This window comes from Notothenia rossii (genome assembly GCF_949606895.1).
Source record: "Notothenia rossii genome assembly, chromosome: 9".
NCBI lineage: Eukaryota > Metazoa > Chordata > Actinopteri > Perciformes > Nototheniidae > Notothenia > Notothenia rossii.
This window is the reverse complement of record NC_136907.1, coordinates 38,850,330-38,906,428: the sequence shown is the minus strand read 5'-3', so window position 1 is coordinate 38,906,428 and position 56,099 is coordinate 38,850,330. Positions and strand designations below refer to the sequence as shown.

Below are 56,099 nucleotides of genomic sequence, written 5' to 3'. Positions count from 1 at the left end.
TATTTTGTAATTTAATAAAATTGTATTCCATGACAAAATAATTTCCCAAACTGGGATCAATAAAAGTATATCTTATATGTTATTATCTTATAACTTATTTGTATCTGTTTTTTAATAACTAATTCATTCAATGTATTTATAGAATTAGTGCGAATGCTGTTTACAGCATTCCACTATAGTTCTTCGAATCTTTATTCTCCAATATTTCAACCAATACTTTGGCTCTCAAAAACTTCAGAATACTTTCAGCTACAGAAACCATTCAAATATCAAAAATATTCAGCCTTTTCAGCACATGATGGGAAACTTTCAACTTTTTCCAAATATGTTATACTTTAAAAAAAAATCAGCTTTTTAAACTCTTTTTTTAACATGTAACTCAATGGGAGGAACCTTCAAATCCTCTCTTACACCGTGCGCCAAATGCTACTCTTTCCACATACCTTTAGCTAGAGACTTCATTCCAACTTTAAAACGGTCACAAGACCTTCAGCTATAAAACATATTCTTCAGATTTGATTTTTTTTTACACTTTTTGAGAGCTTAGTTTGGAGCTTGGTAAAGAGGCCTTCTTCAGATTTTAACATGAGTGTGTATTGCGCAGCTCGTTAAGGCTTAGAGTGCGTGATGTCACAGCTAGAGTGGAGGAGAGCTTGAAATTCGCGTTAAATTATTTTTTAAAACTGCCATAATTCCCAAACCTTACACTCCTTGGACCTTTTTTTTTGTGAAAAACGTAGGAAAACCTCTCCTACCTTGAAAAATAAAAAAAAATAAGAAATTAAACAAAATGCCTCCTGAGGGCATGAAGTGACAAAGACGTTCAACATGTCTCCATTAAGGCCCATTGTAAATCAAGCCTGATCTATCCTCAGAGCAGCAGCTGCACATCTTTAGTAAATCTGCCAAAAATGCCACATTATGAACCCGAAAGTGCACACAAAGCAGATTCCGACGCTCCTCGCGGTCCTGACATCCTCCACGCGTTGACATTTTACGAAAGCAGCTACCGTTTTTAAACTATAGTTAGAAATGTAAGAGGTTTATTTCTCATTCAGAACAATGGAAAGGCTCTCCTTTCACAGCACATCTCCATGGAAACCTTTGATCTCTGGGCTCACACACAGGTGTTTGATATTGTCGTCACCATGGTAACCTTTGATCTCTGGGCTCACACACAGGTGTTTGATAACATTGTCACCTCAAACACAAACAAACAGACTGGAGTTTAAAGACTGTCTCAGCCTATTATTTTATCAGTCTGATGGAGACTTCATACTGACTTCAACACGTTCCACATATTTTATACATTATTGGTGACGTTTGGTTTCAGTTCAAAAGTTTGCAGTTAAAATATTCTGCTGCTTTTCAAAGCGTCTTTGTGTCATTCTACAGAAAAGGTGGAATCTGGATGATACAAATCTGATGAAATATATTCCTTCTAAACACATCTAAAACCTGTTAAATAGCAATAACTAACTTGATGAATCCACAACAAGTAGAGCTTAAACTATTTTTATTATTTTTATACATGATACAAAGCTTATTTATATAGGAACGTCACTGGTGTTACGTGTTACCAGGAAGAAGAGTAACACCAGTGACAATTTGGACAAAACACTAACAAAATTGCTGCCATGTGTCAGACCAAATATGGCTTCAGTCAAAATAAAAATCGTTTAACTCTTCAATACAATACATTTTCTCATTCAAATGCTCACCCCTAGGGCTATGAAATGAGTAACACTAATGACAGACTTGAAAGATGCACGTCAAATTTGAAGATAACATGACACCATTAACAAACAAAGTAAGAAGTATCTGACTTTCCTTATGTCTTTGTCCACTGCACTGCCTCAAATGATCTCTTGTTACAGAAGGCACTTCAGAGACAGTACATTACTTCAAAAATAAAAGCGTTTTGTGTAGCAGTAACACCAATGACGTAATTTTGGGTGACTGACATTTATTGGATATTATTAATAATAATTTGCGTTTTTTTTTTTACCGTTTCATTGTTATATTTAATGTATGTAATGTTATGTAAATATGAATGAGATTTATTTATTGAAAAAAAATATTTTAAATGAAAACTCTAGGCTCCACTTCCATGTATGATCAAAGTGACAAGGCAGTTCCTTGGACTTGGGATTTTAAATAAATTGCAATTTATGTATAAAACAATTTATTTTTTATTTTTTATTTAGTACCATTGCGAAGACAATCTCTATTTATTCAACATATATAATGAATGTGAGCCTTAGGTCAACGTCATGTATTTTGGTGTCTGCAAAAGTAAGTGACAGTACTTCCACCTTTTCTGTAGAATGACCGTTTTACTTTCTTTTCTCTTCTTAATACACATTCATTCACTACTTACATTTAATATTTAATTCCTTCAGCCTACTTTCAGCTATAAACCATTCAAATATTAACTTGTTCAGCTATTTCAGGACATTGAGGCTATACATTTTGTTGTTTATACCTTTTTTTGTTGTTGCACAGTTTACAGCATTCACACGCATTTTCAGCAGGAAATGCATTTTCTGGTTTCAATTTTCCCTCTATTTTTTAGCCTAAATATCAAGATCTGTCTGCTGTGATGTTACTACTTAGTTTTTGCCAATGCATTTAAAGAGCCTGTGACACGAACCCAACAACTGTTGTGCAATGAAATAGTGGGCTACTAGTAATCTCGAACCGTCAGTTTAAAAAAGAAAAAGCGATACCGTTCCGATAAATATCAATAATTTCGAACATCGCGGGAAAATTCCTTCGACTCATTTTGAGGTTTTGGGGGAAGCCGGAAGTGACGTCAATGTGGGAACGCTTCACTGTGCGGCGAGAGAGCCAAACACGGACAAAGTGTGTTGTCATGCGTAGAAATGGTGAATTACTGAGTTTAGGCACGTTAATAACGTTTTAATGAAGTTGACTACAGTATATTCATATTTGTCATTGCTTTCATGTCAATTCGGCGAACATAAACATAAATGATCGTGGTGAAGATGATGATTAAATTAGGATTAAAAATCGGTAGTGAGAGCTGCTGAATTTCCTCCCGTCGGATCTGATATAAAAACAAATAGATTATTTTTGTAAACTCAAGTGGATGAAACTACATTTATTAGTGCTTTCATGTCAATTCGGCGAACATATGATACATTAAATGATCGTGAGGATGATGATTTAAAAATCTTTTGTTTGAGCCGGTCTGCATTTCCTAATGAGAAAACAAACCTTAGCTTTTTGTAGTTGCAGTCAGTGGTGTAGTGGGCGTTGGACGCGGGGTTACGCCGTACCCCCACTTAATTGAAGCATGATTTCTTTTTTTAATAGTCTAATACATCTAAAATCATTGCCAGTGTTATCAGTTGCAAGTGTGTGTTTGTTGTAATAATGACGAAAACATAATAGGCAGATTTCACAGTAATTATAATAAAAACGTAGCTCAAGCATTTATGCAACTTGATTTGAAGCGTGTGGGTGTGAGGGGCAGAACTGTGTGTGTAGGGTGACCAGGTGTCCCGCACTGGGCGGGACTGCACACACAGCATTTTTATTATTTGTCCCGCGTCCCACACATTGAGACTATGTCCCGCATTTGAGTGATAGTCGCGCATAAAGGCCGGATCGGTTCGCTGACAGCCGGCACCGCCCTTTATTATTATATTGTCTAAACGGCATCATGTAAGTTGCGCTGACAGGCGACAGAGGTCCCCAAGCCCCCCCCCCCCCCCCCCTCCCCCCTTGACAGTTCACGAGCGCGTCCATAGTGTCTCCCGTCCACCCACCACCCCGTCCACCCAGTAAAAACATCCCCACCCCACTACACCACTGGTTGTAGTAGTACACCAACATGGATTAAACGTGTGGTTTTTTTACCACAATGTTGGGGAAATTAATGGATAAAATGCACGGATTATTATTATTATTATTATTATTATTATTATTATTATTATTATTATTATTATTCCCACTCCGATCGGGACACTAGGTCCACCGTTTCCCCGCAGCGAGGCTCCCCCCGTTGACAGTTTACGTGGGCTGGGCTGGGTGCAGTGGCGGACTGGCCATCGGGGCCGGTACCGAAGTGAGCCGGTCGGATAAGTCACTAGCACATCCCCCACTCCCCCCATTGACAATTTACTAGTGGTACCGAAGTGGGCCGGTCGAGAGTCCCGGGCTGATTTTTAGTCCCAGTCCACCACTGGCTACATGACCGTATGATCGCCCATATTGACGCACCTAATTCCTAAACTTCTAACAGATACAAAATAAACCGATCCTTCAGCCTCATATGAGCTCTCAGACACGTTCAAAATTAAACTGTCATCGCTGTCTGAGCTTGCTGCTGTGTGCCCCATCGTGCGTTTACATGCAGATGCTGGGATCCTGAACGGTGCAGCTGGAGCGCTGTGCCCGCATTGACGTCATCCATAATTTGGCGGGACTTGAAGAATCCCCGAGAAGATCCAGGAAATGGTCGACATTGAAGGGCAGATTAATGGTTATCAAAGTACAACTATCCAAAATCAGTTCAGTAACGGTTTTCAAGGGGACAATATTTACTCAAATTGATGGGTTTGGATGATGGGGGAAAATCGTGTCACAGGCTCTTTAAGGGTTTTCAAGGTAACATTCCTTCCTGCGTTCAGAACTTGATTTATTATTGGGTGGCTCAGATTCAGTGCACACAGGGACCATGTGGTGTGTTTTCCAAAATAAGGTTATTTTAGATGAAAGGATGATAGAGAATTGATATGCACAAAATAGACTGCCTGTTTTCTTCAACATCCACCCTCAATTTGATTAGGGATCCTGGGGCCCGTTGGCAAAGCGCCTCAATTTCCCAGACTACATAGCTTCTTCTACGTCCGCCATATTGCCTTCGCCTAAACGCTCAGGTTGGATCGGCTCGCATCCACAACGGAACATTGTAAGTATAGAAACAATCGTATTTTACGCAAGGTAGGAATGTATCGTTTGTATGTCTGAATATAATTATCAGAGACGGTTTCCATGCACGTTTACAGATGTTTAACAGATGGAGAAACGTTTAAATAAGCGTATAAAGCACGCGAGAGGCTGGTGCGGCGGCTCTTTCTCTGTTGTTGTTTTTCCCTCTGTCACAGCCACAAATTACATTCACGATCCCCTTGCTATATTTAAAACATTAACATTTAGTATCATTAGTTGTAATGTTAGACAAACACATAGTTAAACACGCAAGCCGTCTTTGTTGTCTTTCGACTACGTACATGCTGTACCAGAATGCGCCTCGAATGTTAGCATCACGAAGGATAGCTAGCTTCTCTGTTAGCCACTTAGCATTAGCCGAGCCCCACACATTTTACGTGATGTATGTGCGCGTGGTCTGTCTTTTATCTGTAAAGGATTCGGTAATAGGCTACTTATAACATGGACTGAATCAAATGCTAATGTATAACTAGCTACTCATTGTCTTTTGCTAGCTATCAACATTAGCTACTACGACTTAACATCATGGATGTATAATAAGAACATACGCAGTAGGCTGCTGTACATCTTGTTGGAGTCAGATTGTTATAATAACACATTGGGTTTTATTTGTTGACATCAATCACTGATTCCTGTAACGTTACCATGACGGCACATGGTTATTGTCCCCGTTGTTATGTTTTGTTTTTCTTGATAATTTATAACCTTAAAAAAAAAAAACATCAGTTTGGCTTCAATATATTGTATCAATATGTACCAGACCAGTGTACACCTTCTGTCTGGAGGATGTAGGCAGCATGACCACATCCACGGCAATTTAAGAGTAGATGCACATTTCAAAATGTAGGTTTCTAGGCCTTTTCTAAAGCTAGGCAGGACTGTAACTCATGGACCACCAAGCTTAATACCGTTGTTGGTTACCCCTGGTTGACTTGGAAAATATTTTGGTCTTGAATTCAAGCTATGCAACACTAAAAGGTCTCAGATGGCATGGACACTGAGGCAAAAGGTATTCTTTAAATTGTCAATGGAATTACGTTAGGATGTTTGGATTATTAAAGTCCCAAATTAGTCCTAAATTAGTTCTGAATTCCCTCTGTCTGGCCTTATCATTTGGAAATGTTCTTCTCTAGCTCTTCCTTGGTTGATTCTCAAACAAAAAGCTCTACGCATTGGGAGGAATATGAAATATTTAATTGAAGGATTCTACCTTGAGGTGTATACCACTGTCAATTGTTAAGAAACTTTAAAATGATATGATAATTACCGTTTGAAAGTATTCCAAATGTTGTGGTGTCTTGAAATGTCTTTATTGTCAGACAGATATCAACTCAAATACTCTTAAGGTGAAACAAAATGACGTCAATATTTGTATTATATAATCAATTGTAAAAGTCATACATTTAAAATGGAGCACACATTTTGGACTAGCAAGCCATTTAGGAAAGTAGCCCCCTAAAAATGTTTCTGTTCTGTTGATGTCATTTATAAAATATGTAATTTGGAAAATAAAATGTATTAGAACTATAAATTCCTAAAGGAAAATGTAAATACTGTAAACAGTGAGACATGGGTAAGACGTGGTGAACATGTACATTACAGGTTAGAATTTTAATTAACAGTCATAATAAAGAACAGCGCTGTCAAATTCAGTTGTTCCCTTATCTTCTTGAGAATCTTCACTCTCAATGTGTGCAGTATCCAAGTGTCAAATAAGAACTGGGGGTTATTCTCTCCATCCATTGGTGCTTCGAAGTTCATCCTCCGTATTCTTCAATATAAATGGCAATATAAGTGTTTCATATTGATTTACTAATCTTGTCCCTTTATATATGTAATTGAGATCCAGTTTCTCGCAAATGGAGTTTACTTGAAAATGTACATTTTAAGCATACTGTACTGTAGGGCTGCTCGATTTAGGCAAAAATCATAATCTCGATTATTTGGGTCAATAATTGATATCACGATAAGGGATGCTCCGATCGCCAATTTTGGGGCCGATCACCGGAATCAGTATCGGCCGATGCCGATCCGATCGAGTGGGCGGGGCCTAAATGGAAGATTTAAACATCACTTTAAATTTCCATTTAAAGTGATGTTTAAACTCAGTTAATTCTCATTCACTGGAGCTTCCACAAACAACAATCAACTTAATTATTACATTCAAATGAAGTACATTATTCAAGTTTACATTAACTTTGGATGAGAACACAGGAGAAATGAGCGGAAGCGCTCTCTTTTACTCTCTCCCTCTCTCTCCCCCTCTCTCTCTCTCTCTCTCCCCCTCTCTCCTGACAGCCTGTCAGTATTTCATGCAGCTCTCTGATCCAGTAATGAGTGACCCGAAGAATAAATATATGTATAACTAGTTTAGCTTGTTCCAGAGGTAGATCAAATAGCTAAGTGTGTTAGGTCTAACTCTTGTGTATTTCGCTCCACTCACCGGTCCGGCGGGCGGAGCTGCAGGATTTCTGCTTCACACACGTTGCATTCCGCTATTTTACTGTCTTTTTCAGAGACCTTAAAATAATGCAAGACCGGTGAAGCCATTTTGGCGAGCTTGTTTTGCCGCACACAGAGAAAAGTGTCATGTATTTTACGTCATGCGATCAGCTCTCGCGATCGGCATGTTTATAGTAGGGGTGCACCGAATGGGAAATTCTTGGCCGAAACCGATACCGAAAATAGGAAACAGTTGGCCGAAAACCGAATGCCGAAAGGCCGAAAATGATTAATAGAAATATATATATATATAATGTATACATTTTTTACCAATGTTGTTCAGCTACCTGATTATGGAAAAAGACATGATTATGGCAAAACTTAACTTAAATAATAATCACTATTATGGGTCCATAAAACATTTATTCAGCACTTTTGAATGCATACAGTACATTAATTCCAAGTCAAGTGCATTTTCTTTTCTCTGTAGGAAAACTACAACAAAGTGCATTCAGAACAAAGCCAAGGTGCTTTAAAACTACATAAACATCCAGGCCAGAAGGCCTACAACAAAATAGTGTAAATAAAGACTGTAACAGCCAGGCCTTCAACAACAACAAATGCACCTATAAGTGCATGCATACAAATGTGCAAACTGGATAAATCCACACTATTTACAAATGAAATTACAATTCAATTTCAAGAATCTGTAAATAAGGCTGTCTGTCCTCATAAACAAAGTAGTAAACATTGTATAAAGATACATAAAGTGAAAACTGGATACAAAATCCACAATCAATTACAAATTAAATTACAATTTCAAGAATCTGCAAATAAGGTGGTCTGTCCCATAGGTCTGTCCTCATGAGCAATGTAAACAACATTGTATCATTTAGATACCGAAAGTACAATATATTGAGCACTGTGCTGCTGTCATTTCCCCCTAATGATAACCTGAGATGGTGAATTATAACTCACAATGAAAATTGTTCAGGAAAGTGGGTATAGAGTAGGCATGTAGAACTAGATAAGCTTATGATAGGCCAGCCTTATCTACTTATTAAGGAAAAGTGGGAGGTTCTTTTTAATGAACAGTAGCTTCTCTGCTTTATCAGCCATAAGTCTGTTCCTCTTCTCATCAAGCACATGAGAGGCAGCGCTGAACAGTCTCTCGCTGTCAGTGCTTGTGATTTGATCTTACTCCGCATATTTGTCCGGGTGTTTTGATTTCAAGTGGTGGGGTAATCCCGAAGTGGTGAAAGTCTTTGCAGTTACACCCCCTCGAGAAATGTCAGCTGAACACGTTTTACAAATCGCAATCCGCGCCTCTTTCTCTGATATTTTTAAATATCTCCAAGCGCCAGACATGTTGGCTGTGAGGCCCTTTCGGCCGAAAGGGCCTTTTTAACCATTTTCGGCCGATAATCTTCGGCGGCCGAATATTCGGTGCATCCCTAGTTTATAGAGCACTGATCGATCGGTGGAGAGTGAGTATCGGCCGATCTTGATCGGTGACCGATCAATCGGAGCATCCCTAATCACGATTATCCATTTACTTTGAAAACATCAATTTATTGGAGAAAAAAACATTTGAACAGTATTTTTTTAACAGTTGATTACCCTGAACTTTAAGTATAATTCAACTGAAAAAGTAATCATCATAATAAAATAATTATCGTTTTATTTCGATGACGTTGTTTTCGTAATCGTTGCAAGCCATAATCGTGATTGCGATTTAAAATACGATTTTTAATTGAGCAGCTCTAATGTACTGTGTACAACTATAAAATGGAATCTGAATGTAAATTCAAACGGCGATGTATTCTTTAAAAAAAATCTGTATTTTCCCCCCCAAATCTTCCATTTCGCTTCTTAATTTATATAAACATGGTTTTAAAAATGCAGAAGATTGTGTTATGCTAACTGTGTGCAAACCTATGCATATGGGTCTGTGTTAGGGCTGCAACAAACGACTAATTTGATAATCGATTAATCTATCGATTAATGAAACGATTAATCGATTATTCAGATCGTTAAGGTTTTAACTGTACTACTACTTATATCAATACTGCTTATCGATCCGGTCCTTTTAACGATAGTATTAACGGTTCTTTTGACAAGAAATAAGGTAAACTAACTAAACAAATTGTGAACAAAACTAACATTGCTTTTTATTTTAATTAAATGCATAATATTTCACATCAAAAGAAACAACAATGTTTTAACAAATCATATTAAATAATGTGATGACAGAACTGTAAACAGAATAGCTGAAACTTTAACAAAATAACTCAGTTACCTCTAATCCTTAACCTATGTTTTTATAACTGAGTTAACTCTGTGTGTTGCTGCTAGCATACATAACACCTGACGTGGAAACGTTACTCGTGGACGGGGCTACAGAGCTACTAGAAAGACAGTCGAACCCGGTGCATTCCTCCGTCTGAATGTGGTGCACTTTTGCTAAATGTTTAGACAAATTGCTCGTTTTATGCCTTTATATGATAAACTGTTATTGCACTTTTGGTAACGAGCATTGTCCACATCGAGATGGCTAAAGTTTAACCACACCTCGGAGCGCGTTCTCTCCGCCATCTCCTGCGTGTGTGTGTAAACTGCCCCGCCCCCTCGCAAGCAGGCAAAGGGTGACTGGCTGTCTACATAATGTGGCCTGCCGACATGGCCACTGTCATACCAGGGCTCAACATTATAAATGGCCCGCTGGCCCGGAAGCACTATTTAGACACTAATTCTCTAGGGGGGTCCGGGGGCATGCTCCCCCGTAAGATTTTTTTTTTAAATGTTGGAGTTAAATGCATCAATCTGGTGCACTTTGAGGGGAAAATAAAGAGACTAGATCTATGGAAGCACCTATATGAAACAGAACTGTATGTACATTTCAATAATACAGCCAGCATAACGTACTTTCCACTCTCCCGCTCGGGCCACTAAAAATATTGCTTTAAAAAAAAGAATTGTCCTGTGGTATTGGTATTTTGACTTGCAACTTAGTTAAATTTTTTCGTTTATTAATACTACAACATAGCGTTTTGTGAGTCGGTTGTCGTTGTTGGGTGAAAAGCAAACAGCCGTTTGTGGAGCGCAGCGCGAGCAGGTTCCCGTGAGCGCGCTCCTTCACTACAGACTATCGTGCCACCTAGCCATTCGCCATTAATGTTTTTAATTCCAGCGGTAACCGGCCAAGCGCCTGGCAAAAAACAATCTTCAAATAAAAGAAAGTCACCGGAGGAGTTAAAGGAGAGTGACAGGGAGTATGAGAAGAAGAGGGAGAGAAAGTTTCAGCCAGCTTGATCGAAGGAGTTGGCTTCTAGTGGTGCAGTGACGCGTCCTAAAACCCTTTCATAATCTATCGATTAGATTTATGATTCGAAAATTATAAAAGTATGGTAGACATGTGGAGATTATCGGTCTGAACAAAACGTGCATTTATCAAACGGGTTCGTTTTCCACAGACCTTATTTCCAGCTATTTTCCAAAACCCTGAGGAGAAATCCCATTGCATTTTGTCGAGGGAACCAGCAGCTTACTTCCTGGTTTTAGGACGCGTCACTGGCTGCACCTCTCAATATGATGCCAATATAAACAAGGTCTTCTGTCGGCTCTGTACATCAATGCCAACCTTTGCTGACAAGTAAGTGAAGAGTAGAACATATAAAGGTATTGGCTTTAGGGAAATGTCCCAGCAGTTTAGGAGAATGAAGGTTCTAATATAATCTACTACATATCCATTACATGTCTAACTCCTAATGACAGGAAGGCAGAAAGCGCATTATACAAATAATTATAATACTCATAATAGCAGACATTTTTTAGCAATGACCACAATATCATTATTTTAATAAACCAAATATGAACAATTGAGGAAAATGAGGAAGAACTGATGATTCAAATGTTGTAGTACAAGTAGTAATGTAGTTAGTGCATAAATTACTATTGCAACAAATGTATTAATTATCTTCATTATTAATCGATTTTGTTTGGACAAATGCTCCTGGCCAGTGGTTACAATAGTGGGGCCAGTGATAATACTATTCCACCGGCCCGGAGGGCATTTTACCCTTAATGTCTCAGCCTGAATACAGATCATAAATCAAAGCCCTTGATTGGTCTCTGTGTGTCATTCAAACTCGGGATAACCACAGCTCAGGTGAGGTAAAGGACTCTGAGTGTTTAGATAGTTAACTTAGTCTAAGTTCTCATTGGGTCTCAAATGGGTTGGTCACCATTTATGTAAACACATATTTCCATTTGAGGGTGTCAGTGTTTTTTCATATTGGAAATGGGATGTTATTGGTTATGGCCATGATTTTATGATTATTGAAATGTACATACAGTTCTGTCTCATATAGGTGCTTCCATAGATCTAGTCTCTTTATTTTCCCCTCAAAGTGCACCAGATTGATGCATTTAACTCCAACATTAAAAAAAAAAAATCTTACGGGGGAGCATGCCCCCGGACCCCCTTAGAGAATTTGAGATCCACCCCCACTGAAAATCACATTGATAGGCTCCTAAATACATTTACCATTTTAAAAATAAAAAATAAAAATAGTAACCCATGTCCATATGTTTACTTATGGGTAGTAGATTTAAACTATAGGGCTATCACTGGGCCCTGCCTGTACCTGTTCCCTCTGCCATCGTGTGAAGGGTCTGCTAACAAGTGACCAACAGAAAGGTTAATGTTAATGTTGTTGCACGTCACCTCAACCCCCTCCCCCCCCGCTACCACCACCCCCCCAAGTATATTTCAAATCTGTGGGAAACACTGATAATGGGAATGTTCTTTTGTTGTGCAAGCTGATGTATTCTACAGATCTGTTTCCTAAGTGTTTTGGTCTATGAAAGACAAAGCCAATTAGTAAGTATTAATGTTATTGCCATCTGTAATAAACATCGTAACATGACAAGAACATTTACTTTTGTGTTTCAGTGTTGCAGTGATGACACAGACGGTTCAGACCAACGGGGTTCAGCCACTCAGTAAGACCTGGGAGCTGAGTCTGTACGAGCTGCAGAGAACTCCACAGGTAACAATTCATAGTATATTATTTCACTCATTTAAGTGTTTTTATCAAATATCTCTTGTTGACATGTTTTCCTTAAGCATACATTCATTTAATTATTTTCAACACATGGTGGGCCACCCAGGTATCCCTAAAAACATGAACAGAGCATTGTCAGCATGATACCCCTCTACAGACAGATGTATCTTTGTGTGTACTAACCTTCATCTGGATCTGTTTCGTACTGGCACAGGAGGCGATAACAGATGGACTGGAAATAGCAGTGTCGCCCAGGTCCTTGCACAGCGAACTCATGTGTCCTATATGCCTGGACATGCTGAAGAACACAATGACAACCAAAGAATGTCTGCACCGCTTCTGTGCTGATTGTATCATCACAGCCTTAAGATCTGGGTAAGTTTCACCCAGCAGAAGAGCTTTCTCCTACCCATTTTCCACCAAAGCGGATCCAGGGCTGGTTCAGAGCCGGACCTGATTGCAAACATGTTTTTTATTCTTTCCACTGGTGCCGGCTTTCGGCCCTGAATACAGGTTACCATTTGAAACCAACAATCTGCTGGGCTGGAACAAAACAAACTTTGCGGAGATCGTTGTAGCGTTGAATCAGATCAGATTTATTCTTTGATCAAGGCGGCATTCAAACATGAAGACAAACTTCCTTGCTATACTATAAGACTATACCGCTTCCCGTCTAATCACAAACTCAGCTGTGAACCATTGTCCTGCCACATATAGGCATAATGACATGCACGTCATACCCGACAGCGCACATTAGACAGCCAATAAGTGAGACTTGAATGAACATCTTTTAAACCTTAGTGTGACTTACGCTAAAGCCTTATATTAATAAGACAAACATTCAAACCATAATGATGAAAGGAAAATGGATACAGTTGGATAGGCATCATTTGATTTAGTTTGTCTCTTTTCCCTCCCTGCAGTAATAAAGAGTGTCCTACATGTCGTAAGAAGCTGGTTTCCAAGAGGTCGCTGCGTCCAGACCCCAACTTTGATGCTCTGATAAGTAAGTTACCTCAGAAGTTACAAGGAAGTTTAATTACTACGCAGAAAAACATTTTTATTCATTTAATTTTTCCCATTTCAGGCAAGATTTATCCCAGTCGTGACGAATATGAAGCCCACCAAGAGAGGGTGTTGGCCCGCATCAGCAAACACAACAACCAGCAAGCCCTGTCCCACAGCATAGAGGAGGGGCTGAAGATACAGGCTATGACCAGGTACACACTCACCTCCAGACACACAATGACAATGCAAACAAAAGAGTGTGTCCTCTCCAATGATTGGACTTTGGGTTTGTTTCCTTCAGATTGCAGCGTGGTAAGAGACACACAGTGGAGAATGGGAGCGGAGCTGAGGACAACGGAGACTCCTCCCACTGTAGCAACGCCTCTGTCCATAGCAACCAGGTATGTTTCAGACTATCAAACATGACAACAATGAGGAGGATGCATTTTTGACATAACAGTGTATGCAACCAGAAACTGCTAAACCTTAGACACCATGCTAATAATAATCAGTGTGCGAAAAAGTACACGTCCCACCGTCCGGGACGTGTTATTTACAATATCGGACAAGTAGATCTTTCAATTGACTTGTCCGGCGGACAAGTGACGTTTTTCGCCCTGATTTATTGAAAAATTATTGATAAATTCAGTTTACAAAAGGCAGAACTCATTCGCAAATTGTACGTGTCCACCATTGTTCGTTTAGAAATGTTAGTTTCGGTTCTGCTTGTCGATTCCTAAGGAAATGCATCTCGCCGCTGTCTGTACAGTTAGACGGGGGCGGGGCGGGAAGTGTAGCACAGTGGCAGAGTTGGGAAGCAAAACTCGGTTCCGAGTAGGAACAAGAAATAACAATTGGCCGGCCCCGGGATTGATAAGAGTTGTGAGGAAAGGAGGCCGAGCCCCGCGGACCGCAGCTCTCTCTAGTCTATGCTCCGTATCAGCTGATCGCTGCACGGTGCGGCTCAGCGTCTCTCTCTCTCTCTCTTTCTACACACAGCGGATCTGCTGCCCGTTTAACAGCCTCATCTTTGTCAAACTTTCTTATGTTCTTTCTTTAACGCGTAATGAAGGTTATTAAGCGTTTTAGCTCCTGTGTTGTTAATATTGACCGCCATTTCATTTATGAAGTGAAGCAGCCTCCCTGTGTCCTAGCGCTTTCCTCACATCCCCGGACCCCCAGACTCGGAGGAGCAAAGGGATGTCAGTATTGTTTATGAAGGAGGGTATAGAAAGTACATTATTGAAATGAAAATACTATTTATTTACTTTTACAAACAGTGAGCAGCTGGGCAGCTGCAGCATGTGTATTGCAGGACATGTGTAAGCGTGCAAGCGTCTTTGAGTTGTAGAAAAGCGCTAGGCCTATAGGCTATAAATATAATGTATTATTATTATTATTATTATAAGGCCTATGCGTTGAACATGTGTGGTTGGACTCTGTCTCACAGGCAGGTTGCAGTGTAACATCAGAGGAGACTGGGCCAATTGTACATTCTCAAACTGCACCACTTAAAACTAAATAAACAATGCAGAGATTATTTTTATATAATTGTATTCAATAACCGTAATAGATTAAACAGTATGAAGTGATTTGTAAATAGGAATACAGATTTGACTTAATGTTTTCATAAATATATTTTTATCCCAGTTTTTCATGGGACTTATTTTTACCCTCTCAAAGAACCGGAATCGAGAACCGAAAATGACTGGAATCGAAAAGCAGAACCGGAATCGTTAAAATCCAAACGATACCCAACCCTATGTGTGATGCAGTAAAATCTCACCGCTCACTTACGTTAGCGGTGTCGTAAAACCGTGGGAAAATGTAAAATACGATGGAGAAGAAGAAGATTCCAGTGGCCCCAATTTGTGTCCATTCTGGACAAGTGAAAAATGTATTCGGACAAGTAAATTGCCAAACTCACTTGTCCATGGACAAGTACTCTCTAAAAACTTTTTCTCACACTGATTAATGGTTAACAGTAATTGTTACGCTGAACTTGTGTGATGATTAGACTGAGGAGATGTGGTTACTGTTGAGATGCACACTGCTGTGTGTGCAGGCAAGCATGCATGCCTACAGGATGTGAATACTAATATAGAGTGGTGCAGGAATTAGTTCAAAAACCTGGAAATTAGTAAATACACCATTGGTCTGAAGTTTTGATGTATCATAAACTAAATCAACTACTAAAGGCCATCACACGGAAGATTAGCTGCCTTTAGCTTAGCAGTGTCCGTGGGGTCTTAACATTTTTTTTACAAGTTGATAAATCAATTTAGTGAAAATGAAGGCTATTAAAAAGTATTAAAGGGCATTTTCCAAGGTGTTACATTTTGTAGCTTGTTTTCAATAAGTCTATAAATTGTCCAGAGAGGTTGTATTCTACAGTGTGCCTGAATGTAATCATTGCGTAGGTATGTAGTGTGATTCTGTGTAGTTTATTTATGGCATCCCGTTGGATTTGACGTCATCTGAACAGGACATCGCACGCTCACTGCTTGATAGTGCGCAAAGGTCCGTTTACGCCGGTTGTTAAACCACATCGTTATGGGGAAATTCAAGTTTGCGTCCAAATGGTTGGAAGATAAGGAGGAAGGACAATCAATACTGTATAGAGTAAATGTGAGGTAAAGTGTGCAATGTAACCGGTTAGAACTCAAAGTGGCGATGAGGTCTTAACATGTATGGAAAGGGTCTTAAAAGGACATTTGACGTCAGGATTCCTGCGTATGTTCTCATTGGTGTGTTTTGCAAAAATAAATTCAGGAGGCAGGTCCAAGCATTAAGCGCACAAAGACGAGTGATGACAGCGGGTTGGACATGGACAACGCTGCTGAGAACGGGGGCGGGGACTCTGTGATTGACGGTGGAGCCAGCGAGATAGAACTGGTGTTCAGGCCACACCCCACCCTGATGGAGAAGGACGACGCTCAAAACAGGTAGTCACCCTCACACATACTGCATTGTATAGAGCTTTTCCAGTCTTTGAAAACCCACCAGAGCGCTTTACAAATACAGTCAGCATTCAGGAGGCTAACATTCACACACACTCGCACACTGTTGGCCATTAGGTTCTATTTGGGGTTGAGTATCTTGCCCAAGGTCACATTGAACGTTTCATAGCAATGGCATACCTTAAGTTATCATTAATATGTTAACATAATACATAAAGGCAAGAAGACAAAGGGTAAACTGCCAAACGTATACTATTTTGATCATGTTTAATATTAGCTAGAATACAGTGCACAGTTGTTGTGTAGAATATTGTGTTTGCACTAAGGAGTGGCATGGAATATGCTTCCAAAACAAAACACTGTAAAAGTGCTTTGATTAAATCAGTCCTATGTGGTTAAAATTAGGGCTGTGCAATTTAATCGATCCTGCGATATATATCGATATTTTGTTTCCCGAGAAAGTAACGATATTTCAGCCGCGGGTATCGATACATTAACTCCCATTCAAATCCCCCGTGTTCCGCCTGGCACTCTGCTCGCTGCCCATTCCCCCCCGTTCGCTTTGCATGAAGAGCGATTACGTCAGCCAGCCGAGCCGCTAGTTTCGCTGTAGAGCATTTCTAGATACACAGACGCCGGTGTCTTCTTCTCGCAGTGAGTGCGAAGCGGTTCAGGAGAATGGCGGCAAACATTAACCACACTGGAGGGGGTCTTCTCTGCCGCCGGAGATATCGGCCCAATCCCAAAACACTCCCTCGACGGAGTGAACTCCATCTGTAGCCACACTCGCAGCTCAACGAGGCTCCCTCCTGTCAGATGGAGGGAGTAAATACAGCAGCAAGCTTTGGGACGGCCTCCCCTCTCTCCGGCAGAAACAGGAAATGCCGTAACTGTATGTAACAACGGTTTCAAATCAGCATCTCTTAGACAAAAAGTTTAAATTAATAACTCAAATAAAACTCCTAACATCTTTCATTGTGTTTCAAAGCTCTTTTAGTTTTAAACCTGATGTTTATAAGCTTCTTAGTTTTTGCAACAGTCTGTAAATATACACAACTTTATAATAAAATGCACACATTTACCTTTTTCTAGACTAAACACAGGTATGATCCTAAATTAAAACATATGAGGTTATCATGAGGTTGTTAACATCGCAGTTTATCAGTGGATGTTTGCTGGAAACATGGTGTCTATATACGCCGGGATCCGGAGTCATGGATGATCCTGCGGTCCTGTGTCATGGATCGCGAGTCCTGGATCTTGAGTCGTGGCTGTGGTCCTGGATCATAAGTCCTGGATGGATATACTCGTGGATTCATCTTCCTATTATACACACATGCATTTCCAAACATTTGGACTACCTATGTTTCAAATGTATTATCTTTTCAATTTATACACGGCATCTATTGCACGTCTGTCCGTCCTGGGAGAGGGATCCCTCCTCTGTTGCTCTCCCTGAGGTTTCTCCCATTTTTCCCTTTAAACTGTGGGTTTTCTCTGGAAGTTTTTCCTTGTACGATGTGAGGGTCTAAGGACAGAGGGTGTCGTATTGTCATACTGATATTCTGTACAAACTGTGAAGTCCACTGAGACAAATGTATCATTTGTGATATTGGGCTATATAAATAAACATTGATTGATTGACTGGAACTACTTGTGAACAGCTTGACAGCAGTGGACACACACAGCGCGACTCCGGTCAGGTAGAGACCGGTCTCAAGTCAGCACCGCTGCAGACTCGCTGTTTGAGGGCTTGATAGCCCACTCCCGCTCCACACTCGTAGGCGGACCCTCCGCGTGAACGCGCAAACGGAGGGATAGGGTGTAGGGGGCGGTTTGGGAATGGACATCGTCACTGCTCAGAGAAGTGCACTTCTCCCAGACCACGTTGATCAGATTATATTCCTGAACAAAAATCTGAAGAGAATGTAGATGCAGTTATGTAGAGAGGAGCCTTTCTGTTTAGTGTTTTTGGCTTAAATGTTACTCCTTTGGACTTGAATTATTGGCAGGTACATTTTACATTAAATGTTGTTCTTAGTGACTTGAATTATTGGCTACCTCATATTCTGTGTTAAGCTAAAAATGCTGTAAAAGAATCTGTTCAGAACAGGCCACCTGCTGCACCTTTTAATTCTCCATTGTCCATTGTGATACTGCACTTTATGTACTTACGTTTCAAAGGCTTGTAAGCTACAGTTGGCACTGTTTCAATAAATGTTTTTTTTTTCTCACCACATCTTTTGAGTCATTTTGTCCAGCATTTGCAAGCTGTAGACTCTCTGTCTAGTCAGAGCCATATATTGTATAATTGATGCTTTCAGTTTTCAGTTAAATTAATTCAATCCAAGTCAATGGAACACTCACAAGATGTCACCAAAATCACACTGTCCCTTTCAAATCTTTCAGAAAATGATGTAAGTGTATCGAATTATATCAAATCGTATCGTTGGCTGAATATCGTGATATATATCGTATCGTGAGCTCAATATCGTGTATCGTATCGTGAGATTAGTGTATCGCTACAGCCCTAGTTACAATGGCCTGCCTGCTGATGTTTGAATGTGTGTCCGCAGTGTGGAGTTTGTCCCTCGCTACATCAAGACGTCCGGTAACGCCACAGTGGATCACCTGTCCAAATACCTGGCTGTCCGACTGGCTCTGGAGGAGCTGAGGAGAAACGCTGAGGCCAGCCCTGTGAACGTGGAGGCAGCTTCAGAGAAACAGTACACCATCTACATACCTACTGCGGCAAACCAGTTCACTGTGAGTACACACACTAGATATTTTTTCCAATCTCAATATTATTATCCAGTGTTTCCCACAGAATTTGATTCTATTTGTAGGGGCACCACCCCGCCCCCCCCCCCGTGCAAATGAGCCATAATCTCATTAAATATGCGCATATTTTAATACATTTCAGGAACACAATTCTGAACATTGGATAAATTCAGGTTCGAAATTATTGTTTAATTTTGTAGTCATATTAGAATCTAAAGTTTTTACTGAAGGGATTTTGGATATCTCTTTTTATCACACTTATCACACAATTTTCGCCATGTGTTTAGGTATACAATGTTATATAATTCAGGCTATGAATGATATATGAAAAAACCCTTCTGTAAAAGCCTTCAGAATATTGATAGGAATATAACTGGAAGGTTTGGTGTATGTACGTGCAATTGAAGTGGACATTTCTCATTCAGAAGAGGAGAAAAAACTCATTTTGAGAAAATGACCTTTAAAGTTAGCTGTGAGGCGCAACCTAAACCCTGCTGTTCTTTGGATGACAGCTTGCGAAACGACGCACTCCGTGAAGGTATTTCATGGTCGGGATCACTTGTTTTTTTGTATAACCTTTTTCGTGCAAGTGACACTTGTCTTCTCTGTGAACGTTTTTTTCGCCGTTCTTTTGCCATTTTGAGATAAAAATTTCCAGCGAAAGCTAAACCAGGAAGTGTTTTAGCACACCACGTGACGCATCTGAACGCATCACGTTGTCAGAAATTGACACCAGCCAATGAGATTTAGTTTTTTGGCTTAAGACCCCTTTTTACTTTCACGATTGGTTGCTGATACAAAAGAAATGACCATATTTGGACATTTCGCGACCTGCAAGTGTTTGTGTTACGTGTGACCTGGGCATTCTGATGAGAATGATAGATGAAGTGTGCCAGGAAGTTGCAGTTTCAACGAGCGTTGGCTAGCAGAAGACAAATACAAGCCATGGCTAAGACGAGGGTCAAGCCCACGAGTAGCCTCCTGCAAAGTTTGCAAAAATAACGATGCGAGAGTCTGCGCTGACGAGCCACATGAAAGGTACGCCGTAGTAGAGCATTTTAGATTAGGCTAACGTTAGCGAGCTGAATAGAGAACTCAATTGAGGCATAATAATAATTGCAGGGGACAATCATTTCAGAGGAGCTTACCTTTGTTATGTGCGTTACAGTCGCCATCGTGTGGTGTTCAGAGGATGAAGCACTCACGGCATTTCGTGTTATAGTCACGAAATATAATCTATTGATTCGACACAGAGCGAATTTGAAAGTAATGTATTTCTACTGGTAGTATGTTTCGTGCCTAAACCAAATGTGACTTGCTCTATCGAAATCAATCACATTGACCCGAAGACACATTTTCGTTTGTATTACTGGTCTGGGGGAAGCTCGCGAGTGTGTTAGTGTATTTTTGCATTTGTGTACCGGGGGAAACACTTACAAGAAACACCGGCTGTTGTTATGCTTGCTGTGATGTTACATTAGTCCGTTCTCTGCTTGTAATTATGCCGTTACAAGCTTCAAAGTTGTATTTATCATCTGAATTTGCAAAACAAGTTTAATATTCTGAAAGCCAATACTTTGTTTATTTGAAAACAGATGAAAACAAACTGTCTTTTATCTAAAATTGAAGTATTATACAAGTAAAACTACATTTTGCTTTAATCCCATGTAATTGTAGAATGAACACAGTCTTCCTTTGAAGATGTATGAGTCAGGTGTCTTGAGTAGTCAACATTACCTACAAATCATTGTACACATTTGTAAATATTATTTTCCATTTTTTATGCAGCTCTGCGTGATTTTGTGGCTACAATTCACTACCAGAGGTGGAATAAGTACTCAGATATTGTACTTGAGTAAAAGTAGAAGTACTCAGATCTAGTACTTGAGTAAAAGTAGAAGTACCAGAGTGTAGGAATACTCTGTTACAGTAAAAGTCCTGAATACAAAATGTTCCTCAAGTAAAAGTAGAAAAGTATTATCATCAACATATAGGGAAAGTAGCGACAGTAAAAGTAGTCATTGTGCAGATTGGTCCATTTCAGAATAATAGATATGATATGTTTTATAATGATTGATCATGAAAGTGTTCTCAAAGCTGGTAAAGGTGCAGCTAGTTTGAATGACTTTGTATACTGCAGGGTAGCTTGTGGATTTACTCCAGGTGGAACTAAAGTCTGATTTAACACTTGATTATATTTCACATCATTCATCCACATCTGTAAAGTAACTAAAGGGATTAAATACATGGAGTGGAGGAAAAGTACACCATGTACCTCTGACTTATGTTCACTGCCAACCTAAAAGTACCTCAACAATAGTAATCAATAATGTATTGAAAAGTTATTTGGCTGATTGTTTTATATTGGCTCAGACAGGTTATATGGGAGGCCCAGTCTATGTACAGATCACTAATTTTGAAATATTAAACTTAGTTTTCTTTTCTTTAATTTTTCATCCTTGTGTAGAAGGCTATCACGAAACACACATTTGGTTGTTTATAGCATAAAGAACATCTGATTTAATGTGAGGTGGGGAAATAATCATTTGAGTATGTGTATATAAATATGTAATTTACAACAGCTGTAAGATGCTTGAAAAGTTCTTGAATTTGACTTTGGAAAAGGTGTAAGAACCTTGTCAATAGAACATCTTTGGTAATGTCTTCTGGCCAATCAGAATCAAGATAACGGCGTGGTGTTGTTGCAGGAAGTGCACATAACTGGTACGCAGGTACGCATGCACGGCAACAATCTTAAATGTGTACCGTCACTTGTGTCACAAAGCGCATTTGCGTACCGACGTACTTGTGAAGCTTTTCCAGAAGGTGGTTAGATCACCGGACGACAGAGTCGGACTCTGTGTGCACAGCCAGGGCTGCTGCTAACGTCGGTCTTCACAACGGCATTGTGCCAAAACTACGCCAACCGGCTGCGGAGGGAGACTCCCCCCCTTCACTGGAGAACTGCGCTAAAACAGCTGATCACAACATTCACACTCTGTGGTCACGAAGTACTCCACTAGCCCCCCCCCCGTCGACTTTCTTGAAGTACTCCACTAGCCCCCCTCCCCCCCTCCGACTTTCCTGAAGTACTCCCCGTCCCCGTCCCCGTCGACTTTCCTGAAGCACTCCCCCGTTGGTAGAAATCAACACGTAATGAAATAAGACCCCACGATTTGATGATTGATAGGTCTGTCTTTCATTTTGACACACAGAAAAATGTTATAATAAACATTTAAATGGATATATCCGCCTTCTTTCATTTATCTTTCCATTCCCACAACAATATACATAAGGAAATGGCATATTTTGGACATAGTTCGAATGGTGATTAATCATGATGAATGAATTTTTAAGCTGTGATTAATCTGATTAAAAATTGTAATCGTTTGACAGCCCTAGTTTTTATACATAAGCACTGCACTGGTGACAGTGATATATTAGATTTGTGTTTGATGTGTTACCCTCTGTCCACAGGTTCTGAACGGGTCCTTCTCTCTGGAGCTGGTCAGCGAAAAGTACTGGAAGGTGAACAAACCCATGGAGCTGTACTTTGCTCCTACTAAAGAACACAAGTAGACTCACACACATAAAACACACATAAAACACACTCTGCAGTTGGAAGTAAACACATGGACTCTGTTACACCTGCACACACACTAACGAGAGGACAGGAGTGTGTTTCTCTGAAGGAGATGAGGGGGTTGAGCCCTCTAGAGGACTCTTGTGAAAAGAAAACCAACTCTGTTTTATATTCTCTTTCTCTGTGTCTCTTTCTATCCTCTGTAGACGGCAGCAGATCAGTACAGCAGCAGCTCATCGCTTCTTTCACTATTTCTTAGTCTCATCCAGTATTCTACTCGCAAATCCCCTCCATGCCACGTGGTTTCGTTCCAACATAAGCTAGTTGAGAAATGTTTGCTCCTCATTCCCAAACAACTCCCAGATTCCTCTAAAAGTCACCGCCAGTATCTGAAATATTGTATATATTGTCAAAATAGGGCATAAGCTTGAAAAACCTAATAATATGATTCATAAGGGCCTGTGCTTCTCAACTGAACACAGACATCCAACACCAATCCGACATGTATGGAAGCAAAGAAAGGCCAAGATGAATACAACTTGAATGCTAAATTAAATTGTAAAATGTAATCGCTTTTGAATCAATTGAAATATTGAACTTTCTGCATTCATGTGGGTTGGATTCCCATTTCTCGAGTCATTTCAAGTCTTGCGATTTAAAAAAACATATTTTTGAGAGTCTAGGGTTCCTATTTAAATGGTTATCCACATCAGTTTGAGTTCATTCATAAATCCAGTCAAAGCAACATGGTATTCAGAACTTCCCTGCACTTTTGGATCTGAATCTTTTAAATGTTGGAATATTGGGCCTATTTTCCTCCAAAAAGCAGACATTTTTTCAAAGTAAAATATTTTAATGTTCAACATAGTGGTTACATTTGATAAATGGGTTCCTTATTAAATTCAAACGACTGGCCTTTCTTTGCTTCCTCAGACCACCCCATCTCACATGGGACTTCTCTAATGTTCCCCAGTCTGACAGAGCACCTATTAGAGCAGATGTTGAACACTGTAGTGCAGAGCTCTGACCAGCAGGAGGCAGTGCAAGCATATCCAAAATCCTCTCTATAGTGGAATAAAGCTACAAACATTGCCTCAGGCATTTTGTTTCTTCTTTGAGGGGGTTCTCAGAATATTTGTTGTTCTCTAAACAGTTTTTTCTTCTAAATAAAAGTAGAGGCTGGTGAAGCTTTGAATGTCTGCCATGTTTTTGTCAGAGAAGACTGTACCGCGATCGAGGAGGAACACTTCCTCTTTTAGTTTGTAATAACTTCTCTCACGCTCAGCTGTTGTGTTGATCTGTTGCCCGTAGAAACAAACTGTCCTAATATCTGTGGCTTGTTCTTTTATAAATGTATTTTGTAACAAGGAAAAGAAAGATGGTGCTTGATTGGAGGCGGGTGGGGTGGGAGGATTTAATTTGTCAGCGCCATAGAGAGTCAGACCATCCAAGTATTCTCATGCTCCCTGTGCTGCTGACCAGTGAATCTCCATCACTTCTATGTAGGCACCAATTGTGATTGTGAAACTGGTTTTATGTTTCCATGTAGCTAACTGAAGGGTTTAAAGCTCAACAAGAACAGAACAACCGTGAGAATTTTTGACATTTAAGAGTCTCAGCAAGTAAAGCTTTTGTCATTATTGGTGTGTAGATGCATGACTCATGGGAGACTGGATAATGAGCATTTTAAAGGAATCCCTCAATACAGCCTGTCATCTCATTTTCACTGATGTTTGATATTTTGATGGCGGTGCAGGTCTTTTGAGGACACCTGCAGCATTTTAGGGTTAACGTGGTGTCGTCACACCTGAAGAAGTATTTCAAATTTCACTGTGAGAGAACCTGTATACTGCATCTTTCTGTTTGGACAATAAACCTGAATCTGTGTTGCTCAACATGGAATTCTGAGCACCTGTGTTTTTATTGTCTCTGTTTAAAATCTGCATTTTTTTCTGATGTGATTGGTATAAAATCTATGATTTCTTTATAAAAGGCTGGCGGAGAGTCACTTTCTAATCCTATAATAACCTTATAGGAAAAATGTTTAATTGAATGTGGCAAAATAGGTAAAAAGCATATAATACAATACAAAACATATATATGTTCCAGTGTTGTCCTGAGTGGATTCTAACTAAATTATGTAATGCTTGCTAAATAATTTGAAGATTGTCAATTTCATAGGAAATTGCTTCTCAAACTCTGAACTTCTGAATAGTGCATCAATCTATTACAATTACTTTTAGTTGACCTCAAACAAAGATATCAATCACTTATTCTGCCAGAGGCCTGGGGCCTATACTACGAAGCCGGATTTTCGCTAAGCGAGCTAACTTCAGGGAAAGCTCTGGGTTTCCGGCCCTACGACGCTGGTTCACTTCTTAGCGGGCTAGTATATATAATATATATTTAAGCAATAGCTCACGACAGGCCGTGGTATATGCTCATTATATCACAGCTAAGGGGCGTGGTTCGGCCCGACGCGAAGCGGAGGGTCGACAACCCCCTTAGCTGTAATATAATGAGCATATATCACGGCCTGAAGTGAGCTATTGCTTTTATAAAACGGTTACCAAGTGTGGCAATATGAAAGAAAAATACACACTCTAATTTAAATCGTTTTTATTAGTAAATAATGATGTTCAAAATAAAATAGTCCCTCCGTTGCCTTCTGCACAAAACATAGTGCAAGGTGGTTGCTATGCAACAACACTAACAGCAAGCGAACATATTAGACAGAGAGCGTTGATCCATTATTTGGCTGCTTATTTACATTAATGTGTATGTTGCTGTTTATTGTGCATCCACTGAAAAACTGTCCAGCATCAGTAGCATGGCTTACGTGGTCATTTGTATAGGTTGAGGTTGTTCGAGGCTGTTGCTTGGCGTGGCGAGAATATTGCTCCACTTTCTCCGGTCCCCGAGATTGGGTTTCCAGTAGCTCTGGAGAGAGCTTTCGCACCTGTGGCCACTAACGGTCATAATTTCTCTGCTTTGTTTCAAGACCCGCATCAGAAAGCTTTTGAATGGTGGTACTTTTCCAGTTGTTCTACCTGCTCTTCACGTAGCTCTGCATGTCGTAGTTTAGGTGCTTTTTTTCTGGAGATAGGCACTGCTCAATCCACTCCTCAATACTATAGTAAGACCCCCCCGGAGGTCGAAGTTAATCTTAAATGTTTCCATTTTATGCTTTGTAAGTTTGTTTCGTAACGGAAGACATTTAAATATATTTATAAAACTGACAAGTCAAATCAAGCAATCTGATTGCTCCATAGCGTTTTTGCGGACCTCTTTGATGACAGATTTGAAAACATCGTTGCTTGCTTTAAAAGTAGCACAATTCATTATGTTAAACCTTCAAAAGTATCTAGATATCCCTGCTCTAATGCCAAAGGAACTGCACACTGAATATGTTTTGCCGTTTGATGTCTATGTCTGGACCGCTGCGTCAAAAAGGAGGGCTTCTGCCCCGTTACTTCTCCGCTGCTTTCTTGTTCCAGTACGAAAAGCAAAGCCCAACGGTATACTGTTTTTCTCAGACGCGGAGGGATACTGACTTGTTGTGAAAAGTAACTTACAATTCTACCCGTGGTATACGCTCAGTATATCACGGCTAAGAACCAATCAGATTGCTTGATTTGACTTGTCCGTTTTATAAATATATATATAGTATAGTATATATATATATATATATATATATATATATATATAGTATATTTAAGCAATAGCTCACGACAGGCAGTGGTATATTCTCAGTATATCACAGCTAAGGGCGTGGTTCGACCCGACGCGAAGCTGCATGCAGTTTGCTTTTCAGCCCAACTCAGACGCGGGGGGATACTGACTTGTTGTGAAAAGTAACAATTCTACCCGTGGGGCGAAGTCCTTCCCTTTCCGGGGGACCTCCATGGGACCTTGGCTGCGGTCGAATAGTCAAAAAATCCGCTCCTAAATTCTAACCCTATCGTCTATTCCTTGACCTCTGAGTGAAACGTCATGGGGTTAAGGGATAGTGGATAGGAGAATTCAAAAGGATTTAGGAGAAGAGACTGCGGTACTAGAGAATCCGACTGCACTTTCACTATCCGACGTGTTTATGATGCGCCAGCGGACGTCATTTTGTGCGTCTGCTGCTGTGGGGAAACTATGGAAACTACAGTTTTCTATACAGCGGACTACAACATGGATGTATAATAAGAACGAGAGACTACTGTAACTCATCTAGAGACTCTGCGCCGTGCTCTGATGCTGTTGCTTTATGCTTTATGGACGTGGACAACAGAGAAACTATTCTTCGTGACCAAAGTTGGAATTGAAATAAAAAAGGAAAGTGAAACTTATGCTCGTCACCCTCTCCCTCCGGTCCACATTAATACAAATGATCCCAATACGTATGATTGTATGAAAAGATCTTAAAATAAATACAAATTTATTTATTATAAACGTTAGTCCTTAATATTTATCACTGTGTATATCACCATTCAAACATCTTTTAAAAGTTGCACAAACCCCACACAGCTCAGTAAAGACTGAAGTGTTGACTTTATTTGATAATTTCAGGAAAAAACTAACGTTCATATTTCTCTTTTTGATTATAATACTGATGAACGTTAAAAACAAAGCACTTTGGCAAGTTACCACATACGTTTTAAAAAGCTTAATAAGCACCGTAACTTTCATGATATCATTTCTCCGTCATAATCGTTTGTTTCCGTGAACGGCCGACTGTTGTGTGACAGCACATGCTGCGGCTGCAAGGCATTGTGTGACAGCATTTTCTCCTCTCCTTTTGGTGAGGGAGGTCCAGTGGTTCCTAAGCTAAAGGAGGTTATAAAGGAAGTTTGAAACCTCCTTTCCTATCATCTAGAGCAGGGGTTCCAAACCTTTATTGTGCCAAGGACCGACAGATACATTAAAAATAAATTGCGGACCGGTTGTCAATTTTAACTGATTTCAATATTTATTCACCAGCAGGTGGCAACAGAGGCTAATTGTATTTAACAGCCTGAATAAATAACAATATGCATCCAAAACATATTAACGTTTAAAACCAGGATACAATTAAAACTAAAAATTAGGACCAGTTTATAAATATTAATATAATATAATATAGCCTAATATAGGTGGCAACAGTGGCTAATTGTATGAAACAGCCTGAATAAATAATAGAACAATATGCATCCAAAACATATCAACAAAGTTTAAAACCAGGATACAATTAATACAAATTAGGACCACTGTACACATATTGATATAACTGAAATATCAGTGAGACCCCTGGGCTTGTTTGTCAGCCATAATAACGTCATACCGGGGCGTTCGTTCTGGTGCACTACATCGAGATTAAGATTAAACTAATTTATTTTGGGAACGCCCACATACCTATGGAGTTGGCCAGATGTGTGTAAATTACTGTTCATGGTCATTTGAAAACAAATGCCGTTGTTGGACACACACAAACACACCGAACATACACACACACAGCGGAGCTGAGCAGAGCACATACACACACATCATGTGCCTTTGTGACCGGACATTTCCTTCATACAACGGGTAATAGGGGGAATAATCGGACCGTTCGATGTGTGTGTGTGTGTAGAGGTGTGTGTGGTTGAAACGTAGCAGCCTGCAGTGGGGAACACAGTGAAGGCGGTGTGTACCCGCTGGTGCTGCACTTTTCAGAGGCTGCCTCCTGATGCTGCAGCCATTTCATGAAGTGAAGGAGGCTTTACAAATAAAAAAAATAGCTCTACACCCCTGGCCGCAATGTCCTTAAAATGAAGTCCGAGTTCGAAATATATCTCAAATAATGTATGCACTGCCATTTCCCCACATAAACATAATAGTCTGCGATTAAACGGTTGTCTCCTGTGTGCTCCACTTCCTATTGACTTTCTCTGCGCACGAGAGGCTGAGACCTTATGCTAACCAATTTTGATTTATTTGTTATGTCTTGGATGAAATAATATGCTGGTATAGGTGCGGGGAAAAAAATTGAATCTTTTTTTTATAAAATATTTTTAAATATTTATAATTCTGCAAATATTACGATAAACTCACAGCTATTTCGCGGCCCGGCAGTAACACCCGGTTGGGAACCCCTGATCTAGATAATTCGAACGGCACTTATCATGGCTGCCACTGAGGGACTTCCGGGTCATTTCACTCGGTTAGGAAGGTTCCTAAGCTATTCGACTGCAGCCACTATTTCGGAAAAAGTATGTATTGAAGTCAATGGGGAGAGAAAGATTATCTTTCGATCTCGTTTGAATTGTGCCACGAATTACACATAAGATAATTTTGCAAGTCAAAAAAATGAAAATGTGTCGTAAAACTGTGAAGTAACACTTTTTTTATTTGAAACCGCTCAATGAACTACATCTCCCGTCTCGCACCACACACCCAGACAGCCATCACGTTGGCACATTTCACTTCTTTTTTTCAGAATGAGGCAAAAAGTATTAAAAGAGGTGAAAATCTCTTTTAATACTGCAAGTCTGGGCATGTTGAGAGCTGTACATACACACAAGGGGGAGTTAGTCGGTTCCGTAAGAGCCAGCATGCGGGACCGGGATTCTGGGATGTGTAGTCTTTCTAGTTTCTCAGAGACAGTTTCCAGTAAAGCGTCTTTGGGTTCAAGAAAAGCGCTGTAGAAATATAATTTATTAGGGCCCGAGCACGGATGTGCTAGGACCCGACGGCGTCCTAGCGCGAAGTGCGAGGAAACCTATTGTTATTGGTGGAATTATTAGGGCCCGAGCACGGATGTGCTAGGACCCGACGGCGTCCTAGCACGAAGTGCGAGGAAACCTATTGTTATTGGTGGAATTATTAGGGCCCGAGCACAGATGTGCTAGGACCCAACGGCGTCCTAGCACGAAGTGCGAGGAAACCTATTGTTATTGGTGGAATTATTAGGGCCCGAGCAAGGAGCGCTAGGACCCAACGGCATCCTAGCACGAAGTGCGAGGAAACCTATTGTTATTGGTGGAATTATTATTATTAGGGCCCGAGCACGGAGCGCTAGAACCCAACGGCGTCCTAGCACGAATTGCGAGGAAACCTATTGTTATTGGTGGATTTATTATTATTAGGGCCCGAGCACGGAGCGCTAGGACCCAACGGCGTCCTAGCACAAAGTGCGAGGAACCTATTGTTCTCCGTGGTATTATTAGGGCCCGAGCACGGATGTGCTAGGACCCGACGGCGTCGTAGCACGAAGTGCGAGGAAACCTATTGTTATTGGTTGAATTATTAGGGCCCGAGCACGATGTGCAAGGACCCAACGGCGTCCTAGCACGAAGTGCGAGGAAACCTATTGTTATTGGTGGAATTATTATTATTATTATTATTTTTAGTCACCATCTTTCCTGTTTTTGAGGCCTTTAGGATGTTGACAAAGTTTTATAATTTTGCACGGACGCCAGGACCCGTAAAAATTGCAACATTCTGGAGTCAATGGGTTAAAATATTCCAACATGCTCAATAGCGCCACCTATCAAAATCCCATTTCGGAATAAATTTACAAAGTTGCACCGTAACTCTGAATGACCTGAAATTTTGCACACATATCCGGGTGGACCTTCTCTACAAATAATCCTCTTGGAACCCTAAGCTCCGCATACATTTTTTTTTTCTTCTAAATTAGCATAATGTTCAAAACAGTTAAATATTCACTTAAATGTACATTTTCTGTTTTTCAACACCAAACTTCATATCCCGCATTGGTGGAGGGTTAGACACATTACCGTATAAAATGAGCATGTTAGGACGATAAATATTGCCGCCGTTAATCAAATAGAACTCGCAAAAAGGCGTGGCTTAGAAAAAAAATGTATCCAAACAACACAGATTTCGGTAGATAGGTTCAAACTGTCTTGGGGAATAGGCACACCAAAGCATTTTCATTTTGGTCTATAGGGAGCGCCAAAAACACCACCAATTTATAACTCAAGAGCGGATGGACTAATTATTTTTATTTTTTTTAGACATATTCTCAGGGTGACTACGAACTCAGATTTAAAGTGTCGCAAAAAATTCAGAATGTGGGCGTGGCCTATACATTTTTTAAAATTGCGATAGCATAAAATGAGCTTTGGACGCAAAACTTGGGACACACGTCAGGGCCCACGACTTTTTCGAGAATGTAAAAAAAAAAGTAATTTTTTCAAAAAAGCTGCTCACTAGCGCCACCTATTGTGTGGTAGTCACATATAGTTTCTTAGAACTTCACGACTTTTAGCACAGACATTCCTCATGGAATTGCGGACATATTTGTGAATAGATTCCATTAGCCCCGCCCCCCCAAAAGTCGACCATTTTGAAATATGTGCGTTTTTCAGCCATTTTAAGCACATTCTTGAAAACTGCTCCTAGGGGAATGATCGGAAAAATTCCAGTCCAGGACAAGTTCAGCCCCTATCCAATATGATGCCAAATTGAGAAGAACAGTTTTGATAGCTCAATCGTGGAGGTCGTAAGCTAACAGCGAATACACAATTTTTGACGATTTACATGGCGCAAATTGCTCCAAACTGCTCGCATATAGTTTTTCCGATATTCACGAAACGCTATATGTACATTACTATTATGATTGCACACATATTTCACATTGCCTTCCATTAGCGCCGCCCCCCAGAAAGTCAGCCATTTTGAAAAATGTGCGTTTTTCATGCATTTTAAGCACATTCTTGCCAACTCCTCCTAGGGGAATGATCGGAAAAATTACAATCCAGGACAAGTTCAGCCCCTATCCAATATGATACTTAATTGCGGAGCACATTTTTGAAAAATCACTCGTGGAGGTCGTAAGCTAACAGCGAATACACCATTTTGGACGATTTACATGTCGCAAATTGCTCCAAACTGTTTGCATATAGTTTTTCCGATATTCACGAAACGCTGTATACACATTGCTATTATGATTGCACACATATTTCAAATTGCTTTTCATTAGCCCCGCCCCCCAGAAAGCTGGCCATTTTGAAAAATGTGCGTTTTTCATGCATTTTAAGCACATTTGTGCTAATTCGTCATAGGGAAATTATCGGAAAAATTCCAATCTAGGGCAACTTAAGCGGATATCCAATGTGATGCAACATTGCGAAGGAATAGTCGATCGCTTAAACATGGAGCTCGTAAGCTAATGGAGAATGTACAATTTTTGACCATTTATATGTCACATACTACCTTAAAGGGGACCTAAAAACAGGGCTGCAACGGATTTGATACATACGGATTCTGATTTGCACCTCTATGATGTCACAGAGGTGCACTCCACCTGTTTGGTCAACTCTTCACCTATCAGGGGAATGAGAGGTTGCAGTGGCATGGCAACAGCATAGCAACAGCATGGCAACAGCATAGTAACATGACGCTTGTGCCTCGCCCCCTCCTTTGCAGGGGGGTGGGGGTCAGCTCCAGCTCATTCAAAGACAGAGCTGGAGTGAGGCAAAATGAGGCATGGCTAAAATGCATGATCTGTTTGGTATTTTGAAAAATAAAACTTATAAATATACCTTATATAGATATGGCCCTACAATATATTATTCAAATATAGCATGATAGGTCCCCTTTAAGCTACTGAGACCCGCCTGTCTGCCTGCACCTTCAACTCTCTCACACACACACACGCGCACGCACGCACGCATGCACACACACACACACACACACACACACACACACACACACACACACACACACACACACACACACACACACACACACACACACACACACACACACACACACACACACACACACACACACACACACACACACACACGCACACACGCACACACACCTACACGTTGTACAACAAACACAAACAGCTCCTAAAGCATAACTAAATTTCAGGCTACAGCCCTTGTATATTTTATTATGTGAAGCACTATATGGTTTCATGAAGAATATCTACTGTTTATTTGTAGATATCTCCTAAAGCCTGAAAAATAAAGTGTGAAATGTAGGCCTGTTACATATATTATTGAGCGATATATATTATACACACTGTTCTGCTTTCTGCACTGACCTCAGCAGCTGTTCTCACTGTAAACATCGCCTCACAATGAAAGCATAACCTAACATCCAGGGGACATGTGATTAGTGAGTAAACAAACAAACGGTAAAGGGCAGAAAGTCTGATGCACATTTGATCATCTTGAATAACTTATAATCACAACTGGAACAGTTTGCAGAGTTGTGCTTCGTTGATATCCAGCCATGCGTCACGCCTCTTTTAAACATCACTGTCGGCTGAAATCGTCTCCGGAGAATACTTCAGTGTACCCTCGGTTATAGCTCCTCCAGAGACACTCCTCTCTCCTCTAAATCAGTGTATCTTCGGTCACGGCTTCTCCAGACAGCCTCCTCGATAATCAATCCTCGACGAGCCTTTAGAGAAATTAGTTTTCCTTCCAGACGGCGCGCCGACATCTGTTTCCGGGTTGCTGCAGGATGACCTGGGAGTCTGGGACGCGAAATTAGAGAAATGACAAACGGCTCATTTCCGAGTACTCGCGCGCGTCTGCTTGACGCCAGGACGACCGGCTATGGCGTTATATTTGTGCCTCTATCCTGAGCACGCAATGAAACATGTTGAGCATAGAAAATACATTTGAGCGCGCACTTGAACACTTTTGAGCACAGAGAAATATATTTTCTCTCATAAAACTCCTGCTCCGTGCGCATGCAGACCGCTGCACTCGCTCTCTCTCCTTCGCTCGCTCGACCTCTCCAGCCTGTGCGCGCTCAACTTTGCCTGCGCACTCGCTCAAATTGTCACAGCGTTACAAATGTGCCACAAAACCAACCAATCGGAGAACTCGAGAAGGTCAATTCTGATTGGCTGGCCGTCTCCAATCATATCTGAGATGAGAGAAGAGAGGGATTTTCATTTTCGGTTGCCATCAGGCTGTTGGCGTTCCTATTATCTAATGACATTTACAGGACATGACAGACTCGAACGAAGAGATTACTACGCCACAGTGTCAGGTGAGTTATACCTTTCTGGTTTTCTGATATCACGTTATTGTTTGTAATACCTTTGACGAAACCTTTTATCCGATCGTTTCAGATAAGGGTGAGTTTGCTAGCCGGCAACATAGCTATATGTTGTTTATATAAAAAATAAAAAGATGACTGATTATAGTAGATTTGTTCTTGTAATTATTGACTCATATTTCAGAAATGCTTTTTATTTTTCTGTATTATAGGGCTGTAGGATTAACATTAGCTTATATGTCTTCTTATCTTGAGACATCGGCTGTTGTGTGAGTAACTAAAATTTGACTCATCCTTCTCTAGCAATCCCAGCTGGCCACAACATCTGAAAATGTCGAATGTACAGCAACAAAATGTCACAGCAAGGCCACATGTAAGTCGTTTTTGATTTGGTTGTCTCCTGGGACCCAGCCCATTGAAAATGTCCTCTGTAGTGGACATTTTGTTAACACGCATCTCCTTTTACTCTTTTGAGCTACTCTATCAATCCCTGATGTACTGTACAGAGGACATCCTGGTCTTTCCAGTGATGTGTCATTGGTTAAAATTGCATGCTGGGAAGTCCCTCTTTCTTTTCATCCAAAATGGCTGGCATACCAAAAACAAAATGTTATAGAAGCAGGAGGAGAAGTCAAATATTGTTGAATAATTGTAATTTTTACCATGAAAATCATATATATTCTTGTTTATTAACATGTGAGGAACTATATAATTAGTTCTGAAAGCAATTAAATAATTCAAGTTTTCAAATAACAGCCCTTTTATAAATGTCCATTCTAGTGGACGTCAGGACCATCTTCATGGACTTAATGACTCAATATTGTTGCAAGAGACGGAACTGAAGCAGACATTTTCTGTACCAGATAGTTCAGGGAGATTCAGATTTTGAGCTCTCAGATGATGAGAGAGAGAGGCTTCATATTAATCTGCTGAAAGTGTTGCTTTGTGCTCATTGAAAATAAGATTTGGATGTTGAACTATAAAGCCTCTGGTGCACAAATACTGAGAATTGACTTTACAGTGAACTAGGAGGCATCGTGTTGCAGTTAAACTTGTGAAATGAAACATATTTGCATATTTATAGGTTCTGACATTTTTAAGGAGGGAGGAGTAGATGTAATTTTAAGGAGATAATTTAACTTGTTTTGTGGATACACTTTATCAAACTAATTATTATTTGATATTATATAAGGGGTAAATGTAACGTTATTACTAGCTTCCACATCTCATAGCTCGTTATCAGTCACCTATATGACTAACAACGAGTCCCTCTTCTTAACTAATCTGAGCTCTGTCTGTCCAACAGGACATATTGAGACAGTAGTTGATGGAAAGACTTCTCACCAAACTGCAATCAGCCTTGAACCAGCAACCACTAAATGTGGATTATTTGGAGTTCCTGACTCGCCATGAGCTGATTATGTTTGAATCGTTCCATGAGCAGATAGGAGGTGTATCAGAGATTACAGAAGCAATACGAAACCTACATCATGTTGTCCGGTTGGAAATTAACGCAAGGTCTATGCCCATTGTAGAACAGGAAACAGAAGTTGGTCCAGGTTCTGGTCAACCCAAAATTGTGATAGAGAGAGAAAAACTAACACATTTGCTGAACACACATCTGCCAGTCTCCTGCATTGCAAAATGCCTCTGCGTTTCAAGAAGAACGATTTACAGGAGAATGCAAGAATTTGGCTTGTCTATAAGAGGATCATACAGCACAATGACTGACCAAGAACTTGACAACGTAATTTTAGGTATTAAAAGTCAGATGCCAAATGCTGGTTATCGAATGGTTCAAGGCCATTTGGTTTCAATGGGCCTCCGTTTTCAGTGGTGGAGAATGATGGCCACTATGCATCGGGTTGATGCTGCTGGGATCTTCAGACGGATCACAGAACTAGGGTGTGTTGTGCGAAGAAGTTATTCCGTGCGAGGCCCTCTCTCCCTGGTCCACATTGACACAAATCATAAACTGATAAGGTAGAGTAAAATATCCTGTTTATGCAATTACCTACACAGTGAATGTTGGGAGTATATAATAAGAACAACCTTAGTTATATAGTAACCTTTTTCCCTTTTGGACAGGTACAATATTGTGGTCTTTGGTGGAGTGGATGGCTACTCAAGGAAGGTAATTAATGTGTTCTTGCTTATTATTGTTAAAGAAATGCAGCTTAAAGTACAAAGCCTCTTGTGACCAGCAGTTATACTTCTGAAATAACACTTATTTGCATATTTATAGATTATGTTATACACATCTTAAAACATGTCTAGGGGGGGAATCATCAATTTTATTAGCTTGATGCAGATTGTTTTGATTGTATAATTAGAGCTTAAAATGCATATTGTATGAAGATCTCAACATCCACACGACGACATAGCTGACCTATGCATGGAATCATAATCTGCTGCTTAAGACATGTAGTTCTTATCGTTAGTTTGATCAAAAAGTGTATATTTTTTCTCCTGCTCCTTGGAATAATTATTGAGCTAGAAGGTAATGATTCCTGTTTAGATCCAATTATTATTATCCAATCTGGTTATACTTTTTTAATACAAAGCATCTTAAGGGAGCAATAATGTATTGCCTTAAAGAAAATATATCTGAGGAAGCTGTAATAAATCAAGCTGCATTTTAGTATGTAAAATATACCAAGTTGATATTTTTGAAAATTACCTATATAATAATTGAAATACCAAATCCTGTTGATGGTTCTGTTGAAATGAAATGAAACTATGTGTAAAGATTTAGGACGTGCCTATCTTTCTTTTATGGTATAATACAACACTAAAAGCTCTAAGGCTAGCCATAGCTGAAAGCAGATGTAAATGATTTCATCTGGTTTCTATGCAGATCATGTACTTGGATGCTGCAACAAATAACAGAGCATCAACTGCATACTCATTCTTCCTGAGATCAACCCAGCTTCATGGCTTACCATCAAGGTATTTTGCCCTGACAAAACAAAAAGGGGATGTTTTTTTACACAAATATACTAGCTACAATATCTTTCATTTCATCTACTGAAGTTAAAGTAAACCTTGTTAAATTAATTATTAAATTATTTATTATTAAAATGTATTTTGATCTTAGGGTAAGGGCGGATCAGGGAGTCGAAAACGTGGACATCGCACAATACATGTTTGCCACACGGGGCACAGGAAGAGCCAGCTTTATCTCTGGAAAGAGTGTCCACAATCAGAGGTTAGTTGTGTTTTTATGTCTTGAAATGTTGACTGTATAATTATTAGTAACTGTAGCAGTTTGGTTGTTCAATGAAAGCACAAATAGCTGTATAAATCCAAGTAAATCAATTAAAATGCAATTCTAGGATAGAGCGACTTTGGCGTGACGTCTGGGTTGCAGTCAGCAGCAAGTACCATGATGTTCTTCACTCTCTGGAGGAAGATGGTCTGCTTGATATCTCTGATGTGGTTCACCTCTTTGGTGTGCACTACATCTTTGTCCCTCGACTTCGAGCAGACCTTGACGCCTTTATCCAAGGATGGAATAATCATCCTCTAAGGACAGAGGGAGGTCTCACTCCTGAACAGCTGTGGTGTATGGGACATCTACAAGATCTAGACGAAGGGGAGAGACTTGAGGTAACAGTTATAGAGTTCCCATTAAATATATTTTAAAAAACAATTGAGTTGCAAAGGTGTGTGGCAGGCAGATATATCTAGTTTTGAGACATAATAGACATCAATGCCAATTGGACAATGGAGCATGAAAGCCAAAATTATTTTTTTAATATTTATTTCTAAACAACATGGTTAAAAGGTCTGAATCAATGTGAGCTTCTGTCTTCAATTGTGCATAGATATGCTGTAATTCAATTTTTTCCATCTACAAACCTTACAGTTCTGTTGCATTGAGTGATGAGAGGCATATCTGACAGATGTATAACATTATTGGAAACAGTAACCTGTTCAATAACTAGTATTTCTAGAATAATACAACTTTGAGTAAACAAAATCACCTTTATGTAACATGTTTATTTTTAAAAATCACACGTTACATAAGTTTATGAAAATACATCATGTAATGAACGTATTTTAATTGTTTTCCTGGATCCTTAGGAACTTCAAGACCCAGGCATCAACTGGGAGAGTACCATACTGCAAGAAGACTCAAACGGAGCAGTTGTGGTTCCTGAAGTTGTGTGCCCCCTGGATGACAAAGACCTAGAAGAACTTCAGAGAACTGTTGATCCTCTGGAACATTCTCAGTCACATGGCCGTGACTTGTACACACGATTCTTGCACAGTGTGTACAATGACAATTGAACGTGAACTCTTAAACTGACACATTAGCTGATTACAACAACCTTGTTTAACAGATATCTGTTGAGAATACACAGAGCCCAACCATTGGTCCTTATTTGCCTTTCTGCTTGTCTGATGTTTTGTTAAAAAACTTTGTAACAATGTATGCTTTCCCAACTAATAAAAGCATGACTTCATCAAACATTAACAAATATATTTAAACATATATACACTCAGCTCTTGCCTTAGTTTGAGTAGAGCTAGTTGTTTTAAACTCTGTGGAATCCACCACCATATCTCACTGCTTCACCCATGATTCTTCTAAAGTCAGTGTCAGTGCTTAGATACTTTACTGGAAAAGTCACAGTTTTAGTGCACGCACTCACAATTGGGTAACAAATTAAGTGATCTCCTAGCCGCTCCCTGCAGTCATGGTCAAATTTGCATGTTATTTTGAAATGTCTCTTTTCATCAGGGAGGATGAGGATGTGGGCCTGTCCCGTCATCCACTGGAGCACGTGTGGCACTGCAAGAGGCTCCTTGTCACCAGCTGCACTGTCTGTCTCCCCATCTGTGACGGATGTATATTTTAAATAACACAAATTAAGAAAAGCAAATATCCAAGAACATTTATTAGGTATGTGCTCAGTACATTCAAATCAGTAAAGCATTCATTCATATGTGTACTGCATTCTACAGTATATCATACCTGACATTTCAACTTCCTCTCAGTTCTCTCCTTAGACGTCCCTTTTTCGCTAAAACGTGGCTGGCAGTTCATCATGATGAAATCTGCATCAGGCTATAAAGAGAGTGAATGCAGATTTAGTTTAATATCTTGCAAGTGTTCAAACCAAAGCTATTAAGGCAATACAGAATGAAAAGTACAATACAAAAGAAGAATAGAGTCTAAAAATAAATAAATAGTGGCAGTTAAAATTCTTACTTTGGTGATCTTCCCTGGAACAAATAAGGAGTGACAAGCTTCAGGGTTTCTAGCCATCTGATCCACCAGGCCATACAGCTCCATGCCCTTTCTGAGTTGCTGCAGCATTGGAATCAGTCTTGTTGTGGAATGTAAGACAATTGCTCTTTGAAGAAAAGCAGAAAGAAATTACACACTGGTTTGAAAAATAAACATTGTAAAATTAATATTGTACAACTCTTACCGAATGATGCTGTGTTTATTGTCCAGTTTGAGCTGGCTTGTATATCCACAGCTGACAATTTCACAACATCAGAGACTGCTCATCTGCAGAATCTTCGACCTGAGAATGTGCAACATTGAAATAAAGGACAGATTTACAATAGGTGTTAAAACATATATCTAATTCATATCTAACAATGCTCAACAGAGTACTCACCTTGCTGATGAGAAGACCGGATTCTATATCAGAAACATCCTCCTTTGAAAGTGAATGAATGTCCACCTCTCCTGTGCAGAGGAAGTTGTAGCACCACCCTCTCAGAAAGGCAGGAGGTGGGCCACCTTGTGTGATGCTTACTGACATTATTTCACCAATAGTTCTGTGTGCAAGGTAGAGAAAGTCTTTGTAAAAAAACTCCTTACATAAATGACAATGTGTACAAAAACAGTATGTTACCAACCTGAAGTTGTCATTATCAAGGTCTGTCAAAGAGTACTTAGGATTTTTCCCCTGGCTCCCAGTTCCTTCAAAGAATCTGTTTTCAATACCTGAAACCATGTCTTACAGAAAAAAATCAAATAAGCAATGATCCTTTGGTTTTGTTTAATATCAAAACAAAACAGTTAAATGAACTTACCAGTCAAAAACTCTTTCCTTATTGCTCCAGTGTCAATGCCTGCCTCTCCTATGTAGACCACCTTAAGAGCACTGGCAGGAGATGCAGCTTTTTTTCGTTTCCACTGGAGAATGCCCCTGTCTGGAAGGCCGTCTCTGTCCACACACAGTTTGAACTCTGTTGTGTTGTCAACTTGGTGTTCAAGTAAGCGCAATACATCTTCCGTGCTTAAGGAAGAGGACAGAGAAAATATAAGACTATCCCAATTTTCCAAACATTTTGTATACATTATTGCCATATAACTGTCCTATTATTATGCTGAACAATATTTGGGAAAGAAAGGGCTATCAAATGGCGTAATTAGAAAAGAGTGCACCATGTGCTATGTTTTGAATAGCCTGTTAAAATAATTTGAGAGCTAGCTTTTGGGGGAGACATTAAAGCATGTGGATTGCATGATGGTGCTCATTATTTATTCTGTATTTGATATAAACTCATGCAAAGGTCATCTTAATAAAACGTACCTTTTTGGTTTGCATACTGGAGGTTGAGCAGCTGTACTTGGACTATTGTTCTCTGATGCAGGAGTCCCTGTACATTCAAAGCTGCACAAACAATATGCAGTTTAAAACACTGAATATGTAGACATTCTACAGGTGGTACATCTATCAAATATAATGTTTATGATACAAAGAGCAGAATAAGACAGATCACCTCTCTCCACATAGACTAGCATGGACTGTGATTTCATCGTCTGGGAATTCTTTGGTGCAAATTGGACACACCACCTAAAGTTTGAAAGAAATATGCTCCATGTTACAAACAGCTGAAACACTAAACTAAACTGATTGTGCAGTTTAGTTGTGTGCTGTTCTACTGTACCTTGCAAGCGTTCTCCACGATACACAATTCATCAGAGGACTGCAGATTAACAAAAAAGTCATTTATTTCAATAAACAATTTATATTTTCCTCGTCTTTTTCTAAAGGCAATTTACCAAATACAAAAAGAATTTGCTCTCACCTCATCAACAGTCTCATCAGAGGACAGTTTTCCACTGCATGTCCTAATGTGTACTGCAAGCATCTGCAAAGGCATCACTTCATGACATTGGAAACATGTCTTCTTTGGCATTTTTGCAAAGCAGTGCGAGTCAGGAGGCAGTGGAGCGGTGTCCAATGTCTCCTGAAGTGGTACTATGTAAAAAGTGGCTTTGCCACCTGCTGACATAGCTCGCAGAGCTTTGACAGAATACCCCTCTGCTTCTGGTGGAATGACAGTGAGCTTTCGTCTTCCACTGCCACCTTAATTGAGAGAAAGAGAGAGAACATGTTTTGTCATTCTGCCACCTCTAATGCTTACAACAAGTAATCAATACCTCAGAAGGGTTCATGCACACCAACAAGTAATACAGTAATATGAAAACTCAACAAAACAAAATCCCACAAACCTGTAGCCTTATGCAAGAGCCATCCTCCTCATAGACCCTCCATTTTTGGAAATGTGTCAGCCAGGAGCCTTAAAATCTTGAGAGAGAGAGAGAGAAAAACATTGATGGTGACAATACGCTGAAGTACAATAATTGACTTTAATGATAAGTCAAACAAATGAACTGACAAACGATACCTCTGTGTGATCACCATCTTCAGGAAGAGTCAGTGTTTGTCTTCCCATGCCTGCCTGGAGGAGTTCAAGCTCCTCAGTTGGCAACGGTGTGTGGGCGATATTTTTTGGCAACAGATAAAAATGTAAAGCAGTTGTTTTACTTGTTGTCTTAACAAGATGCTTGGTGGCAGTCAAACACCTCTTTTTACCACGACGGAAGTTTGGTTTGAAATATCCTGGAAAAGATCTGTGGAATAAATTATATGTTTTATATTTATTTATAACAATCAAGTGTTGCACAAAAAATCTAAATAGTACATGTTGGCTATATATATTTTCCAATGCTATTACAAACCAAGTCTTGTTCAAGTCCAAGTTCATATTTTAATTTAATCATGTCAGCGATGTGACTACTGGACTTAAGAAAACAACATTGATTTTTTGAATTTTTTTAAGCAAAACGAAAATATAATTATGTGGCTGAAATACGAACCTTGCCATCTCTTGCGGCACTGTCACTGGCACTACATTCCTAGGTGCAGGAGGCTCTGTCTCCGTCGGCCTTCCTGAGCCGCTTGCGGCCATAGTGTTAAGGAGCAAAGACACCAGGGGCCGTATTCACAAAGCATTTTATCTTACCGCTAGGAGTGCTCTTAACTCGCGCTAAAACATTTTACGTAGGAGTTTTTTCTTAAAAGTTATTCACAAAGCCGCTGAGACCTACTCATACTAAGGATAAATCACTAAGAGTGACGCGCCGTTGCTATGGATTACGTCGATTCTCGTGCATGAGTTTTGAAGCGGTCAGCACAGTGATTGGTTGTTCAGAGCAGGCGGACTCGGTGAAACTCATCCGCAACATCCCACAAATGAGCCCACTAAATCACCGAAAAACAAGGAAATAGCCTAGGCTAGAAATGTATTCCTATCAAATAGTTATGGACAGTGCAGTTAGCAGAATACACGCATGATGACAAGTTTGTGCAGACCACGATAATGACGTTGTATATGCACGTTAAAGAGAGAGAGCAAACAATAAAAATACGTAAATTGCATTAAATCAAGGAGGCAATTAAAAGCACCCTGCAAACTATTATCCAATGAGCATATTTCCAGCACCAAACACTTTCAATAACAGCCCATACCGCCGTTCAAGTCCCCCTATCATGATGAATGGAAACAATCTGCGTGTTGATGGAATGTACTTTCTTTCTATTGACGAACACATCCTCATCTTTTGATGGCGCAATTATTTGTATGTGCGTCCCGTCAATAGCACCGACCACACCGGGCATACCTGCAATTGCCATGAAGTTGGCTTTGATCCTGTGTAGTTGTTGATTGTCCAAAGGAAACCGGATAAACTGTTGGATGATATGTGGTCTAGAGAGCGCGTTGATCGTTTGGTTTATGGCACGGCTGACTGACGGTTGCGATATTCCTAAATCGTCGGCATTGCAAAGTTGCATTTCCCTGTTGCTAAATATCGCAGTGTTGCCAAACATTTTATTTCCGGACTAATCAGGTTATTCCTGTTAGTCGGGGATGTTATTGCATCCCGCACTAATTCCACAACAAGTTTGATACCCTCACGATTTAGCCTATATCTCTTGATCAATTCACAGTCTTCCATTGTCTCCAAAACATTTCGTCTCATTTTCAGATTCTTTGTGAATAGGTCTTACTGAGTTAGGAGTCCTCTCGAGGACTTTTAAGCTCTCCTAAACTTAGGTGCTACTTTTAGGCCTAAAATACTTTGTGAATCGCTCTTAGTGAATAAAATTAGGAGTCCTAAATTTAAGACTGACACGCCCATTATGTTTAGGAGTTTCTCCTAAATTCGCCAGTTAGGAGCTACTTTTAGCCCTAAGATCCTTTGTGAATACGGCCCCAGGTTTCTGGCTGCTGACTCAACTGCACCATCGCCCTAAATCAATTCAGGATGTAACATTAACATGATCATATTTTCAGTTAAACTAGAACCGCCAGGGGTCAAGGTACAATGTTCTTTTATTTATGATACTAGAACACAGGGTTAAGAGTGCGTTTTTATTGCAGAGTGATAAAACGTATACCAATAGAATCTGTGGACTCTCAGCGTTCATATGACATCTAGTATGTGCAGATTGCATGAAAGATCGCTACCGTGAGTTATGTGCAAAGTCTCTCTCTCTCTCTCTCTCTCTCTCTCTCTCTCTCTCTCTCTCTCTCTCTCTCTCTCTCTCTCTCTCTCTCTCTCTCTCTCTCTCTATTAGGAACCGCAATAAACAACAGGCGTTGCTTCGCACAAGATCAATGGCGCGAAAATCACTGAATGTTCTATAAGGTAAATATTACCGGCTGGCGCAGATGGGTATAAATGGCAATTTATATTGACAATGTTTGTCTAATACTAGCGCTAATATTAGGCTACGGTTTGTTAGCTGTTTGCTTAAACTATCCATATAGCTATGTTGCCGGCTAGCAAACTCGCCCTTATCTGAAACGATCGGATAAAAGGTTTCGTCAAAGGTATTACAAACAATAACGTGATATCAGAAAACTAGAAATGTATAACTCACCTGACACTGTGGCGTAGTAATCTCTTCGTTCGAGTCTGTCATGTCCTGTAAATGTCAACGATAATAGGAACGCCAACAGCCTGATGGCAACCGAAAATGAAAATCCCTCTCTTCTCTCATCTCAGATATGATTGGAGACGGCCAGCCAATCAGAATTGACCTTCTCGAGTTCTCCGATTGGTTGGTTTTGTGGCACATTTGTAACGCTGTGACAATTTGAGCGAGCGCGCAGGCAAAGTTGAGCGCGCACAGGCTGGAGAGGTCGAGCGAGCGAGGGAGAGAGAGCGCGTGCAGCGGTCTGCATGCGCACGGAGCAGGAGTTTTATGAGAGAAAATATATTTCTCTGTGCTCAAAAGTGTTCAAGTGCGCGCTCAATAGCATTTTCTATGCTCAACATGTTTCATTGCGTGCTCAGGATAGAGGCACAAATATAACGCCATACCCGAGCACGATGTGCTAGGACCCAACGGCGTCCTAGCACGAAGTGCGAGGAAACCTATTGTTATTGGTGGAATTATTATTATTATTATTATTATTATTATTATTTTTAGGACCCGAGCACGATGTGCTAAGACCAAACGGCGTCCGAGCACGAAGTGCGAGGAAACCTATTGTTATTGGTGGAATTATTATTATTATTATTATTATTATTATTTTTAGTCACCACCTTTCCTGTTTTTGAGGCCTTTTGGATGCTGACAAAGTTGTATAATTTTGCACAGACGCCAGGACCGGTAAAAATTGCAACATTCTGGAGTCAATGGGTTAAAATATTCCAACGTGCTCAGTAGCGCCACCTATCAATATCCCATTTCGGAATAAATTTACAAAGTCGCACCGTAACTCCGAATGACCTGAAATTTTGCACACATATTCGGGTGGACCTGTTCTACAAATAATGCTCATGGAACCCTAAGCTCCGCTCTTTCTTCTAAATTAGCATAATGTTCAAAACAGTTAAATATTCACTTAAATTTCAATTTTCAGTTTTTCAACACCAAACTTCATATCCCACATCACTGGAGGCTCAGACACATTACTGTAGAAAATGAGCATGTTAGGACGATAAATATTGCCGCCGTCAATCAAAACGTACTCGCAAAAAGGCGGGGCTTAGAAAGAAATGCTCATAACTCATCAACAATGTATCCAAACAACACAGATTTCGGTAGATAGCTTTAGACTGTCTTGGGAAATAGGCACACCAAAGCATTTTCATTTTGGACTATAGGGGGCGCCAAAAACACCACCAATTTATAACTCAAGAGCGGATGGACTAATTATTATAACATTTTTTTAGACATACTCTCAGGGTGACTTCAAACTCAGATTTAAAGTGTTGCAAAAAATTCAGAATGTGGGCGTGGCCTATACATTTTTTTAAAATTGCGATAGCATAAAATGAGCTTCGGACGCAAAACTTGGGACACACGTCAGAGCCCACAACCTTTTCGAGAATGAAAAAAAACCCCGTAATTTTTCAAAAAAGCTGCTCACTAGCGCCCCCTATTTTGTGGTAGTCACATACAGTTTCTTAGAACTGCACGACTTTTGGCACAGACATTCCTCATGGAATTGCGGAAATATTTGTAAATAGATTCCATTAGCCCCGCCCCCCAAAAGGTCGGCCATTTTGAAATATGTGCGTTTTTCAGCCATTTTAAGCACATTCTTGCAAACTGCTCCTAGGGGAATGATCGGAAAAATTCCAATCCAGGACAAGTTCAGCCCCTATCAAATATGATACTTAATTGTGGAGCACATTTTTGAAAAATCACTCGTGGAGGTCGTAAGCTAACAGCGAATACACCATTTTTGACGATTTACATGGCTCAAATTGCTCCAAACTGCTGGCATATAGTTTTTCCGATATTCACGAAACGCTGTATACACATTGCTATTATGATCGCACACATATTTCAATTTGCCTTCCATTAGCCCTGCCCCCCAGGAAGTCGGCCATTTTGAAAAATGTGCGTTTTTTAGCTATTTTAAGCACATTCTTGCAAACTCCTCCTAGGGGAATGATCGGAAAAATTCCAATCCAGGACAAGTTCAGCCCCTATCCAATATGATACTTAATTGCGGAGCATATTTTGGAAAAATCAGTCGTGGAGGTCGTAAGCTAACAGCGAATACACCATCTTTAATGATTTACATGTCGCAAATTGCTCCAATCTGCTCGCATATAGTTTTTCCGATATTCACGAAACGCTGTATACACATCGCTATTATGATTGCACACATATTTCAAATTGCTTTTCATTAGCCCCGCCCCCCAGAAAGCTGGCCATTTTGAAAAGTTGGTGGTTTTTCATGCATTTTAAGCACATTTGTGCTAATTCGTCATACGGAAATGATCTGAATAATTCCAATCTACGGCAATTTAAGCGCATATCCAATGTGATGCTAAATTGCTAAGGAATAGTTGATCGCTTGAACATGGAGCTCGTAAGCTAATGGAGAATGTACCATTTTTGACCATTTATGTCACAGACTACCTTAAGCTACTGAGACCTGCCTGTCTGCCTGCACCATCAACTCTCTCTCTCACACACACACACACACACACACACACACACACACACACACACACACACACACACACACACACACACACACACACACACACACACACACACACACACACACACACACACACACACACACACACACACACACACACACACACACACACACACCTACACATTGTACAACAAACACAAACAGCTCCTAAAGCATAAATAAATATCAGGCTACAGCCCTTGTATATTTTATTATGTGAAGCACTATATGGTTTCATGAAAAATATCTACAGTTTATTTGTAGATATCTCCTAAAGCCTACTAATAAAGTGTGAAATGTAGGCCTGTTACATATATTATTGAGCGATATATATAATACACACTGTTCTGCTTTCTGCACTGACCTCAGCAGCTGTTCTCACTGTAAACATTGCCTCACAATGAAAGCATAACCTAACATCCAGGGGAGATGTGATTAGTGAGTAAACAAACAAACGGTAAAGGGCAGAAAGTCTGATGCACATTTGATCATCTTGAATAACTTATAATCACAACGGGAACAGTTTGCAGAACTGTGCTTCGTTGACATCCAGCCATGCGTCACGCCTCTTTTAAACATCACTGTTGGCTGAAATCGTCTCCGGAGAATACTTCAGTGTACCCTCGGTTATAGCTCCTCCAGAGACACTCCTCTCTCCTCTAAATCAGTGTATCCTCGGTCACGGCTCCTCCAGACAGCCTCCTCGATAATCGATCCTCGACGAGCCTTCAGAGAAATTAGTTTTCCTTCCAGACCGCGCGCCGACATCCGTTTCCGGGTTGCTGCCGGAGGACCTGGGAATCTGGGACGCGAAATTAGAGAAATGACAAACGGCTAATTTCCGAGGACTCGCGCGCGTCTGCTTGACGCCGGGACGACCGGCCGCCCTCCCCGACAGGCGCACGGACATGAGGGCCCGCTCATCACTGCGCGCACAAGTGCGACCGCAGTTTTAATTATTATTACGATGTGCTAGGCGTCCTAGCACGAAGTGCGAGGAAGCCTATTGTTATTGGTGGAATTATTAAGGCCCGAGCACGGATGTGCTAGGACCCGACGGCGTCCTAGCACGAAGTGCGAGGAAACCTATTGTTATCAGTGGAATTATTATTAGGGCTCGAGCACGAATGTGCTACGACCCGACGGCGTCCTAGCACGAAGTGCGAGGAAACCTATTGTTATTGGTGGAATTATTATTGTTATTATTTTTAGTCACCATCTTTCCTGTTTTTGAGGCCTTTCGGATGCTGACAAAGTTGTATAATTTTGCACGGACGCCAGGACCCGTAAAAATTGCAACATTCTGGAGTCAATGGGTTAAAATATTCCAACGTGCTCAATAGCGCCACCTATCAATATCCCATTTCGGAATAAATTTACAAAGTCGCACCGTACCTCCGAATGACCTGAAAGTTTGCACACATATCCGGGTGGACCTGCTCTACAAATAATCCTCTTGGAACCCTAAGCTCCGCCTCCATGTTTTTTCTTCATATCCAGCATTGGTGGAGGGTCAGACACATTACCGTAGAAAATGAGCATGTTAGGACGATAAATGTTGCCGCCGTCAATCCAAACGTACTCGCAAAAAGGCGGGGCTTAGAAAGAAATGCTCTTAACTCATCAACAATGTATTCAAACAACACAGATTTTGGTAGATAGGTTCAAACTGTCTTGGGGAATAAGCACACCAAAGCATTTTCATTTTGGACTATAGGGGAAGCCAAAAACACTACCAATTTATAACTCAAGAGTGGATGGACTAATTATTTTTATTTTTTTTTAGACATACTATCAGGGTGACTACAAACTCAGATTTGAAGTGTCGCAAAAAAATTCAGGATGTGGGCATGGCCTATACATTTTCTTTTAATTGCGATAGCATAAAATGAGCTTCGGACGCAAAACTTGGGACACACGTCAGAGTCCCCTATTGCGTGGTAGTCACATATAGTTTCTCAGAACTTCACGAATTTTGGCACAGACATTCCTCATGGAATTGCGGACATATTTGTAAATAGATTCCATTAGCCCCGCCCCCCAGAAAGTTGGCCATTTTGAAAGATGTGCGTTTTTCATGCATTTTAAGCACATTCTTGCGAACTCCTCCTAGGGGAATGATCGGAAAAATTCCAGTCCAGGACACGTTCAGCCCCTATCCAATATGATGCTAAATTGAGAAGAACATTTTTGATAGCTCAATCGTGGAGGTCGTAAGCTAACAGCGAATACACAATTTTTGACGATTTACATGTCGCAAAACACACACACACACACACACACACACACACACACACACACACACACACACACACACACACACACACACACACACACACACACACACACACACACACACACACACACTGTAATATAATTATTTTAATGTCACCTTATATATTCGTGTGTGTTACATTTGAAAGTAGATTTTTACTCTTTAAATAATAGAGAGGCTTTTCATATATTCCTGAAACAATTTCCCACTACTTAGTAATAATAAATTAAAGCAATAGTCTTTTCTTCCACTTTTTATGTGTAATCAAAAGGGTGGTTTTATGACCTTTGACATCTGCTTTGCAGTTTATTTATCTCCTACAGACCCCAAAAGAGGCCTTGAGAATTGAGTCAAACAGTTACCGAGGACATAGTCTTTTGTTCTCATTGATGTCTGTATTCATTCCAGTAAAATGGACTTCGAGGTGAAAGGAAGTTCTAATTGGGCCTTAAGCTACCAAAACAATTAAACTTCTGTTAATCAACCAAAACTCATGACTGTCAGGGGACAGGACATTTGGACCTATAACAAGGGTCACTTCATAGAGAATATGTGTGTGTATTCCTTACTGTGATCATATGTCATGTATAATCATTTATCAACTATTCCTGTATTGGTGTTTTATTAGATTTTTCTGTTTTTATTCTTTCATGTGTGGGTACTAAATGGCTACAAACATTGTGGAGAAATTAGCTTAAACATGTTTTATTACTCTATAGGAAATGGAAGCAGCTTTTATGATAGGGACGACAGAGCTGGGGGAGGGGACATTCTTCTTAAGATTTTCAGCGTGTCAATTATCAGGGAAATCTACTTGTTTTAAATAGATGTGTGTGGTTAATTACTTTGTATTAATAATAACAGTATGTGTAAAGGAAGCTGGAAATATGCAATGTGAAACCTTTTATTTGAAATAAAGATTCTGCAGGGAATATTCTTAAAGAACAATAGCTCAAGTGTCTGGAAGAGCTGCAGGCTAAATGAGTGTGCGGTACTTTTTAACTGCTTGAGATCAGAGCTGATGTTTTCCTCTTGTTATTATTGTTTGAGGTTAAGGTAACTCACATGTGTTATTTGTATAATCCAACTATAACAAACTATATCTTAAACCTATCTTTATAAAATGCCAAAAGTATGTGAAACTTGCAAGGAGGGGTTTGTTATCTCAAATGTAAGGGTCGCCTCTGGCTCGTGCTGATTGGCTGTCTTTTCTAAGTGGATGACCCCTCGGAGGGGGGGGGGGGGCAGCCGCATAGCTCCTCCTGGGGTTTTTGGATATAAGCCTGTGTTTTCTTTAGACCGGTCTCTTCTTTTCTTCAAACTGACCAGATCCGTAAGATTGGAGGAAGAACAGGAAGTACTTCCTTTGTATTTGTATTGTTACTTTGTGTCATTAAAACAAGATTATTGTTTAACTTGCATTCTGGTGTTTCTTAATCCCTTCCTTTTTACGAATTTACCCAGTTTACCAAACGACACGCAGAGACGAGGTTGGTTTTAAAAATCCTCAAATCTCCAACAAATGGTGACCCGACGTGTCTGAGTGGGGTGTTTCAGGGAAGAGAACACCAACGGCAAGCGGACGGAATAGTCCAGGGCTAAACATCTCGGCCTCTTCTGACAACTAAAAACAGAGCTCTGTACAATAGCAGGTGAGCAGATACCAGTTCAATTCGAAATCTGTGATTTGACCATATTCCAAATTTTAGGGTTGTCAGACGAAGTTTACAGTGTTTTTATAGTAACAGTACAAATACATATTTTAGATAGGTAGGAAAGTTATATAACATAAAAGTGAATCAACGAGGTATGTAAGACGAAGGTGAAAGGCCCCGTACTTTTTGCAAAAGGAGACGGCTGAAGACTCGGTGGGGGATGTTCAGTGGCTGTTTTCAGACGCCATCCGGAACAAATCAGAATAACAATTCTTAGGTTCATAGGAATCAAAGTTGAGTTATAAGTAAATCCAAAGGAGAGTAACGCAACCTTCAAAAAGCTATTTTGAAGTGACCGGACCTCATTAATCCTTTGTTCTGTGGGGTTGAATCTATAAAGCCCAAACGTCACGATAAAGAGTTCTGTAAGCCTGGTTTACGACTCCATGTCAGCGTCACATCGTTGAAAGACGGTGTTGAAGCGACGCTGAGAGGCTTGCTAAACTTGTTGGAATAATCATCGGACAATAAAAGCTGAATAGACTGTAACGGGGAATTTTTTCTGTGAATATTTACTGGTAACAAAGACAGAAAGTCAGATGAATAGATACAAAGTCATAATGAAGGAGAATTTGAACGAGAGGAGCGTGAGTTAAGAGCTTACGAGAACAGTGGGTTTCAAGCAGAAGAATTGAATAAAATGATAGCAGAAGTGTTAATTGTTGAAAGAAGCCCCCCTTCTCCTAAAAAGGCTGAGAGCTGCAGCGGGGGAGAGAGAGGGGGGTGTCAGTATTTGTCTGTGAGAGTTCCCCCCACCCTTTTTCCTCTCGAGAGCAGCAGCAGCAGCCCGGAGGGTGTCTGCTTGCTTTTTCTCTAGTGATCTGAAGTTGGAGTGAAATACATAGAAAATTAACAGATCAAGGTGTGATTTGAAGTGGTAGATATATTGAAATAAATAAGAAACAATGATTTGCTGCTATTTAAACATAGTCTTTGAGAACTGATTGATACCGTTGCATTGCGTTGTGAATTTCATGGTATTTGTCTTAACTATAATGTACCCACATGCATGTGGTTTCTTTGTCCCAGTTCATTTTAAAGTCAGCCGCCTCATGGCTAAATCTATTTGACCCCATGAGTTCAAGAGTCATTCTGTTAGACCACCATCTTGTGAAAGAAAAATCAATGTTCTTTTGTCACATTTTGAATTAGAAAAGAGTTCATTTTGCTAGATCAATTTCTCTATAAATGTTGTAGTGGGAGTTTTGTGTTTGCTAACATTTTTAGGAACGACAACACCAGGAGATGAGTAGACTCAAGAATCCGTGGAGTGTAAATACATTGAGAAAAACACATTTTTATACTCTAACTGTTTGCACATCATAGACAAGGAATTTAGACAATATAAATAAATATTCACCAAAAGTAATAAGTATAATGGAAAGTAGACATAGGCCTACACTTGAGTCAAATGATATTACTGTGATCTGATCAGTGTGCTCTGCAGGTTTACTATTGTTCTAAGTAACAGTGGGATTTAAAATATTGGAGAAAGTATGGAGATGTTCTTTCGTAGTGTGTGAAATATGTGATGCTTGAAACAGGTATTTCAATTTATAGAAGAAAATGGTTTCCTGAAAGAGTCAGGTTGGGTAGATATGTAACAATGGATGTAACCATTTTTAGAGGGAGTTTTTGTAATATCATTAGTAGACATTAATGGTGTTGTTTAGATGGCATTTAGCAACTAAGACAGATAGTATGAGTAGAAAGAGACAGAGTGGAAAGGGTTGGATTGATTTAATCTCAGTGTGCTAGGTTTCTTATGGATAATGCGTCCCGGGACCGGGACTCCCCCTCTGAGTTAGAAAGGCTACGACCCCGTCCCTCCAAGCAGACAAAAGACCTAACCCAACAGGAGACTCCTCCTTCTCCATCACACAGACAGAGAACCAGAGCTGAACCGTCTCTACCTGAGGCATCCAGAACCAAACCGCTTGCTGACATTCAGAAATACTCTCATCAGTCCCTCAGACAGGGCATGAAGCTGAGCCACGAGATTTGGCCCAGGAGCAGAGTGGGGGACATGAGAGCAGAATCCGCCATCCATAAAGCAGCAGAGAGACTGTAAAGGAGGAGATGAAATGCAAAGCAGTGCAAAGAACAGTGGCATGATGTGGGCTGCAGATGTGACTGGGCCAAAGGCTGCCTAAAACAGTTACAGCGGATGGATTCAAGAGCTGATGGACTGAAGAGAAGACAGAATCAGAGGAGTTGGCATAGTCGATTTGAAGTGAGGAGGCCGGGGTCACGGCTTGAGACAACCAGGGGAGGAGAAAAGGAGAACGGGAATGAGTGAGTTTACACATAAACACACTTATTCACAAAACGCACATAGAAGACACCACATTTAAAGAACTTGAATTTACTTGATAAATAAGTAAATATAAAAAGAGGTATTAACCATGAATTAATCTATTGGTAAATTCAAAATAGCATTAAAGAGGAAACTATTAAAGTACAATGAGAAAATCATCCTAAAAACACACTGAGGGTTAAAGGGGGAGACATGAGGGAAATAAGCACGACACTTTAAGCAGGGGGTGTTTTGGAGTAGCGCAGTGTAGAACCATATTCTTCAATCTTTCCGTCATATTAATACATTATTCTTCAAGAGATTGTTATTCATGTGTGAATAAAGTAGTGATCTCATTTCTTACAATATTGATTTCACCATTGTGGCATAGTTATTACCATAGGAGGGCTTTAGGATGGAAACCGTTTTTAATCCTTGATAAAGTAAAGGGTGATGGTTGCATGTTCGGACACCCAAGGTTCCACACACTGCTAAAGAGTTTAACATTGTTTTTAAGTAGACCAGAATTGAAGATAAATGAGTATAATGAGCTATGAAATGCAGAGCTACACAGATCCTAGTAATGTTTTTGACTTAGATAATAGTTATGTACACAAGTTTCTGAATTAGATTTATTAGACATTTTAATACTACTTAGGTGTAAATAAATTGCAGTAGTAGTAGTACTATTATGAAGTGAGTTTTGTACCAAGTTGCAGGAAATGTGGGAAGCAGCCGTCCCGATGACAAGTTAGAGATATCTGACTTAAAGTGGTAATCGTGAATTGATAAATGATGGCGCTCCATATATGACTGATTTTTGTAGACAGAGGATACTGGCCTATGTTGAAATATCAAAGTCTCTGCAGAGCACGACAAATGGCCAATGAAACTGAGACCAAATGACCTTTGACCCTGACTGACAGTGTGACTTGAGAAAAGCACTATCAATGACTGACTCTGGGGCTGACCGAACTTGACTTTACAACCTGACAGAGTGAGTGTGAATGAAATGTCTGCATGTGATCGGTGCAGCTGCATGATTCTAAAACAATGACTAACCAAGCATGTTTTTGGACTAACACATTATTTTGGAGCTCCATGGGAAACACAGGTTTCCTACAATTCAACACATTTGGAAAAACGCGCATGTGACCCGTTTCTTATTCCCACAGGCAGTGGCGGTTGACAGAATGTGAAGTTCAAACTAAAATCTAAAGATTCTGTTTCTTTTAGGACTGCCAGCTGGAAATAAACACTTATTTTCCCTGGAGTGTTTACTGTGAATAATAATGGATGTACTTTTGTAAATGATGTTTGGTATTTTCTTATAACCACTGGTTACCTGAAGGTTTTCTTCCCATACAGGATTTTGTTACACATGTGTGCATGTGTAAAAAGGGGGAGTGTGGGATTTTTTCATTTAGGGACTGAAAGAAACCTGCCGCCCCAACTCGGAAGTTCAATCTGACCATTGATTGACAGTTTTAGATTTGACCTGCTCCATATCTGGGGATAAGATACTGTTTGATGAATGTTGACATGTTTCTAATATTGATTGAGTTATAACAGGTAACACAGATGCAGAATCAGTGGCCAAGGGGCTACTGCGAGAGGTGTCATTCAGGGGCGGATCTAGAAAAATATCCATGGGGTGGCAAGAGGGTGGCAGGAGAATTTCAGGGGTGGTATCCCCTGGCAGAAGTATGTGCTGATTTAATCGCAGTAATATCAATTAATGTTAACTTGGAAAGCCACAACATTTATTTTAACTCAATAACATTTGGTGACATTATTGTGGCACATCAGTAAAGCCTTAAATATAAAGGTGACAGACTTAATTTAATGAATTTTAAATGAACAATAACTGAATGAGTTTGTCTCACTCTTAGACCAGCAGGGGTACCAAATCTATGCAGACTGCTGCAATAAGTACATTAATTAACTGTCTCGTCGATGTTTGTCTGAATTAATATGATACTATTAACAATCATATTATTCCTATCAGCTGTAATCACTGTTATGGTTCACATATTTAGTGTTATTAAATAAACTATATTTTTTGAAGGAGTTAATGATGAATGTTCCTCAAGATGCTTGCTCACCCTCCTTCAAATTTGAAAGACAAGTAATTACTATCATATATCATATATCAAAAGAATCAAAAGGAACAGTTCAGCGCCCCATGACTTCATTGCAAACAGTTACAACCTTGACTTTACATCAGAAAGAAACAACATTAAAGAAGTTACTAACTGCATCAATTAGGGTTAAAAAACGTGTATTCAGCTAAAACATATACATCGCTGCCGTTATTATCCAGTGGAAAGTCCTTACCTACTGGCCTAGTTCAATCAAAGTGGTTACTTTTTTTTGCCTGGGCAGTGAAGTTTAACACACCGTCTTATTTGACTTTCTCAAGGCTTAAAACTGTTTTTTGGGGGCAGACCCCCATAAAGAAAAAAAATATTTACACACGTCATCATCTTAACAGTTTTTATGCTCATCGAGTCATTCGTGAGCAGAGCATCAAGTTGGCATGCCTATAACAGCTGAATGTGGCGATTACCATCTTGTTCAGCAAAAAGCCTCACAAACTTATTAAGTGCGTTTTGATTCAATGCTGAGTACAGCCTGAAGAACATATCGAGGATTAAAAAACTAATGTCACAACAGGACTTAGAAAAGCTTGTCCATGCTTTTATCTTTAGTAGACTCGACTACTGCAATAGTGTATTCACAGGGCTGTCAAAAAAATCCATCAGAAAGCTGCAGCTGATCCAGAACGCTGCTGCACGTGTCCTCACTAACACTAAAAGAGTGGATCACATCAGTCCGGTTCTGAAGTCTTTACACTGGCTTCCAGTCGGCCAAATAATTGATTTTAAAGTACTATTGCTAGTTTTTAAATCATTAAGACCAAAGTATATTGTTGAACTCCTACATAATGCCATCAAGGTGCCTCAGGTCTTCTGGGACGGGTCTGCTATCGGTTCCGAGAGTAAAAACAAAACATGGAGAGGCAGCATTTAGCTGTTATGCCCTGGAAAAAACTGCATGAATCATGCACGTCCGCAGAAAACGCTTACTATTTTTAAATTGAGACTAAAAACATATCTCTTTGGCTGCTTTTAATTGAGCTGCTCATATTCGCACTACAGTATGCCTTTTAAACATGTATTGTATACCTGTGGTGTTTGTTTTTTATTATTTTATGATCTTTGCTT

General features: G+C 40.0%; 3 protein-coding genes across 5 annotated transcripts; 2 read left to right on the top strand and 1 right to left on the bottom strand.

Moving 5' to 3' along the window:
* The first annotated feature begins 4,798 nt into the window (after positions 1–4,798).
* rnf2 (ring finger protein 2) lies at positions 4,799–24,728 on the top strand. 2 transcript variants are annotated; one of them, XM_079651854.1, is made up of 9 exons: positions 4,799–4,939; positions 12,377–12,474; positions 12,698–12,863; positions 13,412–13,494; positions 13,576–13,708; positions 13,798–13,897; positions 16,269–16,441; positions 19,033–19,222; positions 22,715–24,728. In XM_079651854.1, exons 2-9 carry the CDS (start codon positions 12,387–12,389, stop codon positions 22,814–22,816), a joined length of 1,035 nt encoding a protein of 344 aa, XP_079507980.1. In that variant the 5' UTR covers positions 4,799–4,939; positions 12,377–12,386; the 3' UTR covers positions 22,817–24,728. The 2 variants fall into 2 exon arrangements, with proteins under 2 accessions (XP_079507980.1, XP_079507981.1); XM_079651855.1 differs by having other exon boundaries at positions 4,800–4,939; positions 12,377–12,473; positions 12,703–12,863.
* A 10,417-nt stretch (positions 24,729–35,145) lies between these two features.
* Positions 35,146–38,292, top strand: LOC307020033 (uncharacterized protein; the record flags this gene model as incomplete). The annotated part of the gene is made up of 6 exons (XM_079651119.1): positions 35,146–35,801; positions 35,907–35,952; positions 36,676–36,767; positions 36,916–37,026; positions 37,154–37,427; positions 37,905–38,292. 6 exons carry the CDS (start codon positions 35,146–35,148, stop codon positions 38,109–38,111), a joined length of 1,386 nt encoding a protein of 461 aa, XP_079507245.1. The 3' UTR covers positions 38,112–38,292.
* A 132-nt stretch (positions 38,293–38,424) lies between these two features.
* LOC307020034 (uncharacterized protein) lies at positions 38,425–42,069 on the bottom strand. Of its 2 annotated transcripts, none has more exons than XM_079651120.1 (13): positions 41,953–42,069; positions 41,481–41,706; positions 41,305–41,380; positions 40,878–41,158; positions 40,737–40,775; positions 40,569–40,642; positions 40,379–40,459; positions 39,876–40,081; positions 39,699–39,798; positions 39,260–39,617; positions 39,037–39,181; positions 38,800–38,892; positions 38,425–38,661 (listed from the first exon to the last, which is right to left on the bottom strand). In XM_079651120.1, the coding sequence occupies exons 4-10, from the start codon at positions 41,082–41,084 to the stop codon at positions 39,320–39,322; spliced, it is 1,005 nt and encodes a 334-aa protein (XP_079507246.1). In that variant the 5' UTR covers positions 41,085–41,158; positions 41,305–41,380; positions 41,481–41,706; positions 41,953–42,069; the 3' UTR covers positions 38,425–38,661; positions 38,800–38,892; positions 39,037–39,181; positions 39,260–39,319. The 2 variants fall into 2 exon arrangements, with proteins under 2 accessions (XP_079507246.1, XP_079507247.1); XM_079651121.1 differs by lacking the exon at positions 41,953–42,069 and having other exon boundaries at positions 39,260–39,358; positions 39,455–39,617; positions 41,481–41,905.
* Positions 42,070–56,099: the final 14,030 nt, after the last annotated feature.

Excerpts from the sequence above, each read along its gene's own strand:
- rnf2 (XM_079651854.1), top strand. The coding sequence starts at position 12,387 with ATGACACAGACGGTTCAGACCAACGGGGTTCAGCCACTCAGTAAGACC. Across the intron at positions 12,475-12,697 it reads GCTGCAGAGAACTCCACAGG|CACAGGAGGCGATAACAGAT; the intron begins TAACAATTCATA and ends GTTTCGTACTGG. Across the intron at positions 12,864-13,411 it reads ATCACAGCCTTAAGATCTGG|TAATAAAGAGTGTCCTACAT; the intron begins GTAAGTTTCACC and ends CCCTCCCTGCAG.
- LOC307020034 (XM_079651120.1), bottom strand. The coding sequence starts at position 41,084 with ATGTCAGCAGGTGGCAAAGCCACTTTTTACATAGTACCACTTCAGGAG. Across the intron at positions 40,776-40,877 it reads CTGATGAGACTGTTGATGAG|TCCTCTGATGAATTGTGTAT; the intron begins GTGAGAGCAAAT and ends GTTAATCTGCAG. Across the intron at positions 40,643-40,736 it reads TCGTGGAGAACGCTTGCAAG|GTGGTGTGTCCAATTTGCAC; the intron begins GTACAGTAGAAC and ends TTCAAACTTTAG.